Here is a 70,611-nt window from a genome sequence, read left to right on the forward strand (position 1 = left end):
TATAACTTTTCAGGTCAAAGAGACAAATTAGAGTTCTGACCTCCAGAACTGATAGTAAACTTATGCTGTTTTAAGCCATTAAACCTGAAGCAATTTTTTACAGCACCAAAAAGAAACATACAACATAATAAGGGGTAATAAAAGTAGTATGTGGACAATACGGTCTCTACAAATTCCCTTACTGAATTTTAATATAGGGAATATCAACAGGGAATTTGATACCACTTATGAACCCACTGTTGTGAGCAGTGCTAGGTACATAAAGAGATAAGTAATAAATAGCCTAGTATAGATAGGATTTAAAAAATTGTTTTTTAATTGAGGTATAATTTGACATATAACCTATCAATTTCAGATACACAACATAATTAAATATTTAGATATACGGCAAAATGACTTCCTTTTCTCTGTATGAATTTTGGAGATTAGTAGAGATGTGTCTCTCACAACAGGATCTATCCTGTTTTTCAGACAGCAGTATCAACAAACTAGATTCTAAGTATCAAAATTTCATTTTAATGAAGCAGATTCCTCTTAGGCACCCCAAGAAACCAATTTTCATTTTCGTGGAAATACATATGCTAATAAGTTTGAAACTCCTCAGCTCAAAAGATTGAAGACATGTACTCTAATGCTTTAGTGTTATTTATAAACATGAACAGGATTCTAAGGTATGTCTCTACTCCCACTAGAAAATCAGATTAATAAAAAGTCTAATCACATAAAGGAATATAAAACTATTTATTGACCACTGTTTACCAGTATTTACAATAAAGTAAACAATATACAGTTGGATAACATTCTGACTACAAAGTTACTGTTTTTCCTGGTTTCTGCTGAACCAGGAACTCAAATACTGAAAAGACTGAGCCTACATGTCAGGAATGAACTGGGGTAAAGAAAAAACATGCAGGTGAAGAATTTGGATAATAGAAGCCTGTCCACCCATGTATTCCAGCAGGTGCTAAACTGCCAACATCTCTAACCATCTGATTATGATTAGTTTCCATGAAGGAAGTTGTAGACAGTCGATGAATCATGACATTTTAGTCAATACAGCACAGAGAATTTCAACTTCTTAAAAAGGAATGGTTCACTAGAAGGAACCTTTAAATGTCCATTTAACTAAAGTTTTGCTTACCTAAGTAAAACACAAGAGGACTTGTCTAGTTTTGTCATTTGGGTGGGGAGGTTGTTGGTGGTGATAAAATTTTCCTTTCAGGGATCTTGCAAATAAACTTGCGTTTATATGGCTGTAGAGAAGGATATGGATTCTGATATGGCTGCTTTTAAATTGTCCAATTTAAATTGTTTACATTATATTTAAATTGTCCAATTAATTACAAAATTTGAAAGGTTAAGGCCTCAGAAAAACTTCAGTTTAAGTGATTTCTTAAAATGCTGAAAATGATAGCATCCCAGAAACATGGGCTTATCCATGGTTATAAAATGCTATTTTTGTTTTGGTGAATGTTAAAAACAAAACCACTTATGTATTTTAAGTATACACACAAAAAACCCCTAAATAAACAAAAAACCCAGAATGGTCCTTAGGCATATAGGAGTTAAACACAAATTCTGACTGAGTAAAGACTATGAAGATTTCCCCCAACATTTAGAAAATGTTCTCTAATGCAGGGGGTAATATATCATGGTCTCAAATATTCTTTTCTGATAAAGGAAGCAACTACAGAAAGCTTTTATTTGTTTAAAGTAACCAGTGCTATAGATGCAAAAACCCCAACAACTCCCCCAATACTACTTCAAAACAAACATATCAAACTTGATTTTCATTAGAGTGTTATTTCTTCACACTAATAAATCAAAAAACAAAGACCCAGATTTTATATATATATATAAATATATATAAAAAGCAATGCAAACAATTATTGAGCTTCATCTTCTGGACAAGAATGCCAAGTTAGTCTCTCTTCATAAAAAGCAATTACAATTTGAGGACACTTCATGTTTGCCTCTTTTGCCAGCACCAAGTCTGCCTCATCTGAATCTTTCCTGTTGTGAGGGAAAAAAAAATGCTCAGTCCAAAGTCTCAACTGTTTTTGCCAACTGAGAATCTTTCACTTAAATCATAATTCAATCAAAAGGTATTTAAGTGCTTTAGAAGGATGTGATATTCGTGGCTGTGTTCCAGTAAAACTACATTTTCCAAAACAGACCAATTTTTGCTTTAAAACACCATTAGCAAACAAAACCAACCACCCCCCACCCCCAAAAAACAAAAATCCTAGAATCATCTTTTCAGCATATACTATCTAATGAGGAAAACTATAGAACCTTCTCTAGATGAGGCTTCACAAATTAAAATAGATAATCTACTCTCACTTTAAAATATAATAGCAATCACCTGCACACTTACCATTTCATGAGAAACATTAATTCTCCACTGCTGTCTGTGGCACCAATTATTCGTTCAGGATCAAGACCTCTGGCAAAGCCTCTTGGTTTATCAGCCTGATTAAAAGATGTTAAATGACTATTTACATAAATGTTTCACCCACTTTCCATATTGTAAACTAATAATATTAATTTCCTATTTGTTTTCATGAAATACAGCTTTCAAGTGAAAAAGAAATGGCAGGAAAAAGAACCCTTATTTACTACTAAAAGACAAATCCAGGTATCTAAAAGTATTCTGAATCTCAAGGCAAGAAAACAAATACCTTTTTTTATCCTAATACATCAAAAAACAGAACCATGTAGGCACACAAATTTATCACTTTATTTCTGCTAACTCATCAATAATTATGAATTCTTTCGAGTTAGTATTTCAAATCACTTTTAGGAATTTGTTTAAATTATCCACATATTTTTAAAACACACACAAACTACAAATAGCAAAATAGTAAACTTCAAAAGTCAGACTGATCAGTATTGTCATCAATCTCCATTATAGTATTAAAAAATACCCAGCATAAATCATGGGTTTGAAGTGTGGTCTGAGGACATCCTTGAGACCTTTAGTAGGTGTCTGTTTATCTGCAAGGTCCCCCCCTTTCATTTATCTTTGACTTTGGAGTACTTTCATATGCCTCCACCAAACAACATAAAGACAGCAAATCAAAAGCAGAACTGTCTTAAGCTAGACACTGAAAAGATATGCAAAACTGTAAAATGCCACTCTTCTCATTTAAAGTTATTTTTCATGATAAATTATGAACATACGATAGGTTTTATCCTTAACTGAATATATAAATGTTTTAGAACTTTGTTTTAATTTCTAACATAGGATTGATGGTCATAACACATGTAAATAAAAGTTCTCTGGCATTCTCAAAATTCTAGAGTATTAAAGGAGTTCTGAGAACAAAAAAGTTTGAGAACTGCTTAGATTAAGAAATCCCTTCTCCCTACCAGACTTTTCTATCAATATCCCAGGTTCTGGAGCCAGATTACCTGAGTTAGTTAGAATCAGGACTCTAAACTGTACTAACTGTGTAGCTTTGGGCAAGTTAATCTCTCTGTGGTTCAGGTTCATTACCTATAAAACAGGAAAAACAATACTATCGGTCTCATAGACATTTTGTAGTATAAAAAATGCAAATTAAGTTATGTAGAACACTGCTGGGCACACTGTAAGAGCTCAGTGTAGGATAACTACTGTTACTAAACAGTGCTTCTGTTGAATATATGGTTGACTTTCAATTTATGCATAGGGATTCTTAACACTGTTACCTTTTTGCTTTGGCTGCTAAAGCATCCAGAACCAAATTTGTAGTCAACCTCTGCTTCTCATCTGGAAAATGGGGATAATACCTATAATCTTAGTAGACCTGCCATGAAGATTTAACAGGTTATCTGTAAACTACTTGGCATCTAATTCAAATGATCCAATTTTAAACCCAAAGACTTCATCAATAAATCTGTATTTTATGTTTAGTTCCCAAGCCTAAATACTAATCCAGAATCAAGACCGTTTCCCAAATTGCTAGCAGACATGGGAAATACAAAGTTTTAGAATTGAGGGTTTAAGCAAGTAGTTAGGTGTTTTGCCCAAAGCCACACACACATTAGTGAAGCAAGGCTGGATCAAAATACCCATATAGTTAATGAACCAGCAGTCTCAATTCACACCAAAAAATGTTTTAAAAATTTCTAGTACCAAAGATTTATATACTTCAAAATCAAAATGTTGTTTGGCAATATTCTGAAAAAACAAAGGTCACATGTGAAAGCACGTTCTCGTGGTCAATGTCACTGTGGTCTATAAGGATCTATAAGGTCTATCAGGATGTGCCATGTGGATTGTTTTTACTATATTGTAAGGGACTGCAATGATATAATCTCTGTGTTCATTGTATTTAAGACTGCCAGTCCTGGATCACAGGAAATGGCTCTTATCAGGGATCAAATCCATGAATCTACTCAAAATAACACTAGCACAACAATGTAAGTGGTGTACGCACTTATTACTGAACATTTATATGATGCAGGCTAGATCATGCCTATCCTTTTTGTCTTAAATATTTAAAATATTTGAAATTTTAAAAGAATCTTAAATGCATCCTAAAAATCAAGCCATCAACTTTTTACCAAGTCAGTCTGCTGGGCAATATCTTATACTTACAGCATCTCTTTTCTTCTTTGATTTGCTATCATCAGATTCACTGTCAGATAAAGATTTTCTTTTTGTACCATCTTTTTCTTTACCAGCTTTTTGAGAGTTAAGAAACGCTTCAATTAACTCTGGACAATCTAGATTTTCTTCAGGTTCCCAAGTATTGTCAGCACTGGGTTCGGTTAAAAAAAAAAAATCAATTAAATATGATTCATCACCATTATCCATGTTCATTTAACATATATCTGAAAAAAAAAAAGTCTGCTATACTGCAGATGCTTACCATTTTCTCCCTATCCCCACATTCTTTTGAGAAAATCTGCTTATACTTCCTAGGTCTACTTTCTTAGCCTCTAGTAAGTGGGCAGTCGGCTTTATTACCTCCAAGTTAACTATACCTGCTCTAGCAGAATTGGAACTCCTATTTTCCCAAGTTACACAGACAATCCACTTCAGAATTTCTCTGCAAAGGCTTTTGAAAAATGTTGATTCCCTATTCCCACCCCAAATTACTTTATCAGATCAGTTAGATTATGCCTCCAGTTGAGACCTTCAACACCATGTTTGAAAACACAAAAATTCTAAAGCATTCTATACGTGAGGCAGTATTTTCAACTTCTGCTATGTACTCAAATTTGGCAATGATAAAAAGCAGGCGCTGGCAACCCAAAAGTCAAATGCAGCTTTTGTATGTTGGGCAACTAAAAATGTTTTCCACATTTTTAATTGGGAAAAAATTTCAAAATGACAATTAGAGGAAATCAGGGCCCATTCATTAGAACAAAGTTGTCCTCGCTTGTTTAATGAATTGTCTACTGCTTTTGTACTATATTTGCAAAGTTGAGTAATTCTAAGAGGTCTACAGCCCACAAAGCGTAAGTATTTACTACATGATTCTTTAAGGAAAAAGTTTGGCAACCCCTGATACAATGCTGAGATGACTATTATCATGTGTTTTTCAGAGGGACTGGAAAGAAAATGAGTATCAATTACCAAATGTGAATGTTAGATAATCCTACACTAGCGATGTACTTGTTCACTTTTTTTTAAAAGACTCTATGCCCAATGTGGAGCTCGAACTCACTACTCCCAAGATTAAGAACTACATGCTTTACTTAACTGAACCAGCCAGGTGCCCTGTAGGCTTGCTAACTTTGTGTACTGTGATCCAGAAAGCCCTTACAGAACAAGATAGAATGAAATTAATCATTTTAGAGACAATGGAAAAGAAAGGTAGTTAACTTCTGGTTACAGCTGGGGTATTCTGATATGCTAAGATGCTAAAACTGGCAAACCTGAATCAGAGGATAGAGGACAAAAGAGTTGAAGCAGAGCCTCCATTTTACAGTGTTACTTTCATTATAGACTTCTATATTACCTACATTGTACTGCAGATAGTAGGTTCTTAGCCATACTAATGGCCTTAAGTTTGAGAAAAAGAGTTAAGTTCCTCAACATTTTATGGGCTAAACAGAGACAAATAGCGTTTAATGTCTCATGAGATTCCAAAACAAACAACAAAAAAGCCTATCATATGATGGTTATCAATTTTTTGGCATACTAGCTAAATCTAATTTTAGAATAGTTCAGGACTTATTTTGCTTTGTTCTGCTATCTGTAGGAAATTTTTCTAGTGGCAAATTATGAACTTATACTGTATTTAAGCTCAACTAAGAATATTAGAAGGATAAAATAAAGAATCTTAAAACTTCCACTCAACTTGTAATCCCCAAATTGCTATGGAGACATCTTTAAATGTAAATGGTGGGGCATGTAGTAGGTAACAGATATTCAAAGCCTAAATATTTGACTAGCACACTCTCCCATCTCTGCCATGCTCAGAAAACTGTTGTCTATTTCTACCTATCTGTTTTCAATAAGTCACTGACCACAGAGCCTTGCTGTTTTTGTGGTACAAGGCAGAAAAATCAAAGTAGATTTAGCACATGATAAATGTTAAGTATAAGACTGGAATTTCTGCATGAGTTATGCACAATACAGCTAACATTATAATTGTAAGAGCAGTTAGTAACAAGGAACATAAAGAACTAAAGAGCTTAAAAAATGCCCACACCACTTCTTAGGAGATTAGCATACGGTAAACCTACTACCTAGTCTAAGTCATGGATGATAAGCACTTCTGTTCAACACCCACCAGTCTACTTTATATATAGCTTCAATATTTTCGTGTCCTCTGTATGTAAAAAAACAATGTCCATTAGATATTCTAATTAGTACAATATCTAACTACACTAAAATGCATTATATAATAAACTGCACTCTTATAAATTTGATTCTTCAAGGTAATCAACTAATTTCAAATCTGATTGGTTATGACTGTAGGCTAAAAACATGGCTTTTTATTATTTTTTAAAAATTTTTTAAATTAACATGTAATGTATTTTTTGTCCCAGGGGTACAAGATGTGACTTTTAAAACAGATCTCAAAGTATCTTGGATTAAAGGTGTCTTTACATCTAAAGAAATCTATGAGAAAACGAATTTTAAAAACCCAGACTAAAAGCAAATTTTAAATGTCACTTTGATGCAGTAGTTAAACATATAATAAAAGCACCAGGTTTCTTACTCTGTAAAACCCTTCCACTTCAGGAAATACTCCACCTTCCCATTCACTACACGTCGGTCCAGTACTTTTTCCACCACAAATTCTTCAGGCTCTGCCTCTTCTACTTTTTTACTCTTTCCATTCTGTTTCTTTCCCATTTTTTGCTAAAATAAAACAAAGAAGACTTACGAAACATCTTTTTTCATTTTTTAGTATAGTTTAAAGGCTAAATTATTTACATTATCATTGTATCTGACATCTATATTTTTACTTCTATATCCCAGGGCAGACACATTCTGAAAAGATAAAAGTCAATAATCAAAAAGAATACTTAATTCCATTTTAGCTCAAACCTATCACCCGTCCTCATGGCTGAAATAATAAAAATAATCAAAAACACTATGTGGAAAATACTGTTGATCTTTTCCAAATCTAATGCCTTACCTGTCTACCAGACCAAATTTATTCATTAGAGTTTGCACTCATTTTAACTACAACACAGCAACAAACTACTAGAAAGTATTAGACAATGGTACAAAGAGAATAAATACTAATAAGAGACCTTATTAAGTGAACCATAGTCCCATTAAAAAACTATAGCCTCCAAACACTAACAATCCTATTTCTCAATACCAATACCAATTTCTCAATACTCAATACCAATGTCAAAAGTCTCAATTATACAGAAAGAGGTAAGTGCAGAATCCTGACATCAACTGTAGAGTGAACTAAGAAGACCATTAATAGGTTAAAAAGGACACTATTATTGTTCCATAATGTCTGTATATGTTATTATAGATCACATGGAAAAAAATTATAATGTTGTTACTTGAAGAGGCCAAAATACTGGATTTTAATTCTCTAATGTAAAATCCTTCCTTCTTGGTTTCTCAAGTGTTAAAAGGTAGCCCAGGAAATTCACTTTATAAACAAATTCTTAGATTAGTTTTTTCTTTTTTGTATTAACACTATGAGAAAAACCAAAAGACCAAGCTAAAATCAGTATTTCCCAGTAAGTCATGCTATGAATTGAAAGCAGATAAAAACCTGTAATGGCTAATTAGAAGAGACTAAGGGGGGGATATCTCTGTTAATTTTAAAATTTCAGTGGCGTTATTAAAAAAAATCTCAATTGCCTAGTCATTAAAATCATACAAGCAGAAAAGTAACAACAGTGACTCAATATTGCAAAAGGACATTAAAATTATGTAATTATTGAGAGGTTACACACTTATAAAATGTAAAAACTCTCTAGAATTTAAAATAACCCAGCAAACATCTGATTTTGTTGGATACCATCTCCAAGTTAGGCCTTACAATTTTCTTTCTTCTTATAATTTTCATTAGCCAAGACACTTGGGTATTGCAACCAGTCAGAGAGCTCTTCCCTTCTGTATAGTACAAGGAATGGTAGCAGGAGAAAAGAAAAACTGTTGTAGATGAAAGCCTATTTGATGCTGATCCTAAGTGATAAACAAATTAACTATGTTCATGAAAGTAAGAGATTCATAGAATAAAAAGAATAACAAAAATAAACACAAAGTGAAAAGAATAAACATGAAGATTAAAAAACCTTAGCACAAAAATATGAAGTATTTACCATGGCACTCACAAGCTAGTTACAAGTGTTCACCTTTTTCTTTTCAAAAGAAAAGTCACCCACTTTCCCACCTAAACTAACACATCTCACCTCTCAAAATTCAAAGGTAGTTAAGAAAAACTTTCAAAGTTGTCAATTTATGATCCTTTAACAAAGGACCAGATATTTAAGTGTCACTCAGTTATGGACACTGAAGACTATCAAAACTGTCTGCCAAAGCAACAGAAGCATCTATGTTTGCTTTCTGTATCTCTATTCATCCTCAAAGCCTCAGGGACAGCTAGTTCCTTCTTCCAATACCTGAAGGTCACAGGTAACCATATAGTCAATTCAATCATCTACACTTTGGTTTACTGCTTATGAAATTTGAAGTACAGTTCAATCCTGAGGGAGCACAGAAGATGCTTTGTGCATTTTCCACTGATGGCTTTGCTGGGAATCATCTGTGCCACAGACTTTGTTTCTTATTTCAATGTTTCCCAGGATATTTGAGTAAAATGTGCAACTTTATCATTGCAAAAACTGAAAACCAAACTTGTCTTTAATGTGAAACCCAAGGGGAGAATATACAAACCAAAACCCAAATCTTTTGCTTTATTTAGAGTTAATACTGACCTTTAATATGATTGCAATTATTGGTGAAATGTGTTAGAATTACTGTGAGAACATTAACTTTGAATTTCACAATTTTTATGTATTTCAATGTTTTCAAAAAATCTAACTTGATATGGCTGAACATACGTTAAGTCTTTACATATTCACAGAACTTTTAATAAAAGTGTTAAGAACGCAAACTTAGGGTTTAAGAAAGTGGAGAAATAACTTAATTGCTCAAAAGATCCAGATCTAGTCTTCCTGGACACAGATTTGATTTTATTTTGTATTTTTTAAAAAATGGCAATGATTTGAATTTAAGGGGTTTATGTATTTTAGAATAAATTTGAAACGGGACAACATGAGCAAAGTAATTGAACGACCTTTGTTCCAATCTAGGTGTATAAGGTACCTGTTCTTTAAACTAAGCAATACTGAAAACTACTGGTTTCTCTAGAATTCATTATAGGGTGAGTTAGGATGCCAAACAGCAAGGGCTTTACAGCATTGTCTGGTAATGCTCCTTCCATGTTGCAAAGGTTGATTTTTATTTCAAGATAAAAATACTTTTAAGAGTATTTTAAAAAGTCATTGTGCTATCCTCCCAAGATTAGGTTTCACTAATTGGATTAAGACACTATTAAGCCTAGTCAGTAAGTATCTCAATGTAATGATTTCGTTTTTGCCTCTAACTCTCCCCATTACAACACTGGGGGGAGAGGGGACTGGGAAATACATGAGGATGTAAATATCTCAACTACAGAGATGCAGAGTTACAATTTTTGGGAAAAAAATTTGAGTTAGATCCTTACATATTTTAGGTTTTCATTAACTTACCAATGTAGTTTTATTGGAGGCCATTTTTTATTGCAGACTTGAAGAGCTATTACTAGAAAAATGCATGACAGTTAAGAAGTTTGCATGACAGAAAAAAAGGTAGCTAAACACAAAGTTTTGTTTGGATTCCAACCCCCACCTATGTATCGTATACTATAAAACTTGTACTCAAATCCAGAGATGCAGGTTTGAGATCCTGCGTTATTAGGGATCTATGCTTGCTGAGTACATCAGTGCTCTAACCAGGTGGGTCTAGAAAACCTTATTGAGTACGCTAACATCTGAGGTAGTTTTACAAAGAGAAAAAAGAGCACAATTTTTTCCCCAATTTAAATCCAATTTATGTCATACCCAGGCTTTTAAAGAAAATGGCTAAATAATTTGGTTCAAATTCGACGTGACCACCCAATCACAATGACAAATTATTGTGAATTTTCCCTTTAGACCTTTTAACAGTCCAAAGAGGCGCCTATATAACCCCAACTTGGTTTCTTAGAAACCCTGCCCCTTTCTAGTCACTAGTTTAAAAACTGAAAAAGGAAAAACACCATATCGAGACGCTTCAGTCCCATTTCGTGCCACTTTCAAAAAACAAACCACCTCTTCTATCCGCTCCCCATAAGCCGCACCCTGCTTAGCTAGGCCTAAACACTCGGCCCCTGCCCCCCACCCAGGAGCGCGAGCCTCGTGGTCAGCCCATCCGCGGGGAGAAACAAAGGCCGCGGCCCGGGGGCTCAAGGGCACTGCACCACCGGGCCCGCGTTGTTTCCAACCCGGCGGTAGCCACGTAACGGAGCGCCCGCCGCAGCCTCGGAACAGCGGGCCGGGCTGATGCGGGAGAACGCACCGCCCTCACTAGAGGCCCCAGTCGCCGACCGAGGCCGTGAGGGGGAGGAGGGCCCCTCATCTTGATCGCGGATGGGGGAGGGGAAAAGGAAATGCGCTTTGTCTAGAAATAAGGCGGCTGTCGCCACGGCTCTCTACCCTCTCTAGCACAGTCTCGCTCTCCCGCTTCCCCACCACTAACTCCCGGCGCCGGCTCAGCGCCAGGCCCGCCGCGGGGTCTCCGCTAGACTCACCGCTGCTTCCCGCCAGCTCCCCACTCGGGGTCGGGTGGGGAAGGGCGGAAAGCGGGGAGCTGGGTGGCGGGGATCCCTGGGGCGCAGGTGGTATTTTAGGCACCACCACCGAGTAGAGAGAGAGAGAGAAAGAAAGACACCGACTTCACCGCCTCCGAGCTGCTCCGGGTCCCGGGTCTGCGGCGTCTCCGGCCCTGCGCGCCTCAAGCTCCAGCCACATCCGAGGGGGAGGGGGCTGGGGAGCTGCGCGCCGGGCAGCCGCTGGAGGGGGGGTGGTGGTGGCACCGCCCACGCCGGGCGGCCGCGAGGGGCGGGGCGAGGCGGGCGGGTGCGCGCGTCCGGCGGGGGGAGGGGCCGTGCGCCGAGCCCGCCGGGAACCCGAGCCCGGGGCAGGTGGAAGGCTGCGGCGGCGCGGCACTTACCGTTCGAGGAGTGGCGCCTGGTGGTCCCCGGAGGGGAGGGAAAGGGAAGTAGAGGCGAGGACAGTAACTGATCTTCTAGACGGAGGCGTTTCTGCTTCGCAGCAGCAGCGCCTGGCGCCAAAACCGGGCTCCGCCCACTTCTCGCCCCTAGAAGTGGGTGCCTCCAAACGCCAGGGGTGAGGGAGTGAAGAGAAACGTGGTTGGGGAGAATTGGGAGCTAAGAAGGCGTGCCCCTCTCAGACCACTCTTTCCAAAGACCTCTCTTGAACCCGAGGGGTCGACTCCCAAAAACGTTGGTCAGAAATAGGTTGGTGGAGCGAGAAGTGTAACGTGTTGACTAGGAATCGCTTCGGGTGTTTCCGGAAGGGGCCGAGTCAGTCCTCAGCGCGGGGGGAGAGTTATGGGAGGGAAATCGCAGAGGGGAGGCTGCTAAGATTATTCTGGCGGGAGATCAGGGGCGGGGCGCGGGAGGCACGGATTATCAGAGGCTTTGCGGCGGGGACCACCTCCCGGGTTGAGAGGGCTGGACTTTAGGACTGTGCTTTAAGCTCCTCCCGACAGCGTTAATTTCAAACTGCGCGACCGTTTTTCACCTGCCCTGCGCTAAGGCGGGGGCTGGACCCAATTCCCTGAGAGAGAAATACGCAGGACTCGAGCCTTCCGCAATTCACGGAGACCATTTACGCAAGTGACGTCACGCACTACTACTGGCTATAAGGGGGGGAGGAGTACGTATCTGGCGTAAGGAGGGCGTACAGCGTTCCCGCCATTGGCGGCGGTTAGGGCGTTTACGCAACGGCCTGACGTAGGGGAAGACGCGTTAGTCGGGGGGAAGGTTCTAGAAAAGCGGCGGCAGCGGCTCTAGCGGCAGTAGCAGCAGCGCCGGGTCCCGTGTGGAGGTGCTCTTAGCGGTGTTGTTTCTCGAGCAGCGGCAGTTCTCACTACAGCGCCAGGACGAGTCCGGTTCGTGTTCGTCCGCGGAGATCTCTCTCATCTCGCTCGGCTGCGGGAAATCGGGCTGAAGCGACTGAGTCCGCGATGGAGGTAACGGGTTTGAAATCAATGAGTTATTGAAAAGGGCATGGCGAGGCCGTTGGCCTCGGTAGAAGTCGGCCACCCGCCTCCGTCTGAGAGCGGCTATGAAATAGGGCCGCTTCAAAAGCGGTTGGCTTCAGGATATTTTTGAAGAGGGTTCGTTAGCGGAGGCCTGATTGAACAGTACCTTCCCCACCCTCAGCCTGCCGGCGCCATTTCCCTTTGCTGGGGGTGGGGGATGGGGAACTTCCACATGGCGGACGCAGTCCTCTTTAGGCGAAAAGTGGGGCGCGGAGGCGGGAATTCTTACTCCCTTTTTAAAGCACGCTTATTTGGGGGGCCCGGCGTCCCCGCATCTGAGCTTTTCGGCGGGCTTCGGATCCTCCTGAGCGAGGTCGCGGAGCTTCCCCTCCCCCTCCCCTCTCCCGGGAACCGGATTTGGCGGCCGCCATTTTCATTCCTTTCCTTCCTCGCGGCGTTTTTCTTTTCAATCTCTGGATCCTGTTAGTTTGACTCTTTTAACGAAGAACAGAAGTGGTTAACTATTTTTCTTTCTTTTCGGGCTGTTTTCATGCCGTTTCGAGGTGGATTCCGAGTGTTTTGTGAGCTTGGATCTTTAAAAGTCCTGCGCACCTCCTTAGAGTCTCTTTCCCTTCCCCTCGATGAAATGGCGCCATTGCGTTCAGAAGCCACACCGAAGAGCGGGCGGGTGGGGGAGTCGGTTCCCCGGGGCTGGTTCATACGATTTAAGAGGAGGAGGTAAAACTACCACCCAGGGTGTTGGGCCCAGTTTTAAGTCGAGCCGTACTACAATGAACATTTTGCTTTTCAACTGTCGGGGGGGGGGAATTCTCCCCCCACCCGCTTTTTTTCTTTTCTTTATTCCTTTATTTTCTTTCTTTTTTTTTTTTGAGTAACGGTATTATCTGGGTTTGCCGTGATTAAAAAGCTAGTTGAATCGCAGAAAACTTTAGAAATAAAAATTAAGTTAGTAGCGACTGGGTGGCAGTGGGGAAGGTGGTGGGAGGGGTGTCGGTTTCACAATTATTTTCCTGAAACATTTCTTTTCAACTGTAGAATTACTCGTATTTTAATATTTTTGCTGGGAAACAGTCTGTATTGGGTAATACCAGAGGTTTTGAGATACGGTAGGAATTAAGAGGAAAGTGAAAATTTTTATCTTCGGTTCTTTGGTTAAAACGTGGTTCAGTCCTTGCGAGTTAACGGCTGGGCCATTATGTATTTGAACTTTGTCATTTGCTTTTTTCATCTATGTTTGCTATGATGGTTGATCATTGTAAGAATAAGGTCTCAAGCGAAGGGGGCCTGATTGGGTATTTTCTTTGACCTTAAGCACACTTATAAAATAACTTTGTAATCGATAGTGGACATCGGGTAAGTTTGGAAAAAATTGAGGTAAGTAATGAGTTTTTGCCTTTTGTTAGTGATGTGTAAGAATTACTGTAAATGCTTTATTTTAACTGCGTAAATGTGGAGTGTAAAAGACCGACTTAACGCTAATTAGATAAATCAGCTTAATTTAAATACCATTATGTCAGATAATCGCTTAACGAGTTATTTGAGTATTTTGGGAGCTTCATAGTTTTTTTCACCTTTCAAATTTTTTCACAATTCTGAGAACTGCAGGGAAAAAAATCTTTATTAAATGCTTATCACTGTTTTTTGAGCTGTGTGGAAATTCATGCATGGAGGAAGAAACCTCCATAGATCTGAGAGAGCTGTAATATTATTTGATGTTAAGCTGTTATATGGGAAGGTATATTTGATCTTTGATTTGTATTATACACTAATAATAGTTGCTCCTGGACATTATGACTTATTCTGGTTTTTGGATATTTTAATTTTTTAACCTAGTTTTCTGAAAACACAGTATAACTCCCCCCCCCCCCCCCATTGACAGCCAAAAATACATGGCTCTTAATGCAACATATTTACTTGGTGGCTTAGAGGGCTTAGAATTTTTTTGACCCATGTCCCCTGTCTCCCCGCCCCCCCAACACACTTGTAAAATTAGAGACATTTGTGTTGTGTATTTTGCCAGATGGCCAGTAAGGCCAATACATGTGAGTTTTTGTGGGTGGTGATTTTGTCCCCTCCCTTCTCTGAAGTGTAAATTGTTGCAGTACAAAACTACCGAGTAGTTAACAGTGATCATTTAAAGTTTTATGGTTTTTGAAAGGTTAGATTACAGCAAACAGTTTACTGCACTAATGGTTCCGTAATAATTCAGACTGTTCTGTGTCCTGTCAATACCGAATACAAGTTTGCCCCCCAAAACCCCAGGTAGGTTAAAAACTATTGAAGCTCTGAATACCCAGCATTGGTCGTAAGTTATTTGTGCCTTGGTCAAAAGGGGGGGGGCAGATTTTATAAGGATGTTTTGGTACATACATTGAATGTTTTAAGATTTTTGTCATCCATTCCCCTCTCCCTGCGCTCCCCCCCCCAGTTCTTCATTGAGAGTTGGTATATGGGGAAAGATTTTTCTTGGTGGGGGTTTTTTTTTCCCCCTAATTGCGATGCATTAGAATCACCACCAGAGGGAGCAGTAAAGAAAAGAAATGTCACTGTTTAGACACTGAATCCTGAAATGGTAAATTATGGGTTATAAGTAAACAACAGTTTTGTATTAAGAAGCGGTATATTTACAGCATATTTAAAAGCCAGTTTCTTTGTTTTGGGCAGTAGGATTGAATGCAGATTTTGATAAAAGACCTTTAAACCTTCAATGACCAGAGAATAGGTTTATTCCTCTTTTCAGAAAGTTTTTAAGATAAAGGGATGTTAAATTTATTCAAAATAATTTAATGTCATGTAAATTTAGATCAAGCATTAATGATTTTGAGACTTGTGTAGCTCAGCTGGGGCAATTTTTTTGGTGTAACACAACTAATATGCATATGTAACACAACTAATAAACATATGGTTTAAATTTGATGTAAGTTTTTTTTTTCCCCCCCAGAAAACTTTAGAAACTGTTCCTTTGGAGAGGAAAAAGGTACTCTGCCAGCAGGTCACCTCATATTTAAGAATTTAATTTCCTGCATACAAAGAGGAAATGTAAATAAAAATTGAAATGGTGTTCTCCTTTGCAGAGAGAAAAGGAACAGTTCCGTAAACTCTTTATTGGTGGCTTGAGCTTTGAAACCACAGAAGAAAGTTTGAGGAATTACTACGAGCAATGGGGGAAACTTACAGACTGTGTGGTACGTTTATAGAAAAGCGCCTGCATATACTAGTCTTTAAACTGTTGGGTTACTGTGTTTAAGATGTTGAGTAAAATACGGAGAAAATTATTTTGATGTCTGTTCATTGTGAAAACTACTAATCTTTTAAATTGTTAATTCGTAACATAAGTAATGAAATGAGGGGCTAAAGTTTCCCCTTTGGTTTTAAGGTTATGAGGGATCCTGCAAGCAAAAGATCAAGAGGATTTGGCTTTGTAACTTTTTCATCCATGGCTGAGGTTGATGCTGCCATGGCTGCAAGACCTCATTCAATTGATGGGAGAGTGGTTGAGCCAAAACGTGCTGTTGCAAGAGAGGTGAGCAAACTATACCTGTACCGTTAATACAAAGAACATTCTGTCCCACTGAAGATTAGACTAACTTATGAAACAATTAAGTTTTGGATCTTCACAAGCTCTGTCAGTTTTCTACTCTTTGCTTTTCTTAGATTTACATCCCCCCTCCCCCCCAAAGAAAAAACTGCCTTCTTAGTTGTAAGATGTTGCTTTACCTGGTGCATTATCGTAGAATAAAGTCTGACTTTGGTTCCCAGGTAGTGTGCTTTAAATCGTGTTTTGGTTTCTTCTGTTAAGATTTTTTTCTCCCATTATTTCAGGAATCTGGAAAACCGGGGGCTCATGTAACTGTGAAGAAGCTGTTTGTTGGTGGGATTAAAGAAGATACTGAGGAACATCATCTTAGAGATTATTTTGAGGAATATGGAAAGATTGATACCATTGAGATAATTACTGATAGACAGTCTGGAAAGAAAAGAGGCTTTGGATTTGTTACTTTTGATGATCATGATCCTGTGGATAAGATCGTGTGTAAGTGTCTATAAGCAGTAGGTTGTGTTGTTGTTTACATACAAGGTTTTGGGTTTGTTAATTTTATTAAAAGGTAGATTGTACGGGTTGTGTACTGATAAGAATTTTTATATAATGGAGTGTGAACTCTTCATTTCAGTGCAGAAATATCATACCATCAATGGTCATAATGCAGAAGTAAGAAAGGCTCTGTCTAGACAAGAAATGCAGGAAGTCCAAAGTTCTAGAAGTGGAAGAGGAGGTAACTTTTTAAACATGTGTTCATTTTTCTTTTTAAAACTTATTGAATAAATGCTTGTTACTAACCTGACCACTGACTACAGGTAACTTTGGTTTTGGAGATTCTCGTGGTGGTGGTGGGAATTTTGGACCAGGACCAGGAAGTAACTTTAGAGGAGGATCTGGTAAGTTTGAGTTCTAAATGTTACAAGGGTATATATTCTAAATTAAAAACTCATTCAGAAAAACAAAACAAAAAAAAATTCAGTTTGAATTAGAGGAAATGTAGTCTAACTTTTTAAAGTTTTTTTAAGACTTAAGTAGATTGTATCCTGGTGGGATATTCTAAATTTGCCAGGTGTAGGAGGTTATAGTTAAAAACGTAATCTTAAAAATGTAATCCAAGACAGTTAATTGCAGAGATCCTTTTTAGGGTAGTACACTTAAAAAAAAAAAAAAAAGTTTTGTGATGAACCTAGCTTTAAAAAAATGGGTGTGCTCCTGAGTGGGAAGTGATGACCTGTAGAGAGTTTGTCTATAGGCTTTAAAAGGTCTGTATCAGTTAATATTTTTTTTCTTTAAGACTTCAGCTATATTTGAATTACTAATAATAATCTCATTCTTACGCATAAATAACTTGATCTTAGCCAAAAGGCCAAGAAGTGATCTTATGCATAAATAAATTGAATCTCTTAAAATTAAGTTTTGCCAAGTCTAAGCCCACAAATTAGACATTACCTTAGGAGATTTGTTTGTATACACCTTTGTCTTTAAAGAAATTAGTAACAGTACTTTTCTAGCACAAAGAGGGTGGTTCTTAATGATTTTCATTCAGAGGTATTAATGTAGAGGAAAGGGTAAGAAATTAAAACCAGGGTGAACAGAGTGTAATTTTTTTTCTGTCTCTAACAGATGGATATGGAAGTGGTCGTGGATTTGGGGACGGCTATAATGGGTATGGAGGAGGACCTGGAGGTCAGTGTCTGCTGCATTTTAGTTTGTGATTTAAAATTTTAAGTATATATGTATAGTTGCATGTTATACATTAATTTTTAATGTTCTGCATTTTATCCTTTGTAAAGGGCTTAGGTGGTAGTGGTTAAGTTATTTCGCTTTTCCTTCATAATTTGCATTTTAGTTGTATATCTTATGGAAAGTATTATTTGCTTATACGTGTTAAATACCAGTTGCAAAATCATTTAGGAGGATTTTAATAGAGAGCTTTAAGATTCCGCTGTCATGCCGTCCCATTGTTTCTTAAGCAAAGAATCAGATCTAGGTGTATTGTGTATGCTGTTTTCCTGAAAAACAGACCACTGGATGTAATAATCGTGGTCAACATGTAAGGGGAGGGGTTTGCAAGATCAGTTGTTCATCTTAAAATTAGTCCCTTACCAGGATAAATCCCCCACAGTAATTTATCTTAAAAAAACTAACTGAAAGAACTTCTGAAAATACACAATTGTACAGTTGTGTTCTTGGGACCAGCTCAAGTTGTGAGCCACTGTTCAATAACAAGTGATGTATTAGATGTATGTTCTGTTGGAGTATAGAAAAGTTTACATGCTTACTGATAAATGTCCTATTAAGAATGTGATATTAAAAATGGTGAGCAAGTAATAGACCTGATTGCTGGTTTTGCCACTTCTTGAGTATGGTTAAGTTAATCCTATATCCTAACTACATCAGTTTTGCTTTGAAATCCAAATACTTATTTGGTATTATGAGAAAGATGAGTTCTTGTATTTCAGTAATTGGAGAGTGCCATTTTAAGTTTCTGAATTACATCCAAGTTTGCTAATTTCTGGTCCTCCCCCCATTTCTACTCAGAAAACGGGTGTAGTGGGCATATTATTTAAGAGACATGGGAATTTATGGGGAAAAAACTTCTTGGAACTTAATCTTTCGGACCAGTAGGGACATGTGGCTTTTTTTTGGTCCTGCTACCCTGTGCCTCTTGTCTGCTCCCACAATCCTTAGGCAAAATACAAGTGTTTCAGGATATCTTCAAGAGAATCTTAATGTTTTTGCTGTCAGGGGAGAGCTGTGGCATTGCAAGTATTTGTCTCTGTAAAGGTTTTTAATCCAGTTTGAACAAGTGCTCCCTGCCCCTAAATGTTTACAAGGATAGGTACTCTGTTCTGCCCTTGAGGCTGTTAAGGAAGAGATTTCATAAAATAAGTACTTTGTTTATAAGAATGTGTTTTGGAAAGCTGGAAATGGGTGTGATAAGACAGTTCAAATGCCATTGAAAATATTAAGTAATTACTTAAAGGCTTATTTTATAATAGGTGGCAATTTTGGAGGTAGCCCTGGTTATGGAGGAGGAAGAGGAGGATATGGTGGTGGAGGACCTGGATATGGCAACCAGGGTGGGGGCTACGGAGGTGGTTATGACAACTATGGAGGAGGTAATAAATTCACCTGCAACCTTTATGTGGGAATTTGGATTGGAATTAATGACTTATAACATGAGATTTTGCATTACAATGTTGTCAGTAGTTGTCTTTAAAAACTGTGGAGTTGTAGATAGGGGTCTTGCATTTATTCTGATGATTTTCTGGGAGATTTGTTCTTAATATGCTTACCATGTTTCGCTGGTTTAATGCTTGAATGTGTTATTTTGAAGGTCATTGTGCAAAACCTATTCACATTTTTTCACAGGAAATTATGGAAGTGGAAATTACAATGATTTTGGAAATTATAACCAGCAACCCTCTAACTATGGTCCAATGAAGAGTGGAAACTTTGGTGGTAGCAGGAACATGGGGGGACCATATGGTGGAGGTAATTTATTAGATTGTTTACATTTCGTGATTAAAGGATACTTTCATGACTTTGAGAATGAAGACGTGTGATTGTTAGTTTGAGTAATACTTAAATTGTAATTCAGTATTAAATGGTGGGATATTCAGTGGTATAAATATTTTGGACATGGGAAAGTGGGTTGGGCATTTCAGGTGGGGATCTTATTTATTTTGGCTAATTATTTCTTACGAAAAAGCCAAAAGAAGATTGAGCACATTACAAGTTGTATGAAGTTCTAGGAATTCTCTTTGAAAATTAATTGAAAAAAATTTGGGATTATTTACTAAAAGTATTATTTAAGGTTTGGAGACAGTTCTAGTTCTAAACCAATGTTTTTATGCCTCTTATGTTTGGAATACCTTTTTTTAACCCTATACTGACAACTCTATAAAGGAGTAGCAGCAGTAAGATGTTTTCAAGTGTAAAGGGCAAAATTAAACTTTATGAGTCTGGGGTAATTCATCTCCCAAATTGTAGGTTAACCATAAGCAAATAATAGGTTATGAGCTGTGTTTCAAGAAGGGTATGTCTATAAAATAGAAATAGCTATAGATAGTATCGGCTTATTATGGAAATTGGAAATAAGTTTGCTTTCTCTTGCTGTTTCAATAATTCTAGGAAACTATGGTCCTGGAGGCAGTGGAGGAAGTGGGGGTTATGGAGGGAGAAGCCGATACTGAGCTTCTTCCTATTTGCCATGGGTAAGTAGCTTTTAAGTTTTACATTATTATTGTCTTGGGAGATCTAGCTGCCAGGAGTAAAAGCTTTTTAGGATCATGTTATCTTTCCTTAAAATCTGGTTAGATGGATAATTTCATAACCTATTTTTTTTTTACTCTTTACTTCTGTTGAAACAGGCTTCACTGTATAAATAGGAGAGGATGAGAGCCCAGAGGTAACAGAACAGCTTCAGGTTATCGAAATAACAATGTTAAGGAAACTCTTATCTCAGTCATGCATAAATATGCAGTGATATGGCAGAAGACACCAGAGCAGATGCAGAGAGCCATTTTGTGAATGGATTGGATTATTTAATAACATTACCTTACTGTGGAGGAAGGATTGTAAAAAAAAAAAAAATGCCTTTGAGACAGTTTCTTAGCTTTTTAATTGTTGTTTCTTTCTAGTGGTCTTTGTAAGAGTGTAGAAGCATTCCTTCTTTGATAATGTTAAATTTGTAAGTTTCAGGTGACATGTGAAACCTTTTTTAAGATTTTTCTCAAAGTTTTGAAAAGCTATTAGCCAGGATCATGGTGTAATAAGACATAACGTTTTTCCTTTAAAAAAATTTAAGTGCGTGTGTAGAGTTAAGAAGCTGTTGTACATTTATGATTTAATAAAATAATTCTAAAGGAAATTGTGTAATTATAGACTTTTTATTTTAAATAAGTTAAGGAGTGGGTAGTATAATTAAGGTCCATTGCAAAGCTGTTGTTATATTTGTGTAAGATAAATGCTGGTCAGATGTAAGTGTGTTGTCTGCAATTCATCAGGATTAAATTATCTAGATAACTTAAGGGATATCTCTGCAAAGAGAAACACCTTTTTAGATCTTTTAGATGCTGCTTCTTCAATGCAAGGAAAGGAAATAACCCCAGCGAGGTACTCTTCAGGGATACAGGTCTAGTACAAGAGAACTCTTGACGGCTACTAAGTTCAGCCAGTCTTAAAAAACTGTGCTGTTTCTGCAAAGCTTTAAACTACAGTAGTTTATAAGGATGACAACGAAAGCTGAGGGTGTAGAGCAAAATAGTTCTAAGCTTCAGTTAAACTTCTTTAGGTAAGATCTTAATTTACTTTTCCTTTCTTAATTTTCCTCCCCAAAAGATAAACTAATACTACTCTTCAATGGTCTTTCAGTATAGTGGTTCTTATGTAGTTTAACATAGCTGTAAATTTGAGTTTAACAATTTATAAACTCAAGAGAATAATCTTATAAACCCTGTTTTCCATTCTGTCATTTACTTAAATTATTTTGGTTGTTTTTCCCCCCCCCCCTTTTTTTCCTTCTTTCCCACCCCCTCCCCCTCTATGAAGATTCAGGTGCTTAACATATCATTTTTTTCCCTGCTGGAATTTTAGCATTGATATGAACCATGGACAAGTATATTCTGCTGCCACAAAGACTGTAAAGTGCTTCATTTCAACAACTGAGGCGCAAGCCAAGTGATCATTAATAAAGCTTTTCTTGGTTCCTTCAGTGGTGTTGGTAGTAAAATGGTAGGTAAAAGTTAGGCTGCAAGTTCAATAAATCATGAAATTACCCATCATTACACCCTTGTGTATTCACGTTTCTTGGATCAAGCATTTTGAGTGAACTCTAGTGGTTTTTATTAAAAATAAAGACATTTTGTTCTTCTGTTATATGGTTGTTTTAGTTTTACATGCTTATCAGGATCAGGTTCAGGAGAAGGTAGGGTAAAATGGTTGAAACTATTTCCAGATGATAGTTTATACTTAACAAATAAGGTGTCTACGTTATAAATCCTGTATGTATCCAGTACTAAATATTTGGGTTTAAATGTGATAATTTTTTCCCAACCCCGTACCTTATAGGAGAGATGTAGGTTGGCTGCTGAAATTCTTAAATGTCATCAGAGTTTGATATGCCTGGCTTTATTGCCTTTTCAGGAATGTGATAATCAGGGCATATTCTACTTTATGCACCAGTGAGTCTTCTTTGATCCTAAAACCACCACTGAAGTTATTTAGGTTCTTTGGACAAACATGATAAACTTCTTCAGATACTTTTTTTTTCCTTTGGCAGGAAGGTGTCTTGCTGCAGGTAACTAATGAAGAAGTGGTCAACCACAGAGTCTTCAAGAAATAAGAAATTCTGTACCATCTGAAAGTAGTTCTTGTTGGTGCCTTCATTTAAAAAAAAAAAAAAGCACTTTAAGTTTAAAGGGAAATGTTTTCTGATAAAATACAAACTTCATTTAGTACAGGTTCTTAATATAAAACAATTACAAAATGAGTGTTGTTTGTAAAAGAGTAACATCAAATAAGCTAGAGAGAGAAATGTATCATGTTTTAAACTAGGTTTTGTGAGTAGACAGATAAAAATTCTATTTTAAATATAAAGTTTATAAAATAAACACTTTTGTATTAAAATACTTGGTGTAATGTTTACACATAAAATGTGTGAATCTTGTTCTATAAACATTCAGTTGTCTAAAAGATTGCCATCCCCTAGATTTTTCAAAGCAGTTTGAAAAAATGCATATTGCCATTTTTCTTTAAGTATTGATAGTCCAATAAGGATTTGTGGACATTATTGGCTGTCCCTAATAAAATGCCATTCTTTATATACTGTACATTCAGCGTTTGAATACTGCTCTAGTTTTCTGGCTTTACCTTGTATGTTTAACATTGCTGGTGGCGTTGTTAAAAATATTTTTACTAGAGCGGTCCCAGTTAAGTGACTGCAAAGCACTGAGACAGTCTGTCATAGTAGCTACTCAAATGTTGATGACTTTTATATGCATTTTAACTGAGTTTCAGTGGTTGTCTTTTTAAAGGTTTAAACATGGTGTACAGAATTTAACAAGCAGTAGCTTTCTTGTATATATCTGAAACAATGAAAGATAACAGGAAAGATACATAGTAAGGTTGATAAAACTTTTTTTTTGTTTGTTTTGATAATGAGGTGTATCTCACAGGTAAGTCAAACTGATGATTAACAGAAGATAAGCTACATTGTTACTTGCTTAAAATACAGTAGATGCATCCATCAACTAAACTTTTTAGAGTACTTAAAAATCAGGTACATAATTTGAAGGTTTTGAAGGAGGTAAATCAAGTTGGTATAACAGCACAACCTGAAGTACTGAACCCTTAATCAGGACAAACTTCTAAAAATACAGCACACAATAGGCTGAAAAGAACTGGCTTATTGCAGTTAAGCAGGTAATATTGAATAATCACATGGTCATTCCCTTGTGTAAGTATCTTGGGCTGCTAATTTCTGTTAGAACTTCACATTTAAGGTAGTTAAGTTTTTCACATGGGAACATTTTTTGGCATGTTGCTGCATTATATATTTCTATATAAGGCTTAATCCTTACGTTGAATATTAGGCAGTTTGGAGCAACACTGAATTTGTTACTTTCCACAGTATTTGTAGGAAACAACTTGAAAAACTACTTAGCTGGATTTTGTTTAAGTTCAAGGTTGCCTTTAGGAAAAGCTTCATTAGGGCATACTTGACAGGGCTGGCAAGTTGGGACTGGCTATTTCCTTTCCCTATACTTAGTTATTGGAGCAGTCAAAAAACCGTCGACAGAATCAATGTTTGGCAGTACCTTGTATCCTAATGGTCACATGTGAATGGAAGGCGTTTGTTTACTCCTTGAACTACTGGGAAACTAGCATCATTGGGAGCCATATTGAGGGCTGGCTTCCACATTAGGAGTGTTAATCTTTACTGGAAGTTTTTGAAACTTATTCCTTCTATTGCATGTAAGGTTTTCAATAACTGGTGTATGAATACAAGCCAAGATGGTCTAAAAGGGATTATAACTATTTGCACAAAGTGTTCAGAGTACTGAGTTAATTTAAGGAAACTTGAAAAAGAATCCTGTCTCTGTTCTTAGTATTGACAATTACTAGTTTACAAGTGTGGGTTTCTTTCCAAAAAGGTAGACAACACTAACACAATCATACACATTCTTGACAACATTTGATGTAAATTTGATCTCTGAGCTTGGAATGACTGCCTCTAGATGGTTGCTACACCCCTTTCAGTTTTAATGACACTGTTTAGTACTGCGCCGATCATTTAGATGTAACATCTTTGGGTGATGCGTCTAACTAGTGAAGTGAGTAGACTACCCAAGAAGGGGGAGGTTAAGAATGATCTAGACATAAAAAGCGTGTAAGTCTTAATATGTGCACAGTGTAGTCTGAGTTGTGTCTGGGGCCTGAATGTGTGCAGATTGGGTTTTCTGAATGTTCTAAAGGTCCTGGTAGAACTGAGGCCAGCCTTGAGACGAATCCAAATTATCCAGACATTCCTTAGTACATGTTGCATGGAAATTAATACACACTTGAAAATAAAATTTCACTTGTAAGATGGTTCAGCATGGATGTCTGTTGATGGCTCTTGGAATATGAAGGATTTATTTGGAAAAGAATAAATGAGATGCTGAGATTTCTTCCCTTGTAACTTTTATAATTGGAGGAGTGACTTCCGGATTAACAGTTGTTTCCCATAGGTAAAGAAGATAAGACTACTTTTGGGACCAATTCAAACTGGGTTGTAAGCAGATGCAAGAGGGGAAGGGGTACCTATCGGAAAAGGTCTTTAAAAGCTAAGGGTTAATTAACGAGTTTAAGTGTAATAAGTATTACTGATCTCAGCTGTCTTACTGATTCCCTTGAAATTTACATTTGTAAACCCTATACCAAATACCTGAAACGCTAGCGGTATGAGGTTACCTACCTCTCCCACCATCAGACCCTTATTTTGATAAGATTGTTTCACAGTTAAACAGCCTTGACACTGTTAGTCATGTTTAAGGAGTGGCAGCTAAGGGAGCAGCTTGGTTCAGATTCTGCCAGGTAAAGTGCATATAGCTTCAGTGAGAACTTTTGAGATTTTGAATATGGTCAGAAGCCAAATAGATCAGATTTCTCCTTTTCAGCCATTCACCTATCTTCCTGAGCTCCAGGATAATCTACACTTCAAGAAAACTGGAATATTTTAGTCCTTCAGGTATCCCATTTCTTCTGCAAGAGAATTTAGACTAAAATGTTGGCCTGGCATTTCCACTGCCGAAAAGAGTATCATGAGAGTAAGCAGCTCTAGTTTACATCCTTTGAAGCCAGATTTTTCTTTGGAAGTTTGGTGCATTTACCTTCAATGTGCCATATACCTTCCAGATTTCAAACCGTCGTTTTGAGTTTCAGTTCCTAAGTCCCTGTTCTTAGGTGTGTGTGTACCCATGTTTGAACCTTTGGTGTATAGTTCATTGTGGTGCTTGATATTTTCAGGGATTTGAGAATAATGCCCAGTCTTACAAGTGTTAAACAGTTGGGTAGATAAGGCTACCCGTAGGTAAGTTTGTACCACGGAAGATTAAATTGTAGATGCGAGGGACTTTATGTAGAAATGTGCCCTCCTTGCAACTGAGATAACCAACTTAGAATTTGAATAGACTGTTAGCATACAAAACTGACTATAACAACCCTGGAAGCATCTTGTTGGCAAAATCTAGGCTAAAGAAATGCCTTCCTAGGCTCAGTTTAAAAGTGCTTTTTATAAAAATCTAGACACTGAAAGCACTGCATTTTTCTAAAACCAAGGTGATACTTTGGTGATAACTCTTTGGCAGACCATTATGGCAGAAATAACATCTGACAACACTGACTCTAATTTTGGAATTAAACATTAGCAGTATGCATGTTAATATTGGCAAACCTTGGACATTTTCAGAAAATAATCTCCATCTTGCTGTTGGAATAAGCTTGAGCTTTCATTTCAAACGCCATTTCTAGTATTTATTTCATTGTCCTTAACCAGATGTTCACATTTTTGGTTGTAAAGTCCATGCTCTACTGACTTCCCCTTACTGTTGGCTTGTGTTCTTGTGTGTCTTATGTTTTCACATTGTTACATGAGGCCGCCTGGGGGAGAGGTCCATGTTCTAGATGTGTAGGAATTTCCACAGGCTGGCTTAACTTGCTGGCTAGGTCTGTTTTGCCTACTAAGAAGAGGTATAAACTTTTTGTGAATGCATTCTCACTTTTGAAGTCCAGTTTTTTCTTGGCACCCAAGTCAAAGGGATGACTTCAGTTTGGCCTGAGTCTCAAACCCACACTATGCTGCCTTATTGGCTACGTACTCACCTGTATTCCTGAATGTGGGTTTTATGGAGAATATCCAAGGTAAATAATGGTGAAATTTTTATAAATTCAAATTTATTTCCACAGAAAGCAATTTAAGTATTCATAGATAAAATAGCTTTTGTTAAGGCTCCATATATTTAGTGGTAACTCAATGTTAAAAAATTAAAACTTGAAGCTAAATTACATTGCATTTCAAGTCACAAAAAATCAAAATGTTTAAAAGTAATTTACATCCAGTGTTTGCTCTTTGAAGTGACTGTTACTGGGAAAAAAAGCAACCACATGACTGGATTGTCTGCTTTTCAGTCACCCTGTTCTTTGTACATAGACATTTGAGTTCTGCATAAATACAGTTGGACTTGATGAAAAGTTGCGGCTTCCCCAAAATTTCCCACAAACTAAATCCATGGGTTTCAAAATGTAGTCCTGAGTGATTCAAGTAGCAGTAATAAAAGGTAATACTTTGAAGCAGTTTCAGTGGTTTGTGGCCATGTATCAGTTTAACTTATACATAATGGAATCCACCTTCAGTTTCTTCACTTTCTTTTTCCCTTACGGTTTTCCTTTTTGTGGCCTGAGGTAAGCAGTTCCTTAGGTACAATCAAAACACTTCCATCTTGGCTGCACTCAAGAACATAGTGGTTTGGATTGACAGGCCTACCATCATCATCTCTTAACCTACTAAAAATACTGTGATAAAGATGACGCAGTTTTTGTTTCATTGTGGTAATAGCTTTGTTATACTGGGCTCGTTCTCTCTTAAGGATTTCCTTCTTGGCTTGCAAGTTACATAAATCATCTTCGAGATTCAGAATTATATCCAGTTTGCGTTTACGACAGTTCTGAGCAGCAACTTTATTTTTCCCTCTTCTTCTAATACCACGCATGAGTGACACTTGTAAATCTGTCAAGTAGTGCCTGCTTAGCATGTTGTTGAAAGACTCAACAGGCATATGGACAATTTCATCTACAGAAAAAGGGATATGGAGAGCCTTAGCACGTCGCTCATCACGACTTAAGTTTTTGTCTGTGTCACTGAGGTACTTACTTATTTTCTGTGACTTCCCATGCTGTGAAAAAGATCTAGGGGTGGAATCTAGAGCACCTGGCTCTATGTGGTAAGTGTGGTTATGATGTATGTGTTGAAAAGCAAGGTCCCCATGAAAGCCAGAATCATTTCTCTGGCCCATGTGACAAAGCTTACTGGGATCTGGGTAGTAGCCTCCAACAGCTCCTTCCAGGTCACTATAACCTGTAGCGCCACCTTCACACACTGAGCAAGAGGAATTATACTTGGTGACAGAAGTACTGTTGCTTGAATTTAAGGAAGGCCCAGAATCAGAATCCAGTTCTTCAAAAAGCTGAGACACTTCCATTGAATCAAAACCTGCTTCTGTTGCCAAGGACATTAAATTTGTCTCATCAAATATGCTTATATCAAGGTCATGGAGAAGGTCTTGACTTAGATTCCTCATCTGATTGCCAACAAGGGGAAGAAATCCTGTCAGATTAGTTCCAGGAAGGGTCTGTTCAGGACTGGTAGTATGAGAATTTGACTGCAGAAATGGTTCTTCTGGTTGTGAAGTCCTTGTTGCTGGTTCTCTTCTAAATGTATTGTCAGGACACAGCAACATGGCATCATGGAGATTCACATCGTGACTTATAGCTTGGCTAAAGTTTATGTTACGTGTTGAAGAATACATGCCATCACTGATACTACCTGGAAAAAAATCTCCAAGTGCGATGCCCTGAAAAGGGAAAAGACACTTTAAACACAATCTTAATTTCAGCAGCAGTACAGTAACTAATATAGCACTCTTTCCTCAGTTTACTAAATCTAGGCAAATACAGTATGCAGTGTGAACCCAAATCTGAATGATACTGTATGTAGGGAAAGGTTTTGTTTTGTTTTGTTTTGTTTTTTTGGTACATCCTGAAAATTAGTTTGTTAATATAAAAGTTGGTCTTGAATCAACCTAGCTGTTGGCAGTAAATCCACATTGAAGTAGTCTGGGCAAGGTCTTTTACTAAAAAAGTCAGAGCAGCATAGTCGAGTATGACATAAATGCTACCAGAAAAATAATCAAATAATCCTGCCTTAGTTTGTCGAGTATTTACTGTTGTTTTTGATTCAGTGAATCCCAAATTTTATTATATCCTTGTGATCATTTAGGAGGAACAGTATACATACTTGGTTAATTCTCTAAAATTAAAGTACTGTAAAAAGTAATCCTGTCTGCATTTATATAATGCAGTACTGTTACAGTATATAAACTGTCATCCCATTTAAAGAGGTTAAACGTTCATGGATCAGTGATTTCCTACAAGAATGAAAGCCAAGGTTTTAATTACCTCCATTGAATTTTCAGGCTGTGACAAAAGCATCTGAGGTAAGTCATCCAGAGAGAAAGCTGTTTCTGTCCCATTCAGAAATCTCTGTAAGGAAACATAAGGTTCACCATTAAGTTAAAAGGCAGAAGAGGTTGTTTATTGGGGCTTTAGGCTCAACTGAAGGAGAAGCAGACTCCCTGTGGAGCTGGGAGCCTGATGCAGGACTTGATCCTGGGATTCTGGGATCATGACCTGAGCTGAAAGCAGTAGGCTTAATCTTGAAAGGATAACCAGGTTTTCTCTCCTGGATTTTTATGCCTATTTTGGAATTTTTACATTCCTGTTTCAATGTTCATCTTCCATATAACTTTTGGCTGGTATTCTCACCTTCCATATTACTTGGCTGGTATTCTTTATCCTGCCTTGTTTTTACCATGGCTAACCCTCCAAATTGGTTATAAGATTTGTAATTTTTACAAGTCAAATATTTACATTTACCACAATGTTTCTGGCAACTTCGCTCATTGTTGCTTTATCCCAGACTTCAGGTTTGTTTCTTACTGAAATAACTCCTTTGGACAGCTCTTTTAGAGATGCTCCACCAGTGGTAAACTCGGTTTTTGTAACCTGGGTTTATTTTGCTTTCATGCTTAAACAGTGATTTATGTGGTAAGATGATCAAATTTAATGTTTTGCACTAAGGCATGTATTGCTACTGATGTCAGTCTCATTTCATAGCCAGTCTCTTTTTTTCCTCCAGTAATTTTAAAAGGTTTTTTATAGCCAATCTCTTTTTTTCCTCCAGTAATTTTAAAGTTTTTTTCCCCCTGTAGTCTGTTGTCTTACTTCACTTTGATGTTTTGGAGATTTAATGTTTTTACTCACTTTGTTGGGACTCTGTACTCCTTTAATCTGAGTCCTAAAATCACTTCAATTTTCAAAATATTTTGCCATAAACACTCTGAAGACTGCTTCGTCTTCATCCCAGAATTTTCTCTGTCTTAATTTTTTTATATTTAAGGGTGAGCTCATCTTTGTTGGTAACTTTTTCTGTAGGAATCCCACATACTGAGGGTTACCTACCAACTATAAATTTTTTTTTTTTTTTTCTCTGCAAGGACCAGTTTTTATACCATTTTGTAGACCTTGCTTTTTTGGATCAGGATTTCCTGATAGTAATGGTAGTGTGGATTCAGACTTCAAACACTGGGCTCATTTGGGATTCTGATTTCTAGGATGGATAGACTACTTCCTTGCTCATGTCTCCGGGATTGTCCTAGTCCATCTCCTAACAGAAGAGTCTTTAAATTCTGAGCTTTAAGTGGGGAATTTTGGTATCCCTAGGTATGGGCTTGAGACCTCATTGCTCATCTGTTCAACCCTCAGTTGTGACATCTGTATCCATTTTTTCACTGGGGCTGCTTCAGTTTTGTTGTCTGATTAGCTTTTAAAAATTCTGGATTTGAATCGCCTTTTTGTTGTATCTACAGAGTTCCCTTTCTTGCTTTTGAGTTCTGCTATGCACTTAAAATACTTTTATTCAAGATTTCTGGTTCTGGTCTATCATAGGGGTTTTATCTTTACTTTGTAGTAAGTTCACATTCCTGAACTCCCCTCCCCTAGCTTTATACTTGAAGAAGGGCCCCCCCCCCCACTTTTTTTTTTACGGATTCAGACCAGTGTCAGACTTAATTGTTCTAAGTGTATACAAATATTTGGTTTCTCTTTCCACTAAATACCTTGGGTTCTATGAGGCCATGCTTTCAAGGCACATAATACAATAAATCTAAAGGCTTTCTGTGTCTACAGATGCTACAGGACCATCTAAGCTCAAATGGTAGATAAGATTTCTTCCTTTACTAGCAAATCATTCTTAGTGGGCTGGAGACTTATTTGCTAACTTGACTGTTAATAATTTCTTAAGATAGCTCAGAATAGTTCTATTTCTGTTAATGATCCCAAACTTGAGTCATTAGTCCTGGCCCAACCATGGACCAAAATTTGCAGATGGTCAGAAGTGTCTGAGTATCAGCACAAATCTGGATTCCTGTGAAAATCTTAAAATTGTAGGTAAATAAAACTATGTGCAGAAAAGAAAGCCTTAATATTTAGAACACAGGTACAGTATGAAGCCCATTCTGCTTTAAGTGAATTATGGACTGATCCTTCAGGCCAGTCAGGTATGTTTCATTAAACGTTTATGTGTTTAATGCCCGTGGAGATGGCAAACTGAGAGGCTAATTCCTACTGAGCCAGGCCCTGGCCTGGGTCTGAGATACAGATCTGAGATGGAAGGGGGCTTATAGACAACTAAGATGTGCCTCAGAGACAACTGAGGGCTTGCTCTTCCCAGATTCCCTTCTGCCCTGATGGGGCTAACAGCTTCATGTTTTACTGGTCCTTGACAGTTTCCTTATTCTTTGATGCTTCCCTTAAACATGCCCTCACTTCTTCAACAAAAACCCCTTCTCCTTAAAATCTCATCAGATGTGTTATGTGCTTTCTAGTTCAGGGCCTTTACATCTGTTTGAAGTCCATGCAACAGAGTTCTTCTGTCTGTAACTTAAGAATTCTTTTTGAGACATTAGATCTTACACAAAAATGGACAACTGAGACATTCTTTCAGTTAACCAAGATGTGTGATTATTTTTTAAGACTTTATTAGGCACAGAGCATAAGCTGGAGGAATGGCAGGCAGAAGCAGGCTCCCCACTGAACAGAGTCCCATGGGGCTCGATCCCAACCTGAGCTAAAGGCAGACAACCAACCAACTGAGCCACCCAGGCAGCCTGTTAAGTGTAATTTAGATTGCCAAGAAATGGTCAGTCTTTTTTTTTTTTTTTTAATTTGACACAGAGATCACAAGTAGGCAGAGAGAGAAGGGGAAGCAGGCTTCCCTGCCAAGCATAGACCCCGATGTGGGGTTCAATCCCAGGACCCCGAGATCACAACCCAAGCCAAAGGCAGAGACCCAACCCACTGAGCCACCCAGGCGACCCTGGTCAGTCAGTCTCTCTTACTATTCTAACTAAAACTTCATGTTGGGCGCCTGGGTGGCTCAGTGGGTTAAGCCGCTGCCTTCGGCTCAGGTCATGATCTCAGGGTCCTGGGATCGAGTCCCGCATCGGGCTCTCTGCTCCGCAGGGAGCCTGCTTCCCTCTCACTCTCTCTGCCTGCCTCTCTGCCTACTTGTGATCTCTCTCTGTCGAATAAATAAATAAAATCTTAAAAAAAAAAATAAATAAATAAAACTTCATGTTAAATATAAAAACATGGTTCCCTATCTGGGGCAAGTCACTGGCTGAGAGTCATCAGGGCAAGACCTGTAATGCACCTTCCAAGTGAAGTGCCACATGGGTTATGGGTCTCTCGAACCTCCAGGCCTATCTCTGGAGTATGTATTTGCCAGGTTGTGGACTAGGATGTCAGCAGGGCTGAGCAGAAACCAGAGTAGAAGGAAAGACTCCATCTCTCAGCCTGGCCTCTGGAATTCATCTTTCTATAATCTATCTTCTCCTAGCCAAAGGGTACGGTTAGAATAGCCAAGGAGCCTATCCCACTGGGCCTGGCCAGAGGTACAAAGTGGGCTCCTGAATTCAGCATGGAGACTTCTGTGAGGATTTGAGCCCAAGACCCAGCTGGTTTTAAGGGGTGATTCGCCTTCAAGTTGTTTTTGCCTCACTATCCCAGACCTAGCCAGCTTGGTGCCTCTACAGAGGGCTGGTTGAGGATTCCTGGGTTTAGCATGGCAGTTACCTCTTTATCCCTTGCCACAGCAAACAGCAAAATCAGGAAGCAATTTCCTGAAGGGCGGGGTGTATATAAATACACCCCCTCTAAACACAATCTTGAGTTTAACCAAAGATAACTAATTCTATGGGCTGATTCTTTTGTAAATCAAATAACTACTACCACAACTGTTAAAAAAATACATATTTTCATATATCTGATTTGCTTATAGTAGGGCACTTACATGAAAAATTCATTACCAACACATATTGTCAAAGCCATAAAATCTATCTTACTAGGGCACCTGGGTGGGTCAGTTGGTTAAGCATCTGCCTTGGGCTCAGGTCAGGATCCTGGGATCTAGACCCATAAGCTCATCATCGAACTCCCTGCTGGCCAGGGGAGTCTGCTTATTCCTCTCCCCTTGGCCCTACCCACCACTCCTGTGCACTCATCATCTCTAATAAAACCTTAAAAAGGAAAAAAAAAAAAAAAACCTTATAGCCAGAATGGTAAGGCTGAGCTACTCGGATATGCTTACCTCATTTCTAGATTGCGTGGTCTTTTCTGCCTCCGAGTCAGATTTATCTGCTATTTTACTTTCATCCTCATTCTTCTGCTGTAGTGATTTTTCTTGGGCTGATACTCTTTGCTCATTTTCCTCATTCTGGGAGTTGTGACCCATAGCTTCATGCCTCTCTCTCAGTACTTCATTCTCCTATAAAAGTACCCAAAAATGTGCTACGTAGAAGTTCCTACTTCCCCAAAGAAGTCAAACAACCTTTAAAACTGCATTATACTTACTGCTCAGTGATCATAAAAACGGTAAGTCAAAAGCTAAGATCTGCATTGCATTATTTCAGTATTTAAGAAACATTTTAATTCTGAAACAAAGCCCAAGAAACTCACTGAGACACAGGCTGTTGAATCTGCATAATTTAAATTTTATGCATTTATAAAGCCTGGAGTTTAAAATACTTACAAATTTGATTAGATTTAGAAATCAGTGTGGCCAATAGGCAGTTTTTCCTTCATTTTCTGTTGAAAATAGATCGAACAGCTAAGCTGGAAACAGTGATCAAATATATACAGAAGAGTCTGGGAAAGTATTATTACAAGGTATTAATTGTTCTTTCTGAAAGGTGGAATAAGGTTGGGGAAGTGTGGGTGAAAAGAACTGCCTACACTTTATACATTATTGTTTAAATATTTTACAACAAATGTTTCTTTTAAAGTCAGGAAAAGTATGTTTTTATTTTAAAAAAATAAAACAAGTTAACAACAAAGCATCTCCATAGATATTTTTGACTATGCTTACTTACCCAGATGAGTCCTACTTTTTAATTTAACTGGAGATTTAAAAGTTAACCATTAACATACACTGTATATACTGATACTTTTAATTATACAAAAAGCGCACAATTTTACACCCTCTAACATCAAAGCCTCTCAAACTCTTTTCAGAAGATCAATGTTTAATTTTTCTCTTTCAGCAGCACAGCACACTGGACTACACTCAAGGACAGCAGAACCACCCCCACACTATAAAGCAGAGAAATGCTAATTTAAAACACACACACACACACACCGAGGTAAATGTAAAATCTACAGACGCTCAAGCAGGTCAAAGAAATGTAAAATCTACAGATGCTAGAAGTGAGGAGATAAGATGAGCAGAAAAAGGAAGCTGACATGCTAGCAGGCACTTGATTTTGTGTTTCTCTATTCACTGCCCTTAACTGACACACTCGGCCTCCCTCCTGATGCGGTGTTGGTCTTGTTCCTGCCTCAGTCTCTGTGCACAGGATGCTGTTGCTGTTCCTCTATCCTCTTCTGCATCCAGTGTTTCTTGTCTGGATACTCTCTCACCACTAACCAACAGCTAAGCTCTCTTCTTAAAAATCCCTCCCTTGGTGTCCCATATAACTCTCTAGGTCCAATCCCATTTTTCTGGTCCTTTTTAGAGCATAATCCTCCAAAGAGTCATCTGGACTCCCTGCATTCTCTCTTGAACCCACTCCAGTGGGAATTCTGAAACATTTCAACAGGCACTCTCCAAGCTGACAGTTTTCCACACTCACCTTACCAGACCCATCATCAGCATTTCCCTTCCTTACTCCCTCCTCCTGGAAACAGGTTTTTTACCTGGCATCCAAGGACCTTTTCTATTATCCTACCTCACCAACTACTCTTTGGCTGATTCTTCAGCTCAGCCTCAGGCTCCTGTTCATTGCTCCTTCTGCTTACAGGGTTCTCCCTCTGCTCACTCTCCCATCCCCAGCCCCATGGCTTTGAAGCTTTAGATCTCTATTCAAATATTACCATCTTTTATTAAAAAAAAAAAAAAAGAAAGAAGGCATCTCTCCCATCAGTATATCCCTTGCTTTTTTTTTCATAGCATTGAGCACCAGCTGAATCTGTCATTTATCCTTCTAGAATGATAGTTTCTTGAGGATAGAGGCTGTGTAGTTCCTGTATGCCCACTGCCTATCCAAGAACCTGCCACATGGTAGACCCTTACTAGGTATTTGATGAACAGATGAACTCCCAGACATAACATCCACATACTTTGATAGGGATCCTCTTCCAATTGGAGAGCTGCCATTATCTTGCTCCTTCCTGCAATTACAATTCTGATTCCTATCTAAATTTGGGGAAGGAAGGAAAAAGTGACTGGTCATCAGTCTTTCAATGTCTATCTTTTGACAAGGCAAGCCTGCTTAATCAAATCCAAAATTCTGGAATCCTGAGGCAACTAACTTCGTTTATAAATTTGCTATCAGTAGGCACAAGAGCTTCTGAACTCTAAACTGCATGACCTATTTTAGAGCTGTGAAGCAAGATCTCTCTTTAATGTATAGTATGTGAATTACAACACATGAACTTGCAAACACGAGAAGACGTCCTAATGTTATACAAATGAAACAAAGGGAACAGGTAGCTAATACAGGCCTGGATAAAGCCCATAAGGAAACCAAGTAAACTTTAGTCTGCAAAGGATTTTTTGGGGGGGCGGTGGGGGGACTTTGAGAGTGGTAATGCCCTACCTAAAAACTCTAGAAGAGAAAACTGGATGTAGAGAAATTCTGTATGAACACTACTCACTGTACAAGAAGCAGAAATTGGTTAAAAAATCCTACCTTATATAAAAAAAAAACCTACCTTATAATAATAACCCATTAAATGGAATTAAAAGGAATAATTAATGAGTCCATTTGAATATAAATGTATATATTAAATATACAAATATACAAAAATACAAAAATATATTTTATAAATAAAATAGAGACAGTAGAATGCAACTAATAAATAGAGAGGGAGAATGGTAGGGTTAGAAAATCATCCATGGATGCTAAAACTAGGGAGTAAAGTTTATTGAGAAACATAATTTAAATAGTGACACTACAGGAGAAACATGGCAAGCACCACCTCAGCCAAGTGGTAAAATCCATCATCACAGAATGGAAATAAACCAATATCATGTGCCTCTTGACACAAAGATACCATACATCTGTTATTCCTGCCCAGAATTCATAATCTCGATCATGAGGTAACATCAAAAATAAATAAAAATTGGGGCCATTTTATAAAAACAACTGGCTGATGCTCTTCCAAAATCCAGAGGTCAAGAAAACCAAGGCTGAGGAACTTTTCCAGGTTAAAAGTGACTAAGAGACTTGGCACATAAAGTGTGATCCTGGGTTAGATGCTGACCCAGGAGGAAAAATGTATTATACAGGACACTTCTGGGACAAAAGACTATGGACACATTCGATAACAGTCTTAGACATGCATTAGTTTCCTGATTTTGATAATTTTGATAAATATACACTTATGTATTTGGGTGTGGAGGGACAAAATGGCTTCAATTCACTCTTACACGTTTCCCAACAAAAAGAATTATGTATACATGGATAGCTAACTATAATTACAAAATAGAAAAGTCAAATGGGGCAAAATGCAAACAGGTAAATCTGAGTAAAGGATATATACTATGCTTGCAACTTTTTTAAAGTTTGAAATTACATCTCACTAATGAGTTGCCCTAAAAATCCACATATGGCAAAATCACTTTGGAAAGGTTGCCTCAAATATTCTTGCATTAAATCTTGTTAACCTGTATTTTCTGACAACCCTCTAATCAGTGTACAGTATTCTTATCAGTTGCTTTATCATTTTCACCTCTTCCAACATTTAAATTTCAGATTTCATTTTCTTGCCCAATTTCTTTTGTTATGCTTCCAGAGTAATGTTCAATAATAACAGTGATACCCGATTCAAGGAAAACACTACTGGTGTGTCTACTCTCGATACTCTTACTACAACACTACTTCATTCAACACTAGATATGTGCTTTTCCACACACCACGCAATTTCTGCAACCCAGCTGGGTGTCCTATAAGCTAACTCAATTCTGCTGCTACCTACCTGAAGATCGCATTAGATCCCATAGATTAAGGGCTTAGTCTCACAAGACTGCCCACTCGCCTCCCTTCAGATGCCAAGTGCAAGTTCAGGTTGTCACCTGTGCTTCAGAATCACTGGCTATAAATTGGAGATTCCCATAACCCCCTCCCTTGGGTTTATTTCATATGCTAGAGTGGCTCACAGATCTTAAGAAAAAATTTTACTTACTAGGTGACTGTTTTATTATAGAAGATTGTAACTCGGGAACAATGAGGTACACAGACCAAGTTCACAGAGGTTCTAGACACAGGGTGGCACCTTCCAGCTTGGACGGTCTCTGAACCCTATCCCTCAGGGTTTTTACGGAGGCTTCTTTATGTAGGCATAACTGAATAAATCATCAACTCAGTCTCCAGTTGCTCTTGCCTCCCCAGAGGTCTGAGAGGTAGGGGTCGAAAGTTCCAACCCTCTAATCATCTTGCTGATTGCCCTGGCACGCCCCGTTTTAGGGACTTTCCAAAAGTCACCTTATTACCATAGATCAAGAGTGCTTGCAGCGGGCTTGTTATAAAAAACAAGACATCGGGACGCCTGGGTGGCTCAGTGGGTTAAAGCCTCTGCCTTCTGCTCAGGTCATGATCCCAGGGTCCTGGGATCCAGCCCCGCATCTCATCAGGCTCTCTGGTCAGCGGGGAGCCTGCTTTCTCCTCTCTCTGCCTGCCTCCCCACCTACTTGAGATCTCGGTCAAATAAATAAAATCTTAAAAAAAAAAAAAAAAGACACTCCTTTTACCTTTATGGCTCTGGGAATACTTTAAGAACTGAAGACAAAAGACCAGATAGTACATAGCAAAAGATGCTCCCATTGCTCTTAACTTTTAGGAAACCCACAGTTTTGGGAGCTAGAAAGGGGGGTGAAGACCAAATACATCGTTAAATCAGAAAATCATACCTGACATACTCACTCTGCTCCTGACTTCAGTGGGAATGCTTTTAATGGTTCACCAGTAAGGACAATATATGGACTTTTATTTGAGATTCAACAATTTTTTTAGTCACTCATTCAATTCATACATACCGAATGCCAAGCACTACATTAGATGCTGGGGATACAGCAGTGAAAACATACATTGTTTGGCACTTCCAAGTTTTCATTTAAAGGGAGGGAACCAGAAATGAACACAAGCGATGACAAGTCAAAGAAAGAGGAGCCCTCCTTTAGAATGAGGCCAGGGAAGGGCTCACAGGAGAGATGGTATTTGGGCTGAGGTCTGAAGAAACAGAGAAGAGCTGTGTGAAAAGAGAGGGAGGCACTGAAGGCGCAGATAACCTCCAGTGTACTCGTGTACCTGTTACCATAACTTACCTCCTTAGTTTCCAATATTTCCTTCTAACAATATTAAAACGTCTCATCCATCCTTCTTTGCATACACGTGCAAGTAGAATAAATTTCCAAAAATGTATGCTGAGTCAAGAGATGCAGGCATTTTTTTTATTCGATGGATTTTACCCAATAGCCCTTCAAAATGTTTGTGGTAATTTAAATTCCTACCCCCAGTGGATAAAAGTGCCAATTTGATAGATGAAAATTTGTATCTCATTGTAATTTTACTTTCTATTGAGTGAGGCTGAACATTTTTCACAAGCTTTAAAGCATCTGTACTTCCTTCCTGTGACTATTTGTAGCCTTTGCCCATTTTTTTTATTCGAGTGTCAGTCTTTTCCTTACTGTTAATAGCACAGGATTCTCCTCCCCTCCTCCCATTCTGTCTATACAAATTCAAGAGTAGAACTGGGGAGACCAGTGAGTGGGCTGCTGCCCTAAGTTAAGAGAGAGCAGAGGAGAATCTGGGAGAGGGCGGTGGCAATGGAAAGAAAAGTGGAGGAACCCATGCACTGTGGAGAAAGAACACACAGGGCTGCTGACAGGAAGTAGGAGATAAAGTGAAGAGAAGAATAAAGGATGACTCCTAGATTTCTGGCTTGAATAACTTGGCAGACAGTTATGGAGAGAACAGGGGATAAAAATCACAGTGAGTTCTTCCATTTTGGATATGTTAAATTTGACATGTGAAAAGTCAAGTAGAAATGGCCACTACACTGCTGAGATGGGAATCTGGAATTGAGAGTGAATGTCTGAACTGGAGGTATAAACTGGGAACGCCATCAGCAGCAACAACAAAACCCCACAGGGTTCTAGGAAGAGAGTACAAAGCAAGGAGAAGGGGGCTTGGCGCCCGGTCCCAAGGAACCACAACATCTGTAGTCACGCAGAGGAATCAGCCAAGACCGAGGAGGGTAGGAAGTGAGGTACAGGGGACAGTAATGTCTCAGAATCTGAAAGTGTTTCAAGAAGGATGGAGTGGCTGATGGTGTTGAATGCTGCTTGGAGGCTGCAAAAGGTAAGGACAGAAATGTCTTCACGGGAACTGGCAATAAGAAAGCTGCTGGTGGTTGGGGCGCCTCTGTTGGTTAAGGGTCTGCGGTTGGCTAAGTGTCTGCCTTCAGCTCAGCTCATGATCCCAGAGTTCTGGGATCAAGCCCTGCACTGGGTTCCTTGCTTACTGGGAAGCCTGCTTCTCTCTCTGCCTCTGCTGCTCCCCTGTTTGTGCTCTCTCTCTCTCAGTCAAATAAATACATAAAATAAAAAAAATTAAAAAAAAAAAAGGAATCTTGATGGCAGGTAGAATTCCACAGACCTGGGGAAGAGAGATGCTTTAACATGCACAGCCTTAGGTATTCAGTATTTTCCTAGCTGGTTCTTCATTCATTCAACTATCATTTACTGACAGCTGCCATAAAACTAACAGAGATGTGTTATGAGAAGTGATGAATGAGAAGAATTTTCCTTGGGTTAGTGTGCCGCCCATGGAGCCCGTGTAGCCCAGATTGCCCTCAAGGAAGGACGAGTGGGCAGAGAGCCTTTAGCTGTGCCTTTAAGAACACCTCAACTGCTGACAGCCACTTCCCCTAATGTCATACCCTTCCCTGGGCACCCACAGCCCATGACTGAGCGCGGAGGGTATAAAGGCCTGGCCATCTTGGCCCAGTGTGGGACGACTGTGATGAACCACGTTAGCCCCCACGCTCCTGGTTTCCTTAGCCTGCATCAAGCTTCACTTCGGCTTCTGTCCAATCCTGCTTTCTTTTTATCTTCCCTTCTCTAGTTGTAGTTGCCCATGGCACTTGATCTCAGAGTCCCCCTCCCAGGGAACCCAATCTGTGACATCACAGTTAAAAATTCTTTCTTGGCAGGAAGAAAGGAGACCAGATCTCAAGGCAGGGAGGGGTAGAAGATTCGATATTATAACATTTCTATTTAGAAAGTACAAAAAGGCTTATTGCATTTGTAGTCTAAGTACAAAGGGCCTCGAAAGCCCTATTGAGGGGTGCCTGGGTGGCTCAGTGGTTAAGAGTCTGAGTCTTGATTTCAGCTCAGGTCAGGATCAGGTCAGGTGGGGCTTGGTGTTCAGCAGAGTCAGTTTGAGGTTCTTTTCCTCCCTCTGCCTCTTCCCCTCCCTCCCCTTGGCTCACTAGCTCTCAAAATAAATAAAATCTTAAAAGAAAAAAAAAAGGCCATATGGAGGGCTCAGATCCAAAAATGGCTGAGTAAAAAGGCCTATCCTACTCCTATCAGCTGTATGACCTTGGGCCACTCTGACCCTCCGTTTCTGTGTCCGCTGATGTGAAAGGATATTTCCTAGCACTTTAAGGCATTAGTGGAGGAAAAGCACTTTATACGTTGAAGATGTTATACTAATTACTACTCCTTTCTACTCTGTGATTCTGAAGAGTTGCAATTAAAGACTAACTGCTGGCCACTCCATCAGAAGGTCAGGAGAAAGGAGTACAGGCCCTGGCACCAGTAATTCTTATCTTTGCTCTCTTCCTGTTTTTCTCCACTCGGTGACATGACCTGGGATACAGAGTATATGTGCTTTAGAAGCATGGTTGTATAGACTGGAGATTTATGGGCCATGCTCTTGAAGAACAGGTCACTCAAACCTATCATTAAGTTACTTTTTATTTGTGTGTAGGTGATTTTTACTTTTGTGGGGTTGAGACTCAAAAAAAAAAAAAAAAAAGGAAGTTTCCATGCTTGCCATAGGAAACCATCGTAAACTTGGGAGCTACGGCGCCTAATAACCAGAGCTAAAAAAAATCCAGTGACTTGGGCTGAACTGGCACCGGCCAGAAAGGTCCTCTCCACCACAGCCCTCTTGGCTGGGAGGTGACTCATCTCTTCCTCCGCATGGGTCCAGAACCTGCCATTTTAGGCGCCTAGGCTAAAACTCAGCCCTCCTCTCAAATACAATGGCTCTCGGATTTTCCCTAATGACACTTATGCTACTCCATCTAAAATGACAATTATTTGGATCTTTTCTTTCCTGAGGGGCTGGAAACTAACGAAGCTGTCCTTCAGCTGTTACTCACCTCTGTCCCCAACGTTAAGGAGCAGAACCCTGCACTCGGGTTTTCTGAGTTGGTGGAGGTGGTGGGAAGGGGACGAGAGCAAAGCTGGGCTTCTCTTTCTGCTGACTCTCTGACGTTCCTGATAACTGGCAACATGATTTCCAAGCCTGTACTTATTATAATGTATTGGGACCTGAATACTGTGATGCAGAGTTTGACCCTGAAAAAAGTCTTTGTGAACAGTCCCAGCTGGCTTAACTGGGCCTTTCATTTATGCTTCTGGGGGAGGATCAACCGAGACCTGCTCTGACCTTCAGGGATGGATGAACCTTCAAAGACAAAGAACAATGTGGTGCCTACAGAGAAGCATGACATCAGAGCGAGAGGGGTAAAGGCCAAAGAATTGTGTGGCCTGTCTCTAGGCTGGAGGCAAGCTGGAGTCATCAGGTCTAGAGAGAAACAAGGAGCCAGATAAAGAGAGGCTGTGTCCTATTTGGCCTGGGTGGTTTTTAATAGCCGTTTATAATAATTATAGCTCACATTTATTGAGCACTCGCTGTGGGCCAGGCACCCCATACATGATCTCATTTATGCTGCTCAGCACCCCTGTAAGATAGGGACTATTGTTACCTCCTGGGACAGAGCAGGAAGCAGAGGCCCAGAGAGGTTAAGCAACTTGCCCTAAGTCACACAGCTTTTAAGTGACAGAACCAGGATTTGGCTGCAGACCTCTGCAGCCTTCCTAGCTGCCTCTCGGCCACTGTACTCGTTCTTGCTTGTCCCTCCCTATTTTGGTGTGCCCGCAGAAGCTGTCCCTGGTAAGCTCTGGGGCTCCAGAGAAGGCTGCCTTCCAGCTGGGCTCACCAGTGGGAGGCAGAGGAAGGAGACTGGAGGGTGAACAAAGCCAAGGTCAGGGCATTTCTCCCGCTTGATCTTCAGGGACCGGTGACTGCACCCTCCTCACTAGGCTCTGGTAACACTTTCACGCCTCTCCTCCCTCACTACCCCCCCATCCTGTGGTTGGTCCCTGGGTGCTCAGACACCCCTCGCCCGGCCCCCCCGCCGCTCCTGTACCAAGTCATTCATGAAGTCCCTTCACATGGGCTAGTGAAGGGACATTCTGCTTCCTGCCAGGACCCCACCCACATGGCCACTGCTAACACCCCATCCTGAGCAAGAAATCAGTGCAGGAAAGGGCTGCCCCTCTCCCGGGGGGGGGGGGCGCGGGAGGGGGGCCAAAGACGACGCCCATGGCAGTGTGAGCATCACTTTCCCACGCCCACACTGGGCTGTGGGGCAGGTGTGGATCATGTCCCCGTTGTGGGTCCAACACACCAACCGTGGAGAGACGACTCACGGATCTTTACAGAAGTTTGTTGGAGTCAGTAAAGGTCGTGGGGGAGAGTAAGACCGGGACGCAGCTGGGCTCTTCTTTTCTCTTTGCTAAATCCCTGCCAAGAACTGGTGCAAGAATCATAAGAAATGATGTCTGGGATTTGTTTCAGAGTAAGGGGGTAGGGGGTGGGCTGTTATGGACAAAACAAGACTGGCCACCACCTGCGAGATGATAGTGCTTGGAGGCCCCATCTCTCGAGTCCCTGTTCTCTCCACTTGGAACAGACCCTTGAGAATTTTCCTAACAACGCGTGTTCTAGGCTAAACTCATGTCTGAAGCCCCTGGAGGCGCCCGGGAGGCAGCGGGACACCTGGCAGGAACGCTCCCCGTGGCTACGATGCACACATTCCATGCGATGGGCCACTGGAACAAGCGTAAAAAGCAGCCGTGTTTCTAAGCATGAGCCCCCACACCTAGGCCACAAGGGCACGGGCACCGACTCACAGGCTCTGATTTTAACAGGTGCTGTTTCTCCTGCCACGTGGCCCTTCCTCGAGGGCTGGGGAGCAGGGAGGTAGGCAGGAGAATTTCATTTACGATTCATTTATCTCGTGCCGGCTAACCCAGGCAGGCCAAGGGGGCCTCAAAACACATAAAATCAACAACACAATACATATAAAATTTCAACATATGAAATCTCAAACACATAAAATCTCCCTGAAGCCATCACCCCGTGTCAGCCACTGTCGTGTGCCACCATGCTTCTGTCATCCATACCAGTCCCCAGGCTCCCCGCAGAACTAGTCCATCTGGGGTTTTAGGCCAGATTCACACAGGCAGGAATGCATGCGCCTCAGCTGTACCATTCTGATCAACGGAGGCACCCACTTGGCTCACATCTCCACTTGTCGCGGAACATTTCTACCTGCCCAGAAAGTTCTCTCCTGTTCTGATGTTTCTATCTTGGCTTTGCCTGTGTTAGAACTTAAGCAAGAGCTTTAAACTACCCTTCTATGCAAGCTCCTGTTGATGCCGGAACACAGGTTTGAACTGCAAGGAGGCCGCTTATACATGGATTTCCTACAGTCCCGTACTGTATTTCCTCCAGCTTTCTTTACGGCAAGGACACAGAATGCAATGCACGTAGCCTACAGAGTACCTGTCATCCACTCTTCTGGTTACCACTACACTATTAGTAGTTAAGTTTGGGGGGAGTCAGATGTTCTCCATGGATCTTCAACTATGTGTGGGGTCAGGACCCCAACCTGATTGTTGACATTCTGCATTCATTATTATTACCTTCTTGGGCAGCAAGTTCCCAATCCTCCAGCAGGGATCTAGAGAGATGTGGCTTCAGCTTGAAAACGCCTGGTAAACCTGACCACTAGCCCCAACCCTGCGGCCCAGGCCTTTCGCTGTTCTGGGCCTTAAATTTGGGGAAGGGCAGGCTTTCACCGGGCAGGCCCCCCTTTCAGGCAGGGGTTGTGAGATACTGGGGGGGGTCACAGGAGAGGAGCACTAGGGTTGAGGGCAAGCTTGGGCTGATGGATCACCAGGAGGTGGGGAAACTGCAGACTCCCCGGTCCCCCACCTGAGAGGCTCCAGTTCAGCCCATCTGGGGTGGGCCCCCATATCTGCATTTTAACAAGCAACTTAGTAACTGATCACCCTCGGAGAGATTCAGCTCTTTTATATTTTTAAGACTATTTATTTGAGAAAGAGCTAGTGAGGGAACACAAGCAGGGGGGAGTGGCAGGCAGAGGGAGAAGCCAACTACCGCGGAGCAGGAATCCTGATGTGGGACTCAGTCCCAGGATCCTGGGATCATGACCTGAGCTAAAGGCAGATGCTTAGCTGGCTGAGCCACCCAGGCGCCTCGAGAAAACTCAGTAATTAAGAAAGGCTAAGAAAGGGGCAACTAGGTGGTTCAGTCACTGAGCATCTGCCTTCAGCTCAGGTCATGATCCCAGGGTCCTGGGATCAAGCCCTGCGTCGGGCTCCCCGCTCAGCAGGGAGCCTGCTTCTCCCTCTCTCACTCCCCCTGCTTGTGTTCCCTCTCTCACTGTGTCTCTGTCAAATAAATAAATAAAATCTTAAAAAAAAGAAAAGAAAAGAAAAGAAAGGCTAAGAAAGGGACACCTGGCTGGCTGGGTCCTTGGAGCATGCAATTCTTAATCTCAGGGTTGGGAATTCAAGGCTCACAATAGGCATAGAGCCTACCTTCAAAACAAGTTTTCCCTTTATTTTATTTTTTTTTTTTAAAGATTTTATTTATTTGACAGAGAGAGATCACAAGTAGACAGAGAGGCAGGCAGAGAGAGAGGAGGAAGCAGGCTCCCTTCTGAGCAGAGAGCCCGATGCGGGACTCGATCCCAGGACCCTGAGATCATGACCTGAGCCGAAGGCAGCGGCTTAACCCACTGAGCCACCCAGGCGCCCCCCCCCCCCTTTTTTTTAAAGATTTTAAAGTTTTCCCTTTAGATTAGCCTTCAGGTTCAGGGTCTACCTCCTCAACAATTCCAAGGCCTCCCTTACATAACAGCTCTCCAAATATTTGAGTTGCCCGTCATGTTCTTCCCTCAGTCCGATCTCAGCATGCAACATCCCAATCCACTCAGCTACTTCCAGCACGATTTCCCCCTCATGGAGAAGGATTCCTCTTGTCACACCAAAGCAGGCCCCAGCTTGACCCAGCAGTCTGGTACGGTATTCCAATGGACAGCGGTTTCCTGGAGATTCGACCCCCAGCTCTGGGCAATCAGCAAATTCTGTGACCCATCTTATAACATGCCGGGACCTACATGGGCCCTGTGACATACAGCGTGATCTAATCCTACTACGAACTCTCCCGGAAACAGGTTAATATTCCCCTTCTGCAATTTGGAAACCACGGCTCACTGAAGCTGCTCAGCAGAGATGGAGCTGGGGTGGTGTGAGGGCTGGTTCCATGGGTCAGAGTCGCTCAGGTACTGCCCTTGCTCGGTTATGCAATCAACGCTAACCAATGCCTCGCTGATAGGCTATTATTCAGGACATGTGGTTAACAGCTACATCACCAAGTGACTTTCAGGAAGAGATGATCTTGGGAATCTAAGTGAGCCCCATCCAACAAGTGGAAGGATCTTAAGAGCAAAATGGAGGTTTCACTGAGGATGGTATTCTGCCTCACGTCTGCGGCAGAAGCAAGCACCCATGGAGGGTTTCCAGGTACCCTAGAGTTTGGACCTGCCAGCCTCCGTGATGGCACCAGCCAGCTGAAATTAACCTCCGAAACATACACGTATACTGATTATACTGGTTCTGTTTTCTGAAGAACCCTGATGCCAATGGGAACCCAGTTCTCTCCAACCTCCAAAGGCAGTGCCTTGCTTCCACGCCCCCGTACACACTCTGCCAAATCTTTCGGAACCGGAACCAACCCGGGGGTGCGTGGGAGCCCTGGCCAGCTTCAGCTGCCCAGAAGCATATGTGAATATTCACACAGATCCTTAACTTTTTCGTATCAAAAGGCTGCCACAAAGGGGGAAGTGTGCCTTCACAAGCCTGGAGTTTTGTAGTGGGTGGGAGGCGGGTTACTCAGTGCGTGAGAAGGCTGACTTGTTCTCTTCTGGGTAAGGTCACTAACCTGCTATAGAACTTTAGGCAATCCTAAGTTTCACCACCTGATTAAGTACAAGGCCAACCTGAGAGTCAGCTTTCCACGGCCCCCATCCACTCAAACTGGCATTAAATGGTCAGACGGCCTATCAGGGCTTCAGATCTGACCTACTTTCTAGCCTTGAATGACCCAAGACACATTCAAACTCACGGGATCCTGAAGTTCTGGAAGGCCCGTGCGGGGGACAGATGAGCAGTTCTCGGTAGAGGCTGGTGGGGCGGGTGTCTGCTCGTCACCCTGTCTCTGCTGCTACCTCCAGGTTAAATGAAGACCCAGTTTCCATGCTCAAGACACTGCGGCTCCAAGTAGAGCACACCAAGGCCGGTAGACAAAATGGTACACAGTGCGACAAGGCTCGGAGGAAGAACAGGAAATGCCTGTCGAGGTGACGATAGTTGAGATGAGTCTGAGATCGTAACAACAGAAGACTTGGAAGGAATGAAAGGATGCATTCTGGGCAAAGGTAACAGAGTGAGGCACTGCAGGGCTGTCTGGGGAAAAGGAAGGGAGAAAGTGAGGGGTGAAAAGTAGGCCATGGGTAGTGGGAGATGAGATCGGCTAGGGGAGCTGGGAGTTCAGTCACAGGAGCCAAACGCCGAGCCTCGAATGACAAAATATCAACTCGGCAGGTAGGTAGGTAGCGGAGGCTCCCCAGATGACAGTGAAGAGAAAAGGTGAGCTTTGGAAACCTGTACCTGGCAAGAGAACGAATGGGAATAAATCAGGGAAGGGGCATGACAGCTCCAGCTGAACGAACAGCAGTCGTTGACATTACTGAGGAGGGCTATGTACCAACCCCACGAACGTGTATGATCTCATTTAATGCTCACCACGACTCCCTAAGGTACTCTTAACCATCACACTTCACAGAGAAGGGAATGAAGGCACAGAGAAGTTCAGGAGTGCGCCCCAGACCACACGGCCAGGGAGCCGTGGAGCAGAGATCTGCCCCAGCTAGTCTGACCCCAGACAGAACCCAGCACACTTGCCCACCAGCCCAGCCTGCCCTGGACCCTATACTTGGATTTCTGAGCTGAGAAGCAGGAAAAATGGAGAGCAGCCAAAGGATACAAGGGACACTGAAGAGGGGACAGTTCTGTAAACCACAAACTGAGGTGAAGGATTGACTGGAACAAGTTTGAAGTAAGGTTCCTTGGGGTTAGCTGCACATGAAGTCAGCAAAACAAACGAACCAACTCAGGTTCGCTCATGAGCATACACCAAATCCTGCGGCCAATGATCCTACACTTACACCAGCTGCTTCCAGAAAGTGTTGCAGCCTACTTGCTAAGCGAGCTGAACACCCCAAGAGTTGCCAGGAAAAGGGGCATGAGTGTGTAATGGATTGACATGTATCCCTCAAAATTCACCTGTTGAAGCCATAACCCTCAGTATCTAAGAATGTGACTTTATTTGGAAATTGGGTCACTGCAGATGTAATTAAGATGAGTAGGGTGGGCCCTAATCCAGGATGACCGGTGTCCTAACAAAATGGGAAATCTGGATACAGATGAGCACACAGGGAGAGTGTCTTGTGAAGAAGGCAGAGACTGGGGTGGCACAGTGGAAACCAAGGGTCGCCTCTTGATCTTGGGGCTGTGAGTTCAAGACCCACAGGTGTGGAGATTACTTAAAACTAAAATGGGGAAGGGAGTGAGGGAGGGACCAAGGGTCGCTGAATATTGCCAGTGAACTACCAGAAGTGAGGAGAGAGGCCTAGACCGCCTCAGAAGGAACCGCACCTTGATTTCCAACTTTTCACCTCCAGACCTGGAGACAGTAAGACAGAACTCAAGCCACCCAGTTACTGCAGCCCTGGGACACTAATATGTGACCTATGCCATCCTTCCCCGTAAGGCCACAGGTGAATTTTTACCGAGTCTTTTAGCAAAGAGCCTCCTCTGAAGCTTTGTTATATTGGGTTGTACGAAGGTCCAAGACTCTATCTGTATCACGGTTGTGAGTTAAAAACAAGTGTTTGAAATTTCATCTATCTCCAATTGCCCAGGCACCAGGGATTAACTCTGTTTTTGAAATGAAGAACAAATTTTATTCTAACAATCAAGGAGCTTCCTCATCTTCCTTTACTCTTAGAAGGGAGTACTGATTGTATCAGATTCTTCCAGTGACCTGAAGACAGCCAGTCCAGCCCACAGGTCCTGCCAGGGTCTTACCCAGTGCACGGTCCTGGTTCTGGGGCTTAAACCATTATCAAGAGGACTGCAAGCAGGACGCCTGGGTGGCTCAGTGGGTTAAGAGTCTGCCTTGGACCAGGTCATGATCCCAGGGTCCAGGGACTGAGACCCACACCTGGCTCCCTGCTCAGTGAGCCTGCTTCTCCCTCTCCCTCAGCCTGCTGCTCTCCCTTTGTCAAATAAATAAAATCTTAAAAAAAAAAAAGAGGACTACAGGCTTCTCCGCTTCAACATGGAGACAGACTCTCTCAAATACTGGGGCTGGCTCCAGGCAGTCACTCATCTTCAAATATGCTCACACATTCAAATCTGCAAGAACCATTCAAGTCCCGGTTTAACCCAGGCACTACTTTGAAAACATGTGTTCCCATTGGTTGTGAGTGAATGCCTGTGGTTTTGAAGGGAAGCAGGTCTGCCCTGGGGAATTCCGGATACTGTTTTCAGATAATGATTGCCCCCACTAAAAAGTGAAACCAAAGCAGTACCTCTTTTGATACCTGGGAAACCCCCCACCCCACTCCAACACATTTTTGCAAATGGACAAAAATTATGGAAAATTATCCTATACAACCAGAATCTCGTACAACTCAAATATAAGCCACTAGAATTACCTATTTAAAAACAAACACCAGGGGCGCCTGGGTGGCTCAGTGGGTTAAGCCTCTGCCTTCGGCTCAGGTCATGGTCTCAGGGTCCGGGGATCGAGCCCCACATCGGGCTCTCTGCTCAGCGGGGAGCCTGCTCCCCCCCCCCCCCCCCGCCTGCCTCTCTGCCTACTTGTGATCTGTCAAATAAAGAAATAAAATCTTTAAAAAAAAATAAAAAATAAAACAAACACCATAAACTCCTGATTTTCCCATAGGATAAAGCTCTCCCTCTTTTCAAAGATACCAGTAGCTAACTTTTATCAAGTGCTTAAGATGGGACCCTGCACATGTCTGAGCCTGTGATGTGGAATGAATGAAGGCTCACAATCCCCTGGGCGGGGGAGGTACCTGGATGAGAGTACCTTCACGATTCCCACTGAGCGGGTCAGGAAACCGAAGCCGAGAGACAGGTGAGGAAACTGGCCCAAGGTGACACAGCGGTAATAGTAGAGCTGAGGTTCAAAACCAGGTGGTCGGGCTGCAACACACCACACCCCCTGAGCAAGCAAACAACCTGCGCAGACTCATCAACAAGACAAAGGCGCGCAGAGTGAGTGGGGGCAGGTGAAGGAGGGCAGCGGGAGATCCGAGGCGAAACAATCACATTCCAGGCACTGGGCTGGCACTTCACGTCTGCTTTTCCCATTTAATTCGCACTTACCTTAAAATAAGCATCACCTGACAGTAGTAAGTGATAGCCCTAAACCCAGGTCTGCTGACTGCAAACCCCGGTGCCATTGTCCCCCCAATCTAGGTTTCAGATTGTAAACTCGGAATTGATGGATGGTGCAATCGGCTTGTAAAAGTCAGTCCAGCATCAGAGAACAGTGGTGCTGAGGCCCGGGGGCATCACCCCACACAGCTGCATGCTAGTTCGCAGACCCCGGGTACAGCACAGGTGCTTAATTAATGTGCTAACACGGGAATAAGGAAGCTCAGGTTCTGTTACCAGTATACGAACTTACAACCAGATAGAAGCGCCTTGGGGTTTTTTTTGCTTCTGTTTTTAAAAGGCGTTACCAATAAAGGTGAAAACTGTAAGGTGTTCCACAGCGTATCATGGCCAGGACGAACCTAACCAGGGCACCCCAGCAGCTACCATGATCCGGCAGGTCCACGCATGCCGGCTGCGGAAGGCAATGCCGGGAGATTGGCCTGTATAAACTTCATCCTCCCGCCACCCCAGGAAAGTGGGGCTCAACCCTCCATGGAAATGTGGCCAAGTCCTTGGCCCCCAGAGCTTCCCCCTAAGCAGATTTGCCAGCCCAAATAGGTAGTAATGCTGAGAAGGGGAAGGAAGTCCTCCCAGAGTGAACAGCTTCACCTCCCTGCAGGCCCTGGTATGCTTTGCAAGGTGGGTGGCATTTGCCGCAGTACAGGGCACTGGGTTACACACACACACCCCAGTTACAGAATCAGGAAAGGCTGGAGTGCAGCACGCACCACTCCTTAGGATGCAGAGGATTCAGGTGAAGGTCGAGACCGGATGAGAGAGCAGGAAGAACCTTCTGCTTTTTGTTTTGGACAGAAGCCCACCAAGACTCAGCGCACGCGCGCGCACACACACACAAGCCCACCAAGACTCAGCACGCGCGCGCACACACCCCCCCCCCCATTAGTTCCTGCCTCAGGAAAAGGAAGGAATCGGATCTGCATAACAGTGAATCACAGGCACTTGGGCACAATGACCACTCCGGGAGAGGGTGGAGAAGCTCGTCTGGCAACCGCCTACACTAATCAGGCAATTCTGAAGAGCTGCAAACAAACCTGTCTAGCCCTAGTTCCCACTTTGCATAAGATTGCACTCTGCAAAAACAACCACCAAGGGAACACCTGTTGATCGATACCGACTGCTAATACTAAGGTTTGGCCCACGAGAGAATTAAAAAGGCCCCTTTGAAGGCACCCTGGGTAATTGGTAATAAGTGTTTTTAGACTCCAAGAGCCCGTGGGAGCACCACAGACACTCCATCAGTCCAGCGTAGTGAACTTTGTTTCAGAAGGATGTTAAACAGAAGGACTTGAAACCATAAACCAAAGGGCACTTGTTAAGTCACTAGGTGACAGTCAGGGTACCTGCTTTCTTCATGCTCCTAAGAAGTTACACATGGGGTGCCTGAATGGCTCAGTCGGTTAAATGACTGACTTTGGCTCAGGTCATGGTGTTGGGGACCTGGGACCTTCCAGGGTAGGGCTCCGTTCTCAGCAGGACTCTGCTTGTCTCTTTCCCTATCCCTCTGCCCCTCCTTCCTGCTCGTGCTCTCTCTCTCAAAAAAAAAAAAAAAAAGTTACACATGGTCCAGAAGGGAGGAGGGTCGTTAGGCGCCGGGGATGGTTAGATCACAGCAGCACTGTCTGCCAGCGGGCCACGGTTCCTTAATCAAGGGTAAAAAGCAAAAAAGAAATGCAACTGGGTTAAAATCTGGGCAGGGGCCATCACGTTCTCTGAAGTTTCTCTTGAGAAACGCGTCCTTCCGGTGGCAAAGGCCCCTTTTGGATCCGCTGGTTCCAGAAAAAGACATCTCCGTATACACGAGGTACTGAACGAAGACCATAGGCAAGAAAATGACCAGCATGCCCTCTCCTCTCCGCAGCCTTGAACTACTCTTGATGGCCACCGAACACAGGAAAGGTGTCCTCTACAACCAAACGGATGGTCTCGCCTACTTTTTCTCAAAACACCTAAAAGCCGTAGCGACCGCTATGTTTGGATTCCTTTCGTTCCCAAACGACCTTTCGTTTGGATTCACAAAAAGGGGAGGCAAGGGTGGTCTCCAAACTGCAACCACCCAGGGGAGGAGGGTGGAAGCAGAGCGGGTGTGGTCCCTCCGTGGGTCCGTCACAAGCCTGCAGGGCTCCTGGCCAGCTACCCCAGCACTGCGCTCGCGTCCCCTTCTCCAGTTACCTGGTTTGCGCGGCCGCCGGCGTCCAGCACCTGAGCCGTCGGTTCTGCCGGCGCCTTCTCCTCTTCCCCCGCGGCCGAGGGGCTACTTGCAGCTGCTCGGGCGTCCCCGCCATCCCCCGGTGCAGCCTGGCTGCTGTCTTCCAAGCTGGCGCCGACTCCTCCCGCGGAAGAGGCGGCGGCGGCGGCGCCGAGCAGCCCGTGGGCCCCGTCGGCGTCCCCGGCCGCTACGCTGTGCACCAGCCACGCATCCACTCGGGTGCGGGGGATGAAAGGGACCCCCAGCGCGCGCACCTCCCGAAGCAGCCGGCCCTCGGGCTCCGCCGCGGGGTCCGGCTCCCGGCCTTTGGGGTGCAGCTGCTCCGCGCGCCCCCACCCTCCCGAGGTTGGGAAGGGGCTGAGCGCGTAGGCGGAGCTCGTCGGGCCGCCGGCCAGCAGCAGCTCATCCCAGAGCAGGGTGGGCGGCGGGAGCAGCAGGTAGAGGTCCAGGTCCAAGTCCAGGTCCAGGCGGAGCCCCGCCAAGCTCAGCAGGATGGTGAGGTGCAGGAGGCCGCCGCCGTCCGACCACCAAGGCTTCAGGTACTTCATCTCGCGCCGCGCGCCCGGGACGCCCCTGCCGGCGCCCGCGGGTCCCTCCTCTCCTGCGGCCGCTTTGGCACGTGCGGGCGCCGCGGGCACCTGCCCGGAAGAGAGAAAAGTGAAACAATGGACCCGGGTGCGTAGCAGCCGTCGCGGGCTCTCGGGGCCGGGCACAAAGGCGCTCCCTCGGTAGCCCGCACGGCGCTGGGGGCGGGAGGCCACGAGAGGCGGGAGAGAAGCCACCTGCAAGGAGAGTCTGCCTCCGCCGCCGCCGGGCAGCTGAGCAGAGCGACCAAGCTCCGCCTCCCAGCTAGGCCCCGCCCCGAGCCGCGGGCTCAGCCGCCGGGGACACTCCCACAGCCGCCCCGGGCTGGCGCCCGTAGGAGGGGCCCGCAGGGGGCGGGGCTTCCCAGCTAAAGAGCTCTTTATTCGGGGAAACACAAAGCTTTCTGGGAGAAGAGAGTGTTCGGCCCCGAGATGGTCCGAATTCAGTGCTTGTGGGCGGGGCGGCTGTAGCTAAATGCGCGGGGTGGGATAGGGGGTCAGGAGTAAAGGTGGATGGGAAGGGACAGGATGTGTAGACTGGGGGAAAAGTAGAGACACTGGGCGGCATGTAAAGGGCTACCGCTCACGTGAGAACACTGACTGGCACAGTGAGCTCAGGAGTCCGACCCTTGGTTTCATATCCCAGCCCTATGATCAGCCAGTTATGTGACCTTGAGTAGGTTACTTAACTTCTCTGTACCTCAGTTCTCTTATCTGTAAAATGGGGATAAGAGTACCTGTCCAATAGGGATGTGGTTAAGTCAGATGAAATATTCTATGTAAAGCCCAGAGTTTGACATACAGATTCCACAGCTGCCTTTGAGATCAAAGAGCACTCCACCTAAACCCTAGTTCCCACCCACACCCCCACACCCCTCACCTCACCTCTCCAGGTCCTGTGCTCCAGCATCACAACCCCTCACTGTCCCCTGGGCCCTCCCTGCATACTGCTAGACCTTCCCTTCTGGTCTCCTTTGCTTGTTAAGGGCTAAGAGCACCATCTCTAGAGTTACCCTGCATGAGTTCAAATCCTCCACTCCCCCTCTTACTAGCCCGGACCTTGGATAAACTACTCTGTGCCTCAGTTTCCTCACTGTAAAGTGGGATTGATAATACACATTCCCCGGCAGGCCTGTTGTGAACCCCAAATGAGATGCATCTAAACCACCAACCACAGCACTTGGTATAGGAAGTCTTTTTTGAGTGTTACTCATTATTTATGTTACCCATCCTCCAAGGCTTAACCCCAAAGACACATCCTCTGAGTTTACACCATTTGGAATTAATCTCTACCCCTATGTTCTCCCACAGTACTTTCTCCATACGCCAACATTACAACACTTGGCACATTGCACTTTGTATTGTAGCTGAATATTTGTTTCATTCGCCCATTGTAAATTCTTGAGGACAAAAAAACAAAAACAAAAGCAAAAACAAACCTGTCTGGCTCACTTCTTTGCCCACATGGTACTCAGTCCTGGGCCTTGCAAATGTAGCTTTTACTAACCCTCACTCCCTTCCTCAGACGGGGGAGGGAGAAGGAAGAGATGACCAACTGAGGGTTAGCAGTTGTGTAAGGAGTTGAGCAAGAAAGACTTGTTTTTAAAGGTTCCTTTCTCTACCTGGATCTCTCTTCTGGGTCTAGTATGAAAAGTTCACACTAGATTTCCTTTTTCCCACTGGGAGCCATAGGGACAGAAGCAGACTGGTATTTTTGTTTGTTTGTTTGTTTTGTTTTTTTTTTTTTTTTTTGACAAACAGATCACACAGGTAGGCAGAGAAGCAGGCAGAGAGAGGCGGGGAAGCAGGCTCCCTGCGATGCGGGGCTCGATCCCAGGACCCTGGGAATCATGACTTGCTTCTCTTTAAGCCCTGAAGGATGGGTTAGGGGGTGGCAAAAAGGCTAGAGGAGAGATGCTTGCCAGGCTAGTGAGGGTGGGACTGAAGCCTTGTTCACAGCACTTGGTCCCTGGACATGGGATTCATGTTCTGGATTCAGTTCATGTCCACTGAACTCGGGTTTTTAACTGAACGTCTACTACACCACCGACTGCTGTGCTGAAGACTGAAGAACATGAAATTCTTGGTGGCTTTATGATTTCATTACGGAGATTAGATAGAGGTGTTTGAAATACTCCGAAACTAGAGAAAGAATGTACTCACATGCCAAAATATTGACATGTACATGACAATAAAGGAAGTGCTATAAACCAGGTGAGAACAGGGATGGTTTTCTTCAGGGTCAGAGCTTCCAGAATCTTGCACACAGAGTAGGTGCTCAAAATATATATTTTTTCAGTTGAATTGAGAAATTTAGATTAGGGAAGTGTTTTGAGGGATCTGAATAATAGACTAGCATCGGGAAAAGCATTCAAACTTCCTGTGTAACTTTCACTGGGAAGGGGGTTGACCCCACATCTTTTTTTTTTTAAGATTTTATTTATTTATTTGACAGGCAGAGATCACAAGTAGGCAGAGAGGCAGGCAGAGAGAGTGGGGGAAACAGGCTCCCTGCTGAGCAGAGAGCCCCGATGCGGGACTCCATCCCAGGACCCATGCTGGGCTAGATCCCAGGTCGGATGCGGGGCTTGATCCAAGGACCGTGGGATCATGACCTGAGCTGAAGGGAGAGGTTTTAACCCACTGAGCCACCCAGGCGCCTCTCCCCTCTCATCTTTAAAAATGTGCTTAGATAATCATATTTATCAGACTGCTTCATTCAAAAGTGTCTTAATTCTAGCTTATGGACTGGTGAAGAGGGGAACACATAAAGGACCCTGCAGTAAAATCTTAAACAGGAGACTCAGAATCAATCCCACACACTCTTGACTTTAATCACAAGAGGTCCCAATTTTAGGTTTGCAGAGAATAGTGTGATTAGAAGGAATGACTTCTACTTCAGTTTTTAAAAAATTTCTAAAATCCCTCCATCCAGGAATAGCCAAATGAAAAGTGCAAACCATTATCTTGTAAAAGCCTTGAAAAGTCACCTATGTTTGTTAAAGTCTTTAAATCAGTGTTAGTTAAGGGATGGTCCAAGACTGGTGCCGATCCACAGACTTTCTGGCTCAGATGAGGTTGGTAATAGACTTGAGAGAGTTTAGACATTTTTTACAGCAATTTGACATTGTGCGACATCCAACACATGATCATTGGGTTTCCCTTTTTATGCCCTTGTCTTTAGAAATGAATTTTTTTTTAAAGATTTTATTTATTTATTCGACAGAGAGATCACAAGTAGGCAGAGAGGCAGGCAGAGAGAGAGAGAAGGAAGCAGGCTCCCTGTTGAGCAGAGAGCCCGACGTGGGACTCGATCCCAGGACCCTGAGATCATGACCTGAGCCAAAGGCAGTGGCTTAACCCACTGAGCCACCCAGGCGCCCCTAGAAATGAATTTTTATTTTACAAAATCACTGACCTATGACAGACTGGGGGGAAAAAAGAAAGCTGATCCTTTGCCGGGATTAGTTGGCAAAGTGTTGCCTTCAGTGGCATTCCTGTGAGATAAGCAGGTTCTAAGATGACTCCCAGTGCTTCCCAACCCCTGAGTATGGGCCAAACCTAGTGATTTACTTCCAACAAATAGAATATGGCAAAAGTGATGGGATGCCATCCTCAATGTTAGGTTACAGAAGGACACAGTGGCTTCTTGCTTGCTTGCTTAGTCTGTTCTGGTGGCTATAACAAAATGTCAAAGGACTGGGTGGCTCATAAACAGCAGGAATCTATTGTTTTGGAGGCTGGAAATCCAAGGTGCCAGCCTGGGCAGGTTTTGATGAGAACCCTCTTCCAGGTTGCAAGCTGCTCACTTCTTGTTGTATCCCCACATGGTGGAAGGGACAAGGGAGCTTGCCCAGTGGCTTTTATAAGGGCACTAGTCTCATTTATGATAGTTCCACTCTCATGACCTAACCACCTCCCGGAGGCCCTACCTCCTAATAATATCATCTTGGAGGTTAGATTTCAACACATGAATTTTGGGGGCACACAAAAAATCCAACCACAGCACTTTCCTCCTCTCTCCATCTCTTACTCTGTCCTTCTTGGAGAGAGCCGCCGTGTTGTACGTAATCTTGTGTAGAAGCTCAGGTGGTGAGACACTAGCATCTTCAGCCAAGTGAGAACCTGAGGCCTGCCATCACCACTCGAGTAAGCTCTGAAGCAGATTTTTCCCTGCTTGAGATCTGAAATGACTGTAGCCCTCTCTGGCACCTCCATTGTACCTTGTGACAGACCCTCAAACCATAGGACAAAATTAGGTGGCACATGGATACCTGACCCAAAAAGAACTTGAAGATAATGTTCTTTCAAGAGGCATCTGGGTGGCTCAGGTGGTTAAGTGTCTGCCTTCGGCTCCAGTCATGATTTCAGGGTCCTGGGATCAAGCCCTGCATCAGGCTCTCCACGCAGCAATGAGTCTGCTTCTCCCTCTCCCTCTGTAATCTCTCTCACTTTCTCTCTCAAATAAATAAATAAATAAAATCTTTAAAGAAAATAAATATTCTTTCAAGCCACTGAGTCTTGGGGTAACTTGTTACACAGCCTCCATAACTAACACATCCTGTGGGTTAAGGAGATAGTGAATGAATAATTTATAACTACGAAGTAACATTGCAGTAGTACATGCTGGTCCCGAGACACAATAATCTAGTTTACCCCAATTTAAAATGTAAGACTGTAGCTTGGCACGAAAGACAGTTACCACGAAAACACAGCCATCAACAGCTGCTGTGAATTGAGCACCGGTGCCACCTTCTGCATCAATTTCTTATAAGTATCGATCCAAAACCAGCAGAAAAGAAAACAGGTTAGAACTTTGGCATCCTTCTTTTGAAAGTTTCTGCTAATGTTAGCCACAGGAAATTTTGAATTTGTAGTAGAAATTCCAGGATTGAGCAAAAGAGCCTCTTCAAAGTCCAAGATATGAATTGAGATAGAATTCATTTTATCTCAGAGGAAGAATTCAGCATAGCTAGTTTCCAACCAGGCATAATCACTAGAATTTAAATGACTCTGCAATTGTTGAGACATTTTGCCAAAGGCTTCTGTGAAATAGATTTATAAGTGGCCTCATTTGCTGTCTAGTACCCGCCTTCGTGATGATGAATCATCAGATACTAATCAAGAGGAAGAGTTTGTCATCTTTCTCTCGTTAGTCCAGAATCTTCTGAAAGTTTGACTACGAAGCTGTTTTGAATGTTGAGATGATGATGACCGTCCTCGTGCTCACACGTAGCATTCATAGCAGAAACTAGGAGGTGCTGATCCCTACTGTGTGCTGGGACCTTCCCGTGTGTGCTACCATACTCAGAATGCAAACCCACAATCTCTCCCCTTTCACTGCAATCCACACCTCCTCTGGCTGTTTGGCTGGTTTCTTCATCACTCACCCTCCTCCTCCAGCAAGAGGAAATGTCATTCTTCAGTCAATGTATGCTTCCCATGGCTTTTGAAAGTGTCAAACCTGCTAAAACCTTCTCGGCAGAGTTTCAGGGAAAATAACGTATTGGTTTGTCCCTCATAGGATGCTCTTCCTTTTTAATCTCCTGCGCAAAAATAACCACTCCTGGATTTAGGGCACAGTTTTGAGTTCTGTGCTCACAGGGTGAAGTGCACACCATGGATTTGGGAACCTAAGACTCCTCCTGTGTGAAATCAATTTGTTTGAGGCTAGGCCTATGCCAGGGAACTCCCAAGCAAAGGAGCTTTGCTGCCTCCCGTCTCATCTCTGTAGCGTGAATTAGAATTTTTACATTCCGGTTACGCTTCCAGGGTTTGAAGTTGCTGTGTGCACGTGTGTGTGTGCAGGCGTGCACACGCGCACGTGTGTAAGGAGCCTGCAGAGGATGGAAAGGGAATCAGGAAGAGAGGTCGAGGGGACGAGTGAGGCTGATCAGCAGGGAAGGAGAAATCTGCAGGTTTGCAGCATACACAGTTAGGAGCAAAGGGAATTAGCATTGCCAACCTTGGTCCTGTCCATCACTACCAAAGTGTCTAGCCCCTAAACTATTCTGGGCCTGGTTCTGGTTAACTGCCCACAAAAACCTGATCAGAGCGGCTAATCACTATAATAAATAACCCCTAAACCTCAGTGGCTTGGCCCAGTGCAAGTTTACTTCTTATTTCGCTGATCAAAAAAGTGTTTGGGGTAAGGAGTGTCTGTACTTTTCCAGGTCATTTGAGGACACGGGCCCTATCCTTATAGTGGCTCCATCTTCTTCCAGGTCCTCAGCATCTTCAGCTAGTGATGGAGAAAGAGAGTGAAGACCAAGCATGGGAGGAATCTGTGGGCTAAGCCAGGAAGTGGCCCCCGTGACTCCACTCACATTCCATTGGCCAGAACTCAGCCTCATGGCCATGCTTAAAAGCAAGGAAAGCTGGAAGGTGGGCCTCATGGTGTTCCCAAGACCCAGAGGAAACCATGGATACCAGTCTTGGGCGCATCTGGGCAGCCTCTGTCCCTTGGTCTTATTCTGCATTCATTTCATTTAGAAACCACTCGTTCAGCGCTTACTTGGTATCTAGCTCTTTTTGACTGAAGATACTATTTTAGCCCCCCACAGTGACTTGATACACTTATGCAAACCCAGAGTGGCTTATTCAAAGCAGAGTAGCACTTTACTCTGACAGTCTAGGTGTTTAAGGAAGGCTGCCTGGTGAGAATGTTCAAAGCATATCATGAACAGTGCTTGGGATTCCTGGTTCTAATCCTAGTTTAGCCCAAGCAAGTCATCTTGGAAGGGTACCTATATACCTAGACCTTGGATCTCCTATCTGAACAGAGAGAACTTGAACTGGACAGGTTTCTAAGTTCCCATCTGGCCTTCAATGTCTCTGAAAGTCTTGGCCGTGAATGAGGTGTTCTGTTGAACTACTTACTATCAAACTCATGTTCTCACCTGCCTATGAGGCTTTCAGTCCTGAAAACACCACCGCATAGTTTGGAAAATAAAATACACTCTATTCTGGATTCAATCTCTAGCTGGGAGGGAACATGAAAGCATCTTTCTCTGACTTTATGGTGCGACTTCCCTACTTTTTTGGTTAGTACGTGTACCTGCCTGATGACATCTGGAAAGTTTATCACCTCGATCTTCACTCTGCATTTTCCCACTGTTTGATGATAGGGAAGCTGCACATGAGTTGGGTTGTGGGGAAGGTCACTGATCATCCAGAAAGTAGAAAACCCAAGAATCCCTAATCAGAACTCAATAGGAGTCCAGATTTTAGCGGCCTGATTTATTGCCCCTTTGCTATCAAAAGCTAGTTTTGAGGCCAATGACTCTGATCATTATTTAGTGAAGCTGATGCGTTTTTTACTTCCCGAACTGATGGTTAGTTTAGCACCTGAATTTTCTCATTTGCTTGATCTTCTCCTTCAAGCATATTTGCATTTTTGATGGTAGCTGTAATGTTCTCTGTGCTAATTCGCATCATTAACCAATTCCTGCTTAACTGTATCTTTGTCCTTGCTGTTTTTCTCCAATTTCTAGTTTTATTGTCCCGGACTCCAGAAACTCTATCAGATCTTAACTCCAAGGCAGCTTGCTGACTGCCAAACTACAAGAAAGAGGCAAGCTTTCTGGGTCCCGTAGAGCCGATTCCGAGCCCCCTGCCATTCCCTGCCAGCCTTCCACCTCCTTTTTAGAAAGATGAACTCTCATCAGAGTTGTTGCTTCCTGAACAAATATTGTCTACAATATTATAGTGGGCCAAACAGTGTCCACTCAAATTCACATCCACCCCAAACTTCCGACTTTGACCTAAATTGGAAATAGGGTCTCTGCGGATGTAAAGTGAGGATTAAGATGAGAGCATATGGGATTAGGGTGGACCCTGAGTCTGCTGAGAGTGTCCTTATAAGAACCAGAAAAGCAGACACACAGAGAAGGGGCCATGTGAAGACAGAGGCAGAGATGTGAGCAATGTTGATCTGAGTGCCAGGAGCCATGGGAAGTGGGAAAAGGCAAGGAAGGTTCTTAGCAAGAGCCTGCAGGGGAAGCACAGCCCTGCCAGCCCCTTGATTTCAGACTTCTGACCTCCCATACAAGTGAGAAATACAGTGCCATTTCAAGTCACCAGGCTGTTGGAGTGGTAATTTGCTGGGGCATTTCTAGAAAACGGGTACAGATAAGTTTTCTATTTCCCTTAGTTCTTGTGTGGTTCTTGTTATTATATAAGAACTATTTTTCTCCTGAGTCAAGATTGGGATACTCTGTTCATGGCAGTTCATGGCAAGCTCATGGCAGCCAAGTTCATGGCAGCCAAGTTCATGGCACCCTCAGAGCCAGGGCATGGGAGGGAGTGTTGCTGAAAGAGGGAGTTTCCACATTGGCTCTCAGGCCAGTTCAGGTCAGGGCAGTTGGGCAGGAGGCTTGGCTTGGAAGCCCTGTGAACCCTTTGCCTCATCCCAGTGTCTAACCTTCAAGGCTCCCTATGCCCTGACCTTTGTTATGTATCTCCCCCCTCTCCCGCTGCAGGGCCCCAACAAAATACCACATCAGGCTTTTGTGGGAGAAGTTGATTAAAAGTTATCTGTGGGTGCCAGGGTGGCTCAGTCATTAAGCATCTGCCTTCTGCTCAGGTCACGATCCTGGGATCCTGGGATCAAGTCCCACCTTGGGCTCCCTACTTAGTGGGAAGCCTTCTTCTTCCTCTCCCACTCCCCCTGCTTGTGTTCCTCTTTCACTGTGTCTCTCTCTGTCAAATAAATAAATAAAACCTTTTAAAAAAAGTAAAAGTTATTTGTGACTTCCTTTTTACAACTTGGAATAACTTTTAGTTTGCATCCTCATGATAGAAGCAATATGTGCTCCTTATAAAACACCATGAACAGATAATACAGAAAGGAAACTGGAACTTAAAATCACCTAGAATTTCACTACCCGAAATGTCACACACACACACATCATGTTTATAAAAATAATTTCTTTATGATTTCTATAACTTATGGGAGTTCTATAATAATTTTATAAAAATAATTTGGTTTTGTAACAAATTGCTTTTTGTGCCTGCTTTTTAAAACTGCCAATATTGATTACATCTTCCATATTAAACAAATATTGCCACACATTGTCATCTCTGTAAGTGGCAAAATATCCTCTAATGTGGGTGTATTTGATCTAGTGAAACAATTTGCTACTGTTGAATGTTTCAGTTGTTGTCATACTTCCATTATTATAACTCCGTGATAAACTCTTTTTATACATATTTTGGGGATCTTAAAAAGAGTTTGAATTTTTTGGTCACTTGTCTGTCCCTCTCCCTGACTATCCTCTCTCATTTCTGCTCAAAAGTAATTTGTGATCACAGAATATTGCTTACCACTTTGTGACTTTTACGAACATCAATTAAACATTACCCGGGGCACCTGGGTGGCTCAGTGGGTTAAGTCGCTGCCTTCGGCTCAGGTCATGATCTCAGGGTCCTGGGATCGAGTCCCACATCAGGCTCTCTGCTCAGCAGGGAGCCTGCTCCCCTCTCTCCCTCTCTGCCTGCCTCTCTGCCTACTTGTGATCTCTCTCTCTCGCTGTCAAATAAATAAATAAAATCTTAAAAAAAAAAAAATGAACATTACCCTCCTTAATGTATGTCAGTCCCAAGTGTACTTTCCCAATTCTATCAAACTACATGTCTCCAAACCTTCAGGATTGCCAAGATGAGTTAGGGAAAAACAGGATCTGGATCTGTTTCCCACAAAAGCATCAATATTTGCTAAAACAAAGAGCTGGGAGGACCCCCAGTGGGATGCCATCTGTTCTTGTCTTGGAGAGCCTGCCAGGAAATCTTTTCACAGCCAAGAGATGATTATTTGGTGTAGCTGACACGGGAATTCAGCAAGGTGGCTGAGAGATCAGAAACTGGCTGACGTGATGCGATGTTTTGCCACGTGAAAACTGGAAGTATAGACATGTGTTTCATGTTTGAAACTGCAAATTAAGGATTATTTATCTTCCTAAAGTATTTCCTATAGGAATCTTGTAACCAGCAGGATCACCTTGTTGAGTTAAACATTTGGATCATTAGCAAGTCGTTTTGCTGTACAGCCTTTAGGAAGTGAGCCGCTGATGAGACGCAGTTCCCCTCCCAGATTTCCACTATTTCAGCCGCGCTGTCTCCAGCAGAGAAGCTCACTGCTCTCTTGAGAAGCTCACTGCTCTGTTCTATCACGTGTGGAAACTCAGTTCCTTGGTAGTTTTGGGGGGGGGGGGTGGAACACACAACGCCCAGCTTCTCAAGTGTGAGTTCTGAGCTGGGTTCCAAAGGAGGGTCTTAGCTACCTGGATTCCTTTGGGAAAAAACAAACAACAACAAAAAACCACACACACACACACACACACACACACCAAAAACCAAAAACCAAAACCCAGATTCATTTGGACAGCAACCTGAAGAGTAGTTCAGGAGGCTAACTTGCATAGAAGTGAAATTCTTCAAAATAAGTTGGACAGCTACAGCCGGGCCAGTTCTCCCACCACACAGTATTGCTCTGTGGAATATTTAGCACTCAGAATTGCTTATCCATTTGTGCATTGTCCAGCTCTCCCCTGAAAACAAATTCCTTTAAGAACCTCAAACCAGAGGCGCCTGCATGGCTCAGTCAGTTAAGCATCGACCTTCAGCTCAGGTCATGATCCTGGAGTCCCAGGATGGAGGCGCACATGGGCATCGGGCTCCCTGCTCAGCGGTGTGTCTGCTTCTCCCTCTGGCCCTCACCCTGCTCCTGCTCTCTCTCTCTCTCTCAAATAAATAAAATCTTAAAAAAGAGAAAAAGAACCTCAAACCTTCTGTAGCATCTGAGTCCATAGCATTCTCGTGACCCCTAAACTCTCTATCCAGCTGTGTCCTTTCTTCCCAGTTTGTTTCCAGCAGATGCTGCCACCCCTCAGTGGGACCTTCATCTAATCTCACTCTTCTCAAGGAAAGAACAGTCCTCCTAGCCCCAACAGAACTCAGAAGGTCTCCCCCAGCTGTCCCTCCCATAGGCCGAAGGGACTAGGAGCCCTCTCTCACTGCCAGGCACTTGGCTGCTCTACAGATCTCTGGGCCCAGCTCAGACACCTCCAGCTAATCCGGGAGGGTCTTGGCCAGTATGGAAATACACTTCAGCCCCCCACGGGGGGGCATGTTTACCTAAACACTCGTGGGTATGCACTAAATAATTAAGTCAATAACTATTTAATGAGCACCTACTATGTGTTGTTTGAATAAACAAAGGCTAGGTCTATTTGAGTTTACAGTCCACGTGGGGCAGAAAAACAATCAACAAATAATTTGTCAGGGGGTGATAAATGCTAAAAAATAAACAAAGCAAGAGAAAAGAGATAAAGGAAAGGTGAGTGATCGTACGTGTGTGGGAGATCACACCTATGTTACATAAGGAAGTGCCTAGAGAAAGTCTGACTTCAAGCGGGTTAGGGAGAGGATTACACAGCTAGCTGGGGGACAGAGTATTCTGGGCAGTGAGAATAGTGAGTGCAAAGGCCCTGAGGCAAGAGAGCACCAGCTGTTTTCAAAAAATAGTGGAGAGGTCAGTGCTGTAGGAAGGGAGAAGGGTTTCAGGTGCCAAGTCATACCGGACCCATCACAGACCATGGTAAGGAATTTGTATTTTGCTATGAGTGAGATGGGAAGCTATTAGAGGACTGTGAACAAGAAATTAATACATACACACGGCAAACACTTAAGAAATGCTTTTATTTTTGCTTTCTTTGACTCTACCCTGCTTTATGAGCATGATATTCCCCCCCCGCCCCCAATACGGCAGGAAGGATAGAAAGCAAATATAAAAATCCTGATCTTAAAATCTCTGGGTCTAATTTTAACATCCTACTTCTACCAGGGATTTAGTGATTAGAAAACTACACCACGTCCAAGACCTAGGTCCTTCTTTTCATTTGTTGCTCAGCAATGCATTTTTAAAATACTTATATGGACATTTTCAAACTTAATACAAAATTAGAACACCCAACTTCCAGCAATCATCAATTCTTCGCTAGTCCTGTTTCTTTTAAACTGTCATCCATTTTCTTCCCCTTCCTTTTTTTTTTTTCTTAAGATTTATTTATTTGAGAGAAAGAGAGAGCTTGGAAGGGAGGAGCAGAAGAAGAGGGAGAAATTCTTAAGCAGACTTTGCTCTGAGCATGGAGCCCCACATGGAGCTCGATCTCACCATTCTGAGATCAGGACCTGAGCTGAAACCAAGAGTCAGACATTTAACTGACTGAGCCTCGCAGGCACCTCTCCTCCCCTTCCTTATTCTGAATTATCTTACAACAAATCCCAGACATATCTTTTCACCCGCAAATGCTTCACTATGTATTTCCAAAAATACATTTCTTTATTACGTCACCATAATGCCATTATCACACCTATAAATTTAACAATAATTCCTTAATACCATAAAAAATCCAGTCAGTGATCCAACTCCCCTGGCTGTCATGTTAATACTTAAAAATATTTGTTGAGGGCCCTGGGTGGCTCAGTCGGTTAAGTGTCTGCCTTCGGCTCAGGTCATGATCGCGGGGTCTTGGGATTGAGTCCCACATCAGGCTCCCTGCTCACCGGGGAGCCTGCTTCTCCCTCTGTCTCATCCTCTCCCTCTGTCTCTCATGAATGAATGAGTGAATAAATAAATAAATAAACTTTTTAAAAAAAGATTTTATTGATTTATTTGAAAGACAGAGAACGAGAGAGAGAGCACAAGAAGGGGAGGGTCAGAGGGAGAAGCAGACACCCTTCTGAGCAGGGAAACCAATGTGGGACTCAATCCCAGGACTCCAGGATCATGACCTGAGCCGAAGGCAGTCGCCCAACCAACTGAGCCACCTAGGCACCCCAATAAACTTTTTTTAAAATGAATAAATCTTAAAAAAAAAAATTAGTTGATTTGTTGGAATCAAGATCCAAACATGATTCACACACTGCATTTGGCTGATAGGTCCTGTACATCTTTTAAACTGTGACCATTCACCCTCCCTCTTTTTTCCCCTTATTTGTTAAAGAAACCCAGTGATTTATTCCTTTGATGCTCCTCATTTTCTAATTTTGTTGAATGCCTCTGCAGGGAGTTGTTGAATGTTTCTCTTTCCCCTGTTTTTCCTACAAACTGGTAGCTCTAGAGGCCTAATTGAGTTGGACTTTGTGGCAAGACTGCCCGGTTCCTGGTGCCCTCCATCAGGAGGTACACGCTCCCCTTCTCTCTCTCTTTGCAGTAAAACACATATAACAGCAAATTTACCATTTTGGCCATAGTAAAGGGCTCCATTCAGTGGCATCTAGCACATGCCCATATTGTACAAATATCACTATGAATTCCAACACTTTTCCATCATCCCCCAAAGAAACCCTTGACCCATGAAGTCATCCCTGTCCAATCACTTGGGCTCCCAGGCCAGGGAAATGCCGCGTTAAATGAAACTACACGACCTGCCTGGCTGAAGAACTTCCCAGCGGCCTCACCACGTGAGGGGGCCCTGGGATCTGCAGCAAGGGGGGTCCATCGTATGTAGCCTTTCCTACACTTTTTTTTTTTCTTTCCAGTTCTTTGTACCTAGGACATGTTCTGGAGAATGCTCTTCTTATGTCTAGGATACGTACAGTAATAGTACTTAGTAAGACAGGCATGTGTTTCTTCGCTGTTTGGAAGCAATATGACAGGCTGCCTCAGGGGCCAGAAGAGGACTACATTCTTGGGAAAGCCCTGGACAGCAGAACAGGCAATATTTCTGGCAGAACTTTCTCAGAAACTCTAAATTGCGATTATGTTCCTGGGAATGAAAGCTAAAGCCAAGCAAGGAAATAGCAATGTCACTTTTTTTTTTTTAAAGATTTTATTTATTTGACAGACAGATATCACAAGTAGGCAGAGAGGCAGGCAGAGAGAGAGGAGGAAGCAGGCTCCCCGGGGAGCAGAGAGCCCGATGCGGGGCTCAGTCCCAGGACCCTGAGATCATGACCTGAGCCGAAGGCAGAGGCTTTAACCCACTGAGCCACCCAGGTGCCCAGCAATGTCACTTGTCCTGTCTGTCCCTGAGTGTTTGCCGGATGCCTTAGGTGACCTGCAGACAGGATAAGCCTGAGGGCAAGGCCTCGGGGATGTCGTTCCTGCTGTTCCTCTCCTCACTGCTGCACTCCACACAGCCCCAAACCACACACAGGGCCCCCCTCCTCGTGTCTCTCCCTGGGTCACACTACTGTGGACTCTGTCTCACCACCGACCCCGTCAGGGTGGTTTGAGGATGGAAAACATGGAGGTCACATGGAGAGAGGATCCAGAGGATTCCTGAATGACTCTCCAAGGTCAGAGATTTTTTTAAAAGATTTTATTTATTTATTTATTTATTTGACACAGAGAAAGAGAGACAGCAAGAGAGGGAGCACAGGCAAGGGGAGTGGGAGAGGGAGAAGCAGGCTTTCCACCGAGCAGGGAGCCCAATGCGGGGCTTGATCCTAGGACCCCGGGATCATGACCTGAGCTGAAGGCAGAGGCTTAACCGATGAGCCACTTACAGCCCCAGGAGGTCAGAGATTTGACCACACTCCATCCATGTGGCCTCTAGGAAGAAATGTCCTCCTGGAATACGTTTCACCTCCCCATTTTTTTTTTTAAAAAGGTTCTTGCCAGCCCACTAGCTGGAGTGTTGACTGTTTTCACCTCTGTGGTGAGAAGCAGAAGACAGTGCCTGCCCTCACAGGAGGTTGACGCCCCTCACAATTTAGATAGGCTCAGCGCTGAAGTGGGGGCTTGTGAGGAAGTGGGGGGGGGCGGAAACGGGTGGTAGGATGAGTAGTGAGCGACCCAGTGTGGGGAACAGTGGTGACGCTGGGGCACCTCTCGGTTAAGAGTCCAGCCCTGTGACGGGTGCTCTGTATCTGGGGCTTCCAGCTAGAGATGGACTCAAAGTCAGCCAGGGTACAGTGGAGGGGCCCCAGGTGAGGGGTTGCGCTCAGCAGGACCCCAGTCAGTAGGTGGGGATAGATAGTTTGTGCCAGACCCCAAGGGAAGGGGCCTGGGAAGAGCTGGGCAGGATGCCAAGATTCCAACCATCACCTGCCTCAGTCCTGATGGGCTCAGGTATTAGGCAGGACCATGCTTGTAGGAGCCCTCACTGGCTAAACTCATAGGGCCTCAAAATGAACTTGAGCAGCCTAACATCTGGCATCCTAGGACAGGCTGGTGCTGAGAGGTAAGGTAATGGCTGAGAGCAGAGATGTCTGTGCTAGACCTCCGGGGTTCAAATCCTCACTCTGCCACTCACCAGCTGTGTGACCTTGGGCCAGTCCCTCCGCCTCTCTGTGCCCCAGTCTTTCTATCTGTAAAATGGGGATTAAAATAGTACCTCCTTCACAGGGTTGTTACAAGGATTAAAGGAGTTAAGACAAGCGAAAGTACTCAGAGCAGGGTCTGGCACATGGCAAAGTGCCAAGTGTGACCTGTAATTATTTCATCGTGGGCTTAGAGAGCAGCTCTGGAAGTTAAGGGCAGAGCTGGGTAAGCTGGGGGGATGGGGAGCGGCAGGTGCCCCGGAGAAGATGGGCAGCCAGAAAGACAGGGATGGAAGAGAGACAGCATGTCAGTAGGACTGTGTGGGGAGAAATGGGTCTTAAACTCACCAGACACCTGGCGGTTTGGAACAGGGACAGTTATAGCACCCCTTCCATGGCAACAGCCCTAGTGCATGGTTTGCTGCTATTTTCCAGGTTCAAAGTGGGTGGTGGCCAAGTTCAGTGTCTGCGTCCCTGGGTTACCTGATTTCCCCTCGTGGCCTCCTCTTCCAGTAGTTCCCACGTGTCTCTCTCCCTGTTCTCTTTAGAGTGGTAGCTAAAGTCTCGACTAAACTTCGTATCAGATTATCATTTTTTCTGATGACTTAGCTTGTTCTTTTCTGTTTCTTTTCTAGAGGAGAAAAGAAGATTTGGCTCATTCTAGAGAAAAGGAAACCCTTCCCTAGGATCTTTAAACATAGCTTTCCTTTCTCTGGATAATAGCTTGGTGAAGGTGGGTTACAGGGAGTGCTGGAAACTGCCAGGCAAATGGAACCGAGTGTCCACGCGTCACAATGCCCAGACGCCTTCATGCCGACTGGCTGCCGGGCTTTCTGCGGCCACGGACCCCAGTTTCCCAGGGAGGAAACTGGCCCTTCAGTACCAGTCCTCACCAGCCTGTTCAGTTCAGGGCCCCAGCTCTATGCCCTCCTGATGACTGGGGATCTATCTCATCTCCTCAGAGAACTGTGTTGTACCGGACCAGGACCGCTTTTGACAGTCTTTTGCCTCCTTCATCTACCCACTCCCATTTTTTTTTTTTTTTTTTGTTTTAGAAGAATTTAGTCCTTTCCACTTTGGGCTCCAAAAATACATTGTTGGTTTTCGTTAAAATTATTATTAGAGAGAGGGAGAAGGAGAGAGAGAGGTGGGGAGGGACAGAGGGAGAGAGAATCTTGATGCAGAGTTCAATCTCACCACCCTGAGATCATGACCTGAGCCAAAATCCAGCCTCCTCAGATGCTTAAATGACTGAGTGCCCAGGATCCCCCCAAAGATTATTTTTGAGAATGTCAATGCAACTGCCTTCCCCTCTAAGTCTGCCAATGAGCTGTCATTCTCCCCTCTGCCAGATCCTCTCTAGGGCACGGCCTCAGCGCCGTGCTTGTGCATGAAAGCATTCTGGATACTGCGCATCTAGTTTTTTTCACCTCTCACCTCTGATTATATGGCACCGCCTTCTCTCAGCACTACTTCCAGACCAGTCCAGTGGATCCCAGCCCTTGGCTCAGACCTTCCTGCTGTGAGGTCACAGAGCAGTTTAGTGTGTTAAAAACAAACCTCACCGGTGTCTAGGAGACCTTGATGTCTCTAGTTGACTGCTTTGATTTTTCCCTCAACGGCAGCACCGCAGCCCATGTCAGTCTGCGAGCCCCATAATTCATAATCACTATTAACATTAAAAAGTAGGAAAGGGTTTGGTAATGCCCATTTAGAAAGCACGAGATGCTGAAGTTCTTCCTTTTCATTGAGAAGTTCTTTGGGACTCTGAGTCAGCTTCTTATTCCTCTTACTGGGCCTCTAAGGGAGGAAGTCTGTGCTTTCCTGTGCATCTGCTCTGGGTGAGGAGAAAGGTGGAGAGGTGATCCCATGGCCAAAGCCACAACTGCCTCCCTGTTATGACAGCCTCCAGTCCTGGGCTCAGGGCCAAGTCTGAGGAGTGGGGGTCCCAAACCTTGGGCTCTGCAGAGAGAAAAGATTCCACAACAGAGAGAAGTTGCCTCTTAAGAATGAAAGGACAGCTTCAAACAGGCTGTCAGGCATTCTTCAAATGACAAGGATGGAACAATCGGTTCACGTTCTGCTGGGCAGACAACCGGTCTGGTCTTGGGCTGAGCAGACCAATGGCAGATGAAAGGAGGAAGCACACCTGAGCCAGCTTGCTCAGGGGCTGAAAGATGCAAATATGGCTACAAAGCAGTTACTTCATTCCTGCACCTGCTCTGACTCAGCACACACTCAAGGGTTGAACCAGATTTGACACGATGCCCGTACCGGCAGCAGGAGCAGAAAATTTCATAGGGACACCAAATGGTGCCAGGGAAGGGACAAAGAAAGCCCGCTGGGCTCTGACATCAGCTAGGGAGGACTTTTGGAAATCTTTGTCTGACCAGTGGGGAAGGCTTGGACTGATATCTGACTTCCCCCGAGTAGTTTTGCAAA

At 42.9% G+C, this 70,611-nt stretch overlaps 3 protein-coding genes across 9 annotated transcripts; 1 reads left to right on the forward strand and 2 right to left on the reverse strand.

The window, feature by feature from the left end:
• Nucleotides 1-722: 722 nt before the first annotated feature.
• CBX3 (chromobox 3) lies at nt 723-11,983 on the reverse strand. Of its 3 annotated transcripts, none has more exons than XM_046020984.1 (6): nt 11,397-11,534; nt 10,174-10,225; nt 7,164-7,306; nt 4,586-4,748; nt 2,378-2,472; nt 723-2,013 (listed from the first exon to the last, which is right to left on the reverse strand). In XM_046020984.1, exons 2-6 carry the CDS (start codon nt 10,195-10,197, stop codon nt 1,887-1,889), a joined length of 552 nt encoding a protein of 183 aa, XP_045876940.1. In that variant the 5' UTR covers nt 10,198-10,225; nt 11,397-11,534; the 3' UTR covers nt 723-1,886. The 3 variants fall into 3 exon arrangements, with proteins under 3 accessions (XP_045876940.1, XP_045876941.1, XP_045876942.1); XM_046020985.1 differs by lacking the exon at nt 11,397-11,534 and adding an exon at nt 11,253-11,388; XM_046020986.1 differs by lacking the exons at nt 10,174-10,225; nt 11,397-11,534 and adding an exon at nt 11,675-11,983.
• A 516-nt stretch (nt 11,984-12,499) lies between these two features.
• On the forward strand, nt 12,500-23,128 carry HNRNPA2B1 (heterogeneous nuclear ribonucleoprotein A2/B1). Of its 5 annotated transcripts, XR_006820527.1 has the most exons (13): nt 12,500-12,718; nt 15,693-15,728; nt 15,826-15,936; nt 16,128-16,274; nt 16,574-16,784; nt 16,924-17,025; nt 17,108-17,188; nt 17,916-17,978; nt 19,295-19,414; nt 19,668-19,790; nt 20,430-20,512; nt 21,894-22,031; nt 22,579-23,128. XR_006820527.1 is itself a non-coding variant. In XM_046020980.1 (12 exons), exons 1-11 carry the CDS (start codon nt 12,713-12,715, stop codon nt 20,489-20,491), a joined length of 1,062 nt encoding a protein of 353 aa, XP_045876936.1. In that variant the 5' UTR covers nt 12,500-12,712; the 3' UTR covers nt 20,492-20,512; nt 22,579-23,128. The 5 variants fall into 5 exon arrangements, 4 of the variants coding, with proteins under 4 accessions (XP_045876936.1, XP_045876939.1, XP_045876935.1 ...); XM_046020980.1 differs by lacking the exon at nt 21,894-22,031; XM_046020979.1 differs by lacking the exons at nt 21,894-22,031; nt 22,579-23,128 and adding an exon at nt 20,669-21,168 and having other exon boundaries at nt 12,501-12,718.
• NFE2L3 (NFE2 like bZIP transcription factor 3) lies at nt 22,692-53,152 on the reverse strand. The gene is made up of 5 exons (XM_046020978.1): nt 53,101-53,152; nt 52,282-52,956; nt 33,262-33,438; nt 29,013-29,096; nt 22,692-28,408 (listed from the first exon to the last, which is right to left on the reverse strand). The coding sequence occupies exons 2-5, from the start codon at nt 52,864-52,866 to the stop codon at nt 27,197-27,199; spliced, it is 2,058 nt and encodes a 685-aa protein (XP_045876934.1). The 5' UTR covers nt 52,867-52,956; nt 53,101-53,152; the 3' UTR covers nt 22,692-27,196.
• Nucleotides 53,153-70,611: the final 17,459 nt, after the last annotated feature.

Source organism: Meles meles, chromosome 10 (genome assembly GCF_922984935.1).
Source record: "Meles meles chromosome 10, mMelMel3.1 paternal haplotype, whole genome shotgun sequence".
NCBI classification, from domain to species: domain Eukaryota; kingdom Metazoa; phylum Chordata; class Mammalia; order Carnivora; family Mustelidae; genus Meles; species Meles meles.

What these genes read in the sequence shown, in the direction of transcription:
- CBX3 (XM_046020984.1), bottom strand. Translation starts at nt 10,197, where the DNA reads ATGGCCTCCAATAAAACTACATTG. An exon ending in CCTCCAATAAAACTACATTG is followed by an intron (nt 7,307 to 10,173) that starts GTAAGTTAATGA and finishes GTTTTATTTTAG; the next exon opens with CAAAAAATGGGAAAGAAACA. An exon ending in AAGTGGAAGGGTTTTACAGA is followed by an intron (nt 4,749 to 7,163) that starts GTAAGAAACCTG and finishes AACCGAACCCAG; the next exon opens with TGCTGACAATACTTGGGAAC.
- HNRNPA2B1 (XM_046020980.1), top strand. An exon ending in TTCCTTTGGAGAGGAAAAAG is followed by an intron (nt 15,729 to 15,825) that starts GTACTCTGCCAG and finishes TCTCCTTTGCAG; the next exon opens with AGAGAAAAGGAACAGTTCCG. An exon ending in GGAAACTTACAGACTGTGTG is followed by an intron (nt 15,937 to 16,127) that starts GTACGTTTATAG and finishes TTTGGTTTTAAG; the next exon opens with GTTATGAGGGATCCTGCAAG.
- NFE2L3 (XM_046020978.1), bottom strand. Translation starts at nt 52,866, where the DNA reads ATGAAGTACCTGAAGCCTTGGTGGTCGGACGGCGGCGGCCTCCTGCAC. An exon ending in CCGGCGGCCGCGCAAACCAG is followed by an intron (nt 33,439 to 52,281) that starts GTAACTGGAGAA and finishes GTACTTTTATAG; the next exon opens with GAGAATGAAGTACTGAGAGA. An exon ending in AGCCTGAAAATTCAATGGAG is followed by an intron (nt 28,409 to 29,012) that starts GTAATTAAAACC and finishes TTCCCTTTTCAG; the next exon opens with GGCATCGCACTTGGAGATTT.